Source organism: Amblyraja radiata, chromosome 9 (genome assembly GCF_010909765.2).
Source record: "Amblyraja radiata isolate CabotCenter1 chromosome 9, sAmbRad1.1.pri, whole genome shotgun sequence".
NCBI classification, from domain to species: Eukaryota; Metazoa; Chordata; class Chondrichthyes; order Rajiformes; family Rajidae; genus Amblyraja; species Amblyraja radiata.
In genome coordinates this window covers 67,293,496-67,365,584 of record NC_045964.1, presented here as the reverse complement: position 1 = coordinate 67,365,584, position 72,089 = coordinate 67,293,496, and the positions used below count along the sequence as shown (strand labels likewise).

The 72,089-nt window shown below is 45.6% G+C and overlaps 1 long non-coding RNA gene across 1 annotated transcript; it reads left to right on the top strand.

The window, feature by feature from the left end:
• The first annotated feature begins 30,712 nt into the window (after nucleotides 1–30,712).
• On the top strand, nucleotides 30,713–51,967 carry LOC116976605. Its single transcript, XR_004412995.1, has 3 exons — nucleotides 30,713–30,790; nucleotides 49,385–49,394; nucleotides 51,957–51,967. It is a non-coding gene; the product is annotated as an uncharacterized LOC116976605 (long non-coding RNA).
• Nucleotides 51,968–72,089: the final 20,122 nt, after the last annotated feature.

Here is a 72,089-nt window from a genome sequence, read left to right as displayed (position 1 = left end):
TAAGGCAGCAACTCTACTGCTTGTGCCACCGTGCAGCCCACACTGGCCATATGAAGCAAGCTTTATTGTCTTTAGATATTCAGGAAATCAAATGATTTATGTAAGTGAAGAAAAGTGGTACTGAGGTAAAAGATGGCAGCGTGGATAGGAGGTGTCAAACAAACTATTTCTGTGTCTATTCCTTAAATTTTACGTTGACAAATGTCCCTAGGCTTTAGAGATGCAGCGTGGAAACAGGCCCACTGAGTCCACGCTGAACATCGATCACCTCCGTACACTAACACAATCCTACACTCTAGGGAAATTTTACAAATGTTTTCACGGAAGCCAATTAACCTACAACCTTGTACGTCTTTGGAATGTTGGAGGAAACCGGAGCACCCGGAGAAAACCCACACGGTCAAGGGGAGAACATGCAAACTCCGTACTGACAGCACGCGTTAGTCAGGATCGAATGCAATTCTCTGGCACTGTAATGGGCCTGTCCCACTGTACGAGATAATTCAAGAGCTCTCCCGAGTTTAAAAAAAAATCAAACTCGTGGTAAGAACGTAGAATGTACGTTGCGGGTACGTCGGAGCTCGGGACGTCTCTTTGCGGTTCGTAACGCTAACGGCAGGTACTCGGGAAACGCGGTAAGCTCATGAAGACTCGTGAAGGTTTTTCAACATGTTGAAAAATGTCCACGAGAGCCCCGAGTACCTACGAGTGGCTATTACGGTAATTCTCCGAGTTCGAATCAGGAGAAACTAGGGAGAACTCTTGAATTACCTCATAGAGTGGGACAGCCCCTTAAGGCTGCAATTCTACTGCTGCACCGTTGTCAAAAATAAATTGCAATGCTTTAAGAAGACAGCAAGGGAGAGGGATAGGTAGAGTGCCTAAAACTGTTTAAAGTCATCTTCATGTGTTATAATAATTCTGGGCTTCAAAGAAGGGTGAAACTGAGCATGTGTACCTGGCACTTACTGCAGTCCACTTTAGGCAGGTTCTGTTCTCTGCTGTCAAAGGACAAGCGGCAATCGAAAAAGAAAAAAAATAAGGTGGAAAGGGTAATGTGACATTTGCTTATCTGTAATGGCATGGAATTGGGCTGGCATGGACAGGCAGTTTTAAACCGAAGATAGACACAAAAAGCTGGAGTAACTCAACGGCTCAGGCAGTTTGACTCTGCGATTTACTCTGTTGTGTTTTTCGGAGGTGCATGGTTTATAAATGTTGAAAGACCATTTGGAGGAAGGAAAAGTGCCTGCTACAGTAAACAACACATCCAAGGAAAATTCTGTATATGAATCTTTGATAGTTGAGCAATCTTCTAGAATGCTCCCAGTGGACACTGTATTCGGCACTCTTGATTAAAGTCTTGATTGTCTTGTCCGATCTTTGTGCTGTGTTTTAAAGTTTTCTTTAACACCGTCTGTGATGAAGTGACCAATGAGTGAGATGTTGTGAAGAGCTGGGGTAGCATCAGCTGGGGAAGAGCAGTGGCCATAACCATCCAGTGAGCTCGTGATACGGAACAATCATCTCACTGCTTTGGGGCCTCACAGCGCCAGCGACACATGTACAATCCTACGTTTCACTGCTATTTGTGAAGCTTGCGCATTCTCCCTGTACTGCATGGGGTTTTCACTGGGTGCTCTGATTTCCTGCTACATCCCTAAACCATGCAAGAGAGACACAAAATGCTGGCGTAACTCAGCGGGACAGGCAACATCTCTGGAGAGAAGGAATGGGTGACGATTTGGGTCGAGGCCCTTCTGCAGACTCAAAAACATGCAGGTTGATAGACTACTTTGGGTAGAGTAAACTGCCATTGGAGATGTGAGAATATAGCTTGCAGGAAAAAAATATTTGGGGGAATAGGGAATCTGTGTGTGAGTTAGCATTGACTCAATAAGCCAAAATGGCCTCTTTCTAAGTCATAGGGATCTTGGGATCCAAGTACATAAGTCCCTGAAAGTGGCAACACAAATAGATGGAGTGGTTACAAAAAAGGCATGTGGTATGCTTGCCTTTATTGATGAGGGCATTGAGTATGAGGCTCAAGAAGTCATGATGCAGTCTTATAGGACTTTGGTTAGCACACATTTAGAGCATTGTGGCCAGTTCTGTTTGCCCCATTACAGGTAGGTAGTGGAAGCTTTGGAAAGGGAACAGAGGAGGTCTACCAGAATTATGCCTGGATTAGAAAGTGTTCGTTACAAGGAGAAGTTGGACAGACATGGACTATTTTCTCTGGACATGTAAGGTTTTGCGGAGACTTGATAAAAGTATATAAAATTATGAGGGACATAGATAGGGTAGACAGTCACTACCTTATTTGCAGGATGGAAAAAAAAACAAATACTAGGTGAGTGGGATTCCTTAGAAATCATTGGTTGCCTCGTTCCCCACCACCACATTTCAACTGCACAGCATTCACTGCATTAAAACGTTTTCCCTCAGCCCCCCCCCCCCCCCCCCCCCCCACATTTATTGACAATATTTATGGACCATATAGCACCCCCTGTGGTAGAGCAAAGAATCATTGACAACAAGCAGATTTCCCCATTTAACTGCAGACCTCACACTGCCCAGTCGAGGCCAGCAGCATAATCAAGGACAAGTCGCACCATGGCCAATCCCTCTTCTCCCCCCTGTCTCATCAGGCAAAAGGAGTGTGAAAACGCACACCTCCAGATTCAGGGACAGTTTCTTCCCAGCTGTTATCAGGCAACTGAATCATCCTACCACAACCAGAGAGCAGTGTTGAACTACTATCTACCCCATTGGTGACGCTCGGACTATCCTTGTTCGGACTTTAGCTGGCACTAAACATTATTCCCTCATCCTGTATCTATACACTGTAAATAGCTCGATTGAAAATCACGTATTGTCTTTCCGCCAGCTGTATAGCACACAACAAAACCTTTTCACTGTACCCCAGTGCACGTGACAATAAACACTACTGAACAATTACATACTCGCGACTTTGATTTCCTTCCATTTGTAACCCTGAGCGCTAAAAGGCTCATCATTATTCTCATCGCAGATTCCAAGCTGATATGACTGCCAACTCAAGCCCTGCTTGACTCCCAAAGGAAGGGCAAAGCCCCATAGAGGAAGCAACCTCACAACATTTGTCTTTGACACGGGGTGGATTATGACTTCATTGCAGTGTCAAATCACATTTGAAGTGAGCTCGGCACAGCAGATGTGCTTGGCACTTTTAAAACATTACCCGAGCTTGTTTTGAGAGTGCAGGTGCTCTTTACAGCCATGCACTCAACATGTTTTTCTATCAAAAGGTTGGAAATGGAGCTCTCTCCGAGCTGGGAGAAATCCAATTGTATAAACAAGGTACTGCCTGGCTCCAACCAACAGTGTAGTTATCGGTGTCAGATAAACAAGCCACACATGGATACATTTGCAAACTCAAACCTGCCAGTTGCTGGCTCGAAAGCAAAATGTCCAAAGTGAGCAGTTAACATTTAACACTGGCAGAATCCTGCTTGAAGGCAAAGCACAAACCTAGGCCACGGAGATAAAATGGGAAGATAATGGAATCACAGTTGAAAGAATATTCAAAGATGCCTGTGTGTAAGGAAGGAACTGCGGATGCAGGTTTAAACCGAAGATAGACACAAAAAGCTGGAGTAACTCAGCGGGACAGGCAGCATCTCTGTAGAGAAGGAATGGGTGACGTTTCGGGTCGAGAGGGGTCTACTTCTCGAAACGTCACCCATTCAAAGATGCCTGCTCAGTGCTGAACCCTCTTAAGCCAATTGACTTGAAATGAAAGGCATAGATAGAGTGGATGTGGAAAGGATGTTTCCACTGGTGGGAGAGTCTAGGACCAGAGGTCACAGCCTCAGAATTAAAGGGTGCTCTTTTAGAAAATAGGTGAGGAGGAACTTAGTCAGAGGGTAGTTAATCTGTAGAACTCATTGCCACAGAGGGCTGTGGAGGCCAAGTCAGTGGATATTTTTAAGGCAGAGATGGACAGGTTATTGATTAGAACGGATGCCAAGGGTTATGGGATTAGGAGGCAGAGATCAGCCATGAATGAATGGCAGAGTAGATAGACTTGATGGGTCCAATGGCCTAATTCTGCTTTGATAACTTGTGAATGTGTGAACTTGTGACTTAAAACATTCTTGACTCTCCCGTAATTGATACACTGAGTCGACTAAGTCAGAATCAGGGCAGGAAAGCATCAAGAAAATAACATTTTGAGAGTAGGAATGCACTGCAGATGCTGGTTTGCACTGAGGGTAGACACAAAATACTGGAGTAACTCAGCAGGTCAGGCAGCATCTGTGGATAGAAGGAATGGGTGACGTTTCAGGTCGAGACCCTTCTTCAGACCCAATAACACTCACTGCATTCAAACATTTTCCTCACTCCCACCCACGTTTCTTGACCATCTCCACGACTCCATGATGACATTTTAAAGGAGATTGCGCCAATGAAATCAATCAGTCAGTCAACTTTGCTTTGGTACCTTTGCAGATAGACACAAAATGTTTGAGCAACTCAGCGGGCGGGACAAGGTTCATATCTGTAGGGGAGAAATGGGTGACGCGAGACCCTTCTTCAGACTGAGAGTCATGGGATAGGGAGTCTACAGATATGGAGAGGTAAGGTGTGAAAATGACAGATAAAAGCACTTGATGATAAGGGCTGTAGAATGGTTAATTGGAAGCTAAGGGGATGTTGACAAGAAGGCATACAATCGGGACGACAGATGGCACAATGGGCTAAGTGTTCGGCTGGCAACCGGAAGGTAGCCGGTTCGAATCCCGCTTGGAGTGCATACTGTCGTTGTGTCCTTGGGCAAGACACTTCACCCACCTTTGCCCGTGTGTGAATGTGTGTGAATGTGTGTGAGTGATTGGTGGTGGTCGGAGGGGCCGTAGGCGCAGATTGGCAGCCACGCTTCCGTCAGTCTGCCCCAGGGCAGCTGTGGCTACAGAAGTAGCTTACCACCACCGAGTGTGACTGAGGAGTGAATGAATAATGCGATGTAAAGCGCCTTGAGTATTAGAAAGGCGCTATATAAATCCCATCCATTATTATTATTATTAATCAGTATAATTAATTAATTTGGTGCCTTGGTGTTGGATAGCTGTCCAAACATCTTCTGGAGAACATTTGCTGTGACGTTTTTTTGCTTTGATTACATCGTTCGTCTAGTGACAGCATGAGAAGGGATGAACGGCATGGTGGCACAGCGGTAAAACTACTGCCTCTCAGTGCCAGAGACCCGAATTTGATCCCGACTATGGGTGCTTGTCTGCACGGAGTTTGTACGTTCTCCCTGTGACCTGCTTGGGTGATTTCCGACAACTTCGGTTTCCTCCCACATCCCAAAGACGTACATGTTAATAGGTTATTGTTTAAGAAGGAACTGCAGATGCTGGAAAATCGAAGGTACACAAGAATGCTGGAGAAACTCAGCGGGTGAAGCAGCATCTATGGAGTGAAGGAAATAGGCAACGTTTCGGGCCGAAACCCTTCTTCAGACTAAGTGCTGGAGTAACTCCACGGGTCTGAAGAAGGGTTTCGGCCCGAAACGTTGCCTATTTCCTTCGCTCCATAGATGCTGCTGCACCCGCTGAGTTTCTCCAGCATTTTTGTGTACCTCAGGTTACTAGGTTAATTGGCTTGGTTGAAATGTAAAAAAATGTCCCTAGTGTGTGTAGGATGGTGGTAATGTGCTGGGACCGCAGGTCGGCGTGGACTCAGTGGGACTCAGTATCTCTAAACTAAACTGAACTGAGAGCTTTAATTATCATGTGTGGGAAGGAACTGCAAATGCTGGTTTAAACCAAAGATAGACACAAAAAGCTGGAGTAACTCAGCGGGACAGGCAGCATCTCTGGAGAGAAGGAATGGATGACGTTTCGGGTCGAGACCCTTCTTTGATGATAGGCACTCAGAGCATTGGAGCATATCCGGGAGCAGTGGGCAATCATTCATCAGTGGATCAGCATGAAGAACAATCCTTATCAGGATTCCACCAGGTCAGAAATAATTGATGCTAATAGCTATCAAATGGTTCATGGGTGATGCAGGATGAACAAAGGACTTGGGCTCATGTAGGTAATTGGCTTTAAGTGGTGACCCACGGCTCTCAGAGTGCACAGCGGGACCCCGTTCCACAAATAGATGTTTACCTGGATACTAAATGGCTGCAGGGAGATTATTTTGCATCTGCAAAACAAGAAAGGTCACTTTTGTTTGAGGCTGTCGGTTGAATGATACTTAATCAATTGGGACTTTAAAAAATTGGATTGAATTGAAAATCAGTCTTCAGGAAATGGCAACTAGTGAGCAGAAGGGAAACCGGTTTCCTCCCACATTCAAAAGATGTACAGGTTTGTAGGTTAATTGGCTTGGTGCAAATGTAAAATTGTCCCCAGTGTTCGTAGGGTATTGTTAATGTGCGGGGACCGCTGGTCGGTGCGGACTCGGTGGTCCGAAGGGCCTGTTTCCACACTGTATCTCTAAACTAAACTAAACTAAAATGGAGACACTAAGTGCTGGAGTAACTCCACAGGTCGGGCACCACCTCGGGAGAACATGGATGGGTGACCCTGTTGGTCAGGAGCCTTCTTTAGACGACCTAGCATGTTTAAATATTGGGAGAATTTTTACTTAACTGTGAATTTCCTAATTCTCAACACAACAGGAGTGGGGCAACCCTATTTATACAAGAGATAGACACAAAATGCTGGAGTAACTCAGCAGGTCAGGCAACATCTCTGGAGAAAAGGAATAGGTGACATGCTAGGATGTCTAAAGAAGGGTGCTGACCCAAAATGTCACCTATTCCTACTCTCCAGAGACGCTGCCTGATCCCCTGAGGTACTCCAGCACTTTGTGTCTATCTTCGGTGTAAACCAGCATCTGCAGTTATTTGTGTAGGAAGGAACAGCAGATACTGGTTTGCAAAGATGGCCACAAAATGCCAGACTAAAGCAATGGGGTAGGCAGCATCTCTGGATAGATGCAATGGGTGATGTTTTGGGTTGAGACCCTTCTTCAGACTGAGAGTCAGGGGCGAGGGAGGCACAGAGCTAACATTGTTCTATTCTACATTTTCCTTGATCACCATCCCCTCGTTTTCACACCTTGTCCTTCATTATCTCTGTGTCTCCCTCCCCCCTGGCGCTTAGTCTGAAGAAGGGTCTCGATCTGAAACGTCACCCATTCCTTCTCTCCAGAGATGCTGCCTGACCCGCTGAGTTACTCCAGCATTTTGTGTCTATCTGCAGTTCCTTCCTCCCTGTTTATGTTAGTACCCGTTAAGGTTCCTCATGCTTCTTACCATTTGTAAAAACAAGATGAACAGCCAAATTAGGCTGTTAAAGTTTATCACAGCAGGAACTAGTCATCCTTGACAGTCATAGTCATGGCAAAACGATTTGATTATACGTCAACGACATTTGATTATAGGTCATCGACACTGTTTTATTCTCTGTAGATTCTGCCTTATCTGCTGAGCATTTCTGTCATGTTCTGTCTTCTTTCAGCCATATCCCTCATCCCTCAGCTGTGCACAAGTTCATTCAAATAGAAAGAGTTTGTACCATGCCCAATGTATCCCTAGTTGATCAGCGACCCCTGCATATCAACACGATCCTACACACACTAGAGGCAATTGTTATATTCCGGATGGCAGAATGAATCACAACTTGCACACAGGTTGCCTGGATCACGAGAGAGAGATTTATTACCCGACATTCCCTGCTTATACACAACACCAACTCATTAACATATACATGAATATGTATGAATACATTACACTGCTCTCCTTTTTTTAAGTATTAAATCTAAGTACACGGTTACAATTTTGTTGTTGTGATACTTGATTTAAACCAGTATTTATGAAATCTTAAATGATAAACATAATCTATTTATTTTACATATCAACACATTTTTGTTTTACTTATACAGTGAGTTACTTAACTTACAAACCTAACCTGACTACTAGTTTACGGATCCTGCCTGATCGTCTAGCATTAACAGGGGTAACAGGTTTAGTTGTTGACTCAACACCTTGTTTGGCTCTGTTTTAGTACCCTGACTTTGACCAGAGGAATCAGTTCCTTTGTCTGTACTAACTGATCTTTGTGTTTCAATCACAGTGGTCTCTTCCAACTCGCTTTCAGATAAATACTTAGGGTTTCATGCTCAGATTATGATTTCATGCTCAGATTTTGGTTCATCTTTGGCTGGAATCATTTGATCAACATGGACACTTTTGATCCGATCTCCAACTTCAACTGTATCTTTTTGTTCCACACACTTCCACTATTTTCCCAACATTCCATTTGTCTCGACTGAACTTGTTGGGAGGACTGAGAACATGAACCTACTCATCTGGTTTGAAGTACCTCTCCTTTTTGTGGCAGTCAAAATGACATTTTTGACGGAACTGTTTTTGCTCAACTTTCAAGGCCAAATTGAGTTGAACTAGACTTAGGCGTATTCTTAGCCTTCTCTTCATCAACAGTTCTGCAGGTGAATAACCTGTTGTTGTGTGTTGTGTGGTTCTGTACTACAGCAAGAAACTAGCCAAATGATGTTTCATGCTGAGCTTTGAACTACCCTGCAAAACCTGTTTCTTGAGAGCATCTTTGACAACTCTAACAGACCTTTCCTCCGCCCCGTTTGGAGGCTGGATGATATGGGGGAACAAGTGTGTGTTTCACACCATTCCGCTGCATGAACTCTTTGAACTGTTCTGAACGAAACTGAGGCCCGTTATCAGAAACAAGTTCTTCCAGTAAACTACGGCATGCAAAAATTGCTCAACTTATCTATGGTACACTCAGTAGTAGTGCTTGACCCCATATGCTTAACCTCAATCCATTTGGAATGACTATCTACTAATACCAGAAAGTGATCATTACCCTTTTCACAAAAATCTACATGAACTCTCTGAAAAGGTCTACTTGGCCATGACCAGGGTTGCAGTGGTGTTTTTGGTGGTTTACTCCAGCAATTTTGGCAGACGCTACATTTGCTCACCAGTGACTCGATGTCACTGTCAATACCAGGCCAATACACAAAACTTCTGGCAATTGACTTCATGCTTACTATGCCAGGATGTTCGGCATGAAGTTCATTCATAATTTTGTTTCTCAAAGACTCTGGTACAACCACTCTGTAACCCCACTTAATGCATCCCTGCTCACATGATCATTCATGGCGTCGATTATGGAAAGGCTTCAGCTCTGAGTTCAGAACTGAGTTCAATCCACTATCGATTTCAGTCCAACCATTCAATGTCTGTTCATAGATCCACTTCAGCACAGTGTCTTTCTCTGTTTCTGCTGCAATTTCAGTTGCAGTCACTGGAAAGTCTTCATCTACAACTTGCAGTGTGTAGATTGAGCTCTCACTTCCCATGTCAGAGTTCTCATGGGAGCAACCGGGACAACGCATCTGCAACTGCGTTGCACTTGGAGCTTCTGTACTCAACCTTGTAGTCATACTGGGACAGCAACATTGCCGAGCGCTGCATCCCTGATGACGCCATGGAAGGTATAGCTGACTTGGGACCAAGTATCACTAGTAGTGGTTTGTGATCAGTCACCAGGGTGAATGGTCTGCCGAGAAGAAACTGATGGAATTTCTTGATTCTGAACACGATGCTGAGTGCTTCCTTTTCTATCTGTGCATAATTGCGTTCACTCTGTGATAGGGTGCGGGATGCAAAAGCAATAGGCTTTTCCTGTCCGTCATTCATTACGTGTGAGATCACTGCACCTACACCATAACTTGAAGCATCACATGTAAGTTTCATCTTGCGTGTTGTGTCTTAGTGAACAAGGAGTTGGCCACTTGTCAAGTTTTCCTTGCAGATGTCATATGCACGTTGCTGTTCCTTTCCCCACGTCCATGTCTCATCTTTTTGTAGCAGATGATGTCGTGGATTTAGCACAGTTGCTAAATCAGGAAGGAATCGTGCATAGAACTGCACCATCCCAAGGAATGATCGTAGCTCTGACACATTGTTGGATTTTGCAGCATTCACTATTGCTTCAACTTTCGCCTTCACAGGGCGGTCCGTTGGCGTATACTTTGAGTCCAAGGTAGACCACCACTGACTGCGCAAATGCACATTTACTTTGACGCAGTTTGACATTGTGGCAGTTCAGTCGTATGAGAACTTGCTGAAGGATTTCCAGATATTCTACCATGCCCTCTGTGAATATCAGTAGGTCATCCTGGTTTCACACACAGTGCGGAATGCCTTGTAATATTTGGTCCGTGACAGACGGGAACATTTTCGGGAAGGATTTCACATCATAGGGCAGCTTTGTGTATGAATACAAGCCCTTATGTGCGTTGATAGTCAAGTACTGCTGAATTTCCTTGTCGACATTGAGTTGGGCGTAAGCGTGAGACAAATCCAGTTTAGTGAAGACTCTTGCTCCGCTAAGTTCTGCGTACAGATCTTGCGAGGTTGGTAAACGGTTATTGTTCGTCATCCACAGCTTGGTTGATTGTGACTTTGTATTCACCGCATAGTCGAACAGTTTTGTCAGCCTTGGGTACGGCCACAATTGCCGTTGCCCAGTTACTCTGGTCTGTCTTCACGAGTACTCCATTCGGCTCTAACCTGTCAAGTTCTTCCTCTACTTGTTGCTTTAGTGCATATGGGATGGCAGGACTTTCATATGAAGAAAGACTGGATAGACTCGGCTTGTACTCGCTAGAATTTAGAAGATTGAGGGGGGATCTTATAGAAACGTACAAAATTCTTAAGGGTTTGGACAGGCTAGATGCAGGAAGATTGTTCCCGATGTTGGGGAAGTCCAGAACAAGGGGTCACAGTTTAAGGGGGAAATCTTTTAGGACCGAGATGAGGAAAAGATTTTTCACACAGAGAGTGGTGAATCTCTGGAATTCTCTGCCACAGAAGGTTGCTTCAGGTGGGATAGAATTGGAGGGGCAAGAGGTGGTTGTGTTGCATTGCTAGTCAGGGAAGATATTACAGCAGTGCTTTGGCAGGATAGATTGGAGGGCTCATCTAGGGAGGCTATTTGGGTGGAACTGAGAAATGGGAAAGGTGTAGCAACACTTATAGGGGTGTATTATAGACCGCCAAATGGGGAACGAGAATTGGAAGAGCAAATATGTAAGGAGATAGCAGATATTAGTAGTAAGCACAAGGTAGTGATTGTGGGAGATTTCAACTTTCCACACATAGACTGGGAAACACATTCTGTAAATGGGCTGGATGGTTTGGAGTTTGTAAAATGTGTGCAGGATAGTTTTTTGCAGCAATACATAGAGGTACCTACTAGAGGAGGGGCAGTGCTGGACCTCCTGTTAGGAAATGAGACGGGACAGGTGGCGGAGGTATGCGTTGGGGAGCACTTTGGGTCCAGTGATCACAATACCATTAGTTTCAATATAATTATGGAGAAGGTCAGAACTGGACCTAGGGTTGAGATTTTTGATTGGAGAAAGGCTAACTTTGATGAGATGCGAGATGATTTAAAAGGAGTGGACTGGGACATTTTGTTTTATGGGAAAGATGTAGAAGAGAAATGGTGGACATTTAAAGGGGAAATTTTAAGAGTACAGAATCTTTATGTTCCTGTTTGGTTGAAAGGAAACAGTAAAAATTGGAAAGAGCCCTGGTTTTCAAGGGAAATTGGACATCTTGTTCGGAAAAAGAGGGAGATCTACAATAATTATAGGCAGCATGGAGTAAATGAGGTGCTTGTGGAGTATAAGGAATGTAAAAAGAATCTTAAGAAATAAATTAGAAAAGCTAAAAGAAGATATGAGGTTGCTTTGGCAAGTAAGGTGAAAGTAAATCCAAAGGGTTTCTACAGCTATATTAATAGCAAAAGGATAACGAGGGATAAAATTGGTCCATTGGAGAAACAGAGTGGGCAGCTATCTGTAGAGCCAAAAGAGATGGGGGAGATATTGAACAATTTCTTTTCTTCGGTATTCACCAAGGAGAAGGATATTGAATTATGTGAGGTAAGGGAAACGAGTAGAGTAGTTATGGATACTATGAGTTTCAAAGTAAAAGAAGTACTGACACTTTTGAAAAATATAAAAGTGGATAAGTCTCCAGGTCCTGACAGGATATTCCCTAGGACATTGAGGGAAGTTAGTGTAGAAATAGCCGGGGCTATGACAGAAATATTTCAAATGTCATTAGAAACGGGAATAGTCCCCGAGGATTGGCGTACTGCGCATGTTGTTCCATTGTTTAAAAAGGGTTCTAAGAGTAAACCTAGCAATTATAGACCTGTTAGTTTGACTTCAGTGGTGGGCAAATTAATGGAAAAGATACTTAGAGATAATATATATAAGCATCTGGATAAACAGGGTCTGATTAGGAACAGTCAACATGGATTTGTGCCTGGAAGGTCATGTTTGACTAATCTTCTTGAATTTTTTGAAGAGGTTACTAGGGAAATTGACGAGGGTAAAGCAGTGGATGTTGTCTATATGGACTTTAGTAAGGCCTTTGACAAGGTTCCTCATGGAAGGTTGGTTAAGAAGGTTAAACTGTTGGGTATAAATGCAGGAATAGCAAGATGGATTCAGCAGTGGCTGAATGGGAGAAGCCAGAGGGTAATGGTGGATGGCTGTTTGTCGGGTTGGAGGCAGGTGACTAGTGGGGTGCCTCAAGGATCTGTGTTGGGTCCTTTGTTGTTTGTCATGTACATCAATGATCTGGATGAAGGGGTGGTAAATTGGATTAGTAAGTATGCAGATGATACCAAGATAGGGGGTGTTGTGGATAATGAAGAGGATTTCCAAAGTCTACAGAGTGATTTAGGCCATTTGGAAAAATGGGCTGAAAGATGGCAGATGGAGTTTAATGCTGATAAATGTGAGGTGTTACACCTTGGCAGGACAAATCAAAATAGGACGTACATGATAAATGGTAGGGAATTGAAGAATACAGTTGAACAGAGGGATCTGGGAATAACCGTGCATAGTTCCTTGAAGGTGGAATCTCATATAGATAGGGTGGTAAAGAAAGCTTTTGGTATGCTAGCCTTTATAAATCAGAGCATTGAGTATAGAAGCTGGGATGTAATGTTAAAATTGTACAAGGCATTGGTGAGACCAAATCTGGAGTATGGTGTACAATTTTGGTCGCCCAATTATAGGAAGGATGTCAACAAAATAGAGAGAGTACAGAGGAGATTTACTAGAATGTTGCCTGGGTTTCAACAACTAAGTTACAGAGATAGGTTGAATAAGTTAGGTCTTTATTCTCTGGAGCGCAGAAGGTTAAGGGGGGACTTGATAGAGGTCTTTAAAATGATGAGAGGGATAGACAGAGTTGATATGATCAAGCTTTTCCCTTTGAGAATATGGAAGATTCAAACAAGAGGACATGACTTCAGAATTAAGGGACAGAAGTTTAGGGGTAACATGAGGGGGAACTTCTTTACTCAGAGAGTGGTAGCGGTGTGGAATGAGCTTCCAGTGGAAGTGGTGGCGGCAGGTTCGTTGGTATCATTTAAGAATATATTGGATAGGCATATGGAGGAGAAGGGAATGGAGGGTTATGGTACGAGTGCAGGCAGGTGGGACTAAGGGAAAAAAATTGTTCGGCGCGGACTTGTAGGGCCGAGATGGCCTGTTTCCGTGCTGTAATTGTTATATGGTTATAAGGTAGTTGAGGCCAGTTCATTGGCTATATTTAAGAGGGAGTTAGATGTGGCCCCTGTGGCTAAAGGGATCAGGGGGTATGGAGAGAAGGCCGGTACATGATACTGAGTTGGATGATCAGCCATGATCATATTGAATGGCGGTGCAGGCTCGAAGGGCTGAATGGCCTACTCCTGCACCTATTTTCTATGTTTCTATATGGTTCAGGTCTTGGTCGACAATACACAGCTCTCACATCTTGCTTAAGTCAAATGTGTGCAGAGTACCCAGTTATTCCCGTGTAACTGTCAGCAAAAATTTCTGCATGTTTGCTTATGATGTTTTCAAGACATGATTTGGACCAATCAATGCTGAAAATGTTCTTCCAGTCTATTCTACTCAGCCAATCCTTTCCAAGGAGGGTTGGTTTATTTCTGTAGCTGGCCACTATGATGGGCAGTGTTACATACTGACCATTATGCTGAACTTTACAGTTCATTTGTCCACATTTCTCCAAAATTTCTCCCGAGTAGGTTCTCAGCTTGACCTTACTCTCAAACAATGGTGTCTGTGGGAACTTTGTTTCGTACAGGTCTCTGCTCATGACCGAACAATCTGCTGCCGTGTCAATACACATATCGATTAACTGTTCATTTATCAACAGTTTAGTTCGAAAGTCTTTACCTTGGCTGGTTGTAGGCTTATCGATGTTGGTTGAATAAATGGTGTACAACCCAAGTTCATTTACATCTGGGTTCATCTCCAAGTTGTGAACTCCTCTCTGGTGTTGTCGCTTGATTCCTGCAGATTGTTGGTTTCCTGTCTTATGCTTGGCCCGACATGCTGAGGTGATATGGCCTTTCTTCTGGCTGTTATAGCACTTGGCCATTTGGAACTGACAAAATTGGGATGAGTGATTGCCGTTGCAACGATAACAACTGGCTGAACTCGGCTCCCTGTCACGCTTCGGTTTTGGTTTAGCGCCTCTTGGTTTGGCCATCGGCACTGCCTTGTGACAGTAAATGGCCACTGTGGTCCATGGTGGACGAAACTCGCGAGCATTCTTTGATGCCATCTCCATTGTGGTAGCAATCTTGCATGCTTTCTCGAATGTCAGATCTGGAGTGTTCATCAGTTTGGACTGAATTCGTTCATCCACTAGACCACAAACAAATCTGTTGCGTACTGCGTGTCCGAGAAAGGTTCCAAAGTTACAGTGCAAAGTTAAGTTTTTCAAGGCAACAATGTACTCATTGATTCTGCTTCTGGTTTCTAGTGCCAAATTTATAGCTTTCTGCAATTTCCAGAGGCTTTGGGTTGAAGTGCTCCTACAACTTCTTCATAATGTCAATGAATAGCACGTCTTTTGCCTTTATGAGCGCAAGGAGATTCACGAGTGTGCCGTACACTTCAGGACCGATCTCCGTGAGCAGAACCGCTTTCATGCGTTTGTAAACGGCCTTATTTGTTTCAGTCACTGTCTCTCCTTCACCACACTAATCTCCATTATGTTGTTTGCCGTGAAACACATGTTTGATCTCTCCATATAGGAGCTGAACGGCTCTCTAATCTTGTCGAAAGTGCCAAGGTCCCGATGTAGCCCGTGAATGCTGCCATCGTGTCATTCTCTTTTTTTTAAAGTCCGTTCAAAAACCCCGATTTCCTGACTGTTCAGGTGTTACAATTCACCGAAAACATAGCTGTACAAAGGCTAATCAGTTTGAGGAACTCACCAAAAAAAATCTTATACAATCGCAAGGACGGCATCTTGCCACGTACACGCAACATAGAGATAGCCTGACAAAATCGCGACGATTTGTCCAGCTGCTGTTTTAAACTACATTCCCCTGCATAGAAGGATCCGCGGCCTATCGTGTCCAGCTCGCAAACAACTGTGACACAACTCCGTATTTACTGTTTAAAATGTTAAACAATATTGCGTGTTGCAAAACAGTCCTGCACTGTGTTTAAAGGATGAGTTCACAAACTCTATCCCATCCTCGTCGCCAATTTTGTTATAGTTCGGACGGCAGAATGAACAACAACTTACACGCAGGTTGCCTGGATCATGAGAGAGAGAATTATTACCCAACATTACCTGCTTATCTACAACACCAACTCATTAACATATACATGAATATGTATGAATACATTACAACAATTTTTACAATTTTACCAAGCCAATTAGCCCACAAACCTGCACATCTTTGGAGTGTGGGAGAAGACCGAAGTACCCAGAGAAAGCCCACGCAGGTCACGGGGAGAACGTGCAAACTCCGTACAGACAGCGCCCGTGGTCAGGATCGAACCCGGGTCCCCGGCGCTGTTAGGCAGCAACTCTACCGCTGCGCCACCGTGCCGTCCCTAAATCATCGAGGTTACATTCTTGCAGAAGAAAATGTAGTTCCATATAAAGAAAACAAGCACCGCCCAAACAACGGGAACACTGTTTTACAGTTTGTAAAAGGGTATTATCATAATGGATGTATAATATTTCACATTCAAAAAGATTCAAAGCCCACAAGGCATGCAGCGGACTGTAGGTATGAGAAGAAAAACCTGCTTTGGGAAACATACAGTACTTGCCGTGTCTTGCTGGAGTACAGCTGCAGCTGATGAATGCATATAAAATATTATAATCAATCAAATTCCTCTGCTGCCCCAGGTCTGGGTGTAGGTCTGAAGGAAGGTGACCATGTCTACTGGGCACCCCACAGCTAAACACACTGCCCCTGCATTTCAATAAGGTGTGTCAGTCAGGACCTTTATTTCTTTAATATATCTCCACGTTTAATTGATTCTGTCTTCTTTCCTTGTCCCTACCGCCAACCAAATGATGGATTGTTAGGCTGCGTGCCAAGAGTCAACAGTGTTTCAGATCGGAGAGGTGCTTACGGAAAGATTTCACCTGGAGGTAGTCTTGCTACCTGAGACAATCCTTTTGAAAGCGGCAGGTTTTGAAGACATAGCTGTGTCTACGATACTTTCCAAAAGTCCTTGTGTGCAGTGTCTTTATGCCCCCCCCAGCCCCACCGGCTACCCCCAAAACCCTCCACCCCACCCCTTGTTAGAATCTTGTTGAATAAGAGAGAGAGAGACCGAAATATATAGAGAGAGAAAGAGAGAGAGAGAGACAGAGACAGAGACAGAGACAGAGACGGGGAGAGAGAGAGAGGGGTAGAGAGAGGAGGAGGATGAGCAAGAGAGGCGGAGAAAAGGAGCGAGAGAGAGAGAGAGAGAGAGGGAATAAAAGATTTACAAATTACAATAATCATTAGGTTGGAATGAAATTATGGCAATGGGGTGTGCATTTGCTCGTTTCCTACCAAAGACGATAGTTCATGTTATAAGGTTTTGCCATGTCTGCACTTAGACTCCTTGATATATAGAGTCATCTTTGACGAGAACATTGGTTTCAGAATTGTAGCCACACAGGTAAAGACAACTGTGTCCATAACTGTACCCATACCTTATAGTCAGTGCAGCACAGATTCTCTGGGATGATTCCTAGGATGAGGAAGACTGGCCTAAAACTTGGAATTTAGAAAAATGAGAGATACTGGGGCATACTGAGAGAGATTGATTGAGTTGAGACCATTTATTTCAGCAGAATTCTCTATAGGAGGAACGTCTAAGGAGGAAATTTACCCTGAGAAGTTTTTTTTTTGTTTTTTTTTTTGTTTATTTTATTAGAAGTTAATACAGTACACTACAGTACAGTGGAACCTAATTTTAGGTGCCAACTATGTCATACCGTAATCCATTCTATGTACAACCTCTAGTTTTATGTTTTGAGAAGGAAGTAAGCAAGACAAGAAAAATAGATGGTAGAGAATAGAAAAACGTGAAGTGTGTATATAAACAAAAAAGAAAAAGTGGAAAGTAGAAATAGGAGAGAAGGCCCCTTAAAAGAGAATTTTTCAAATCTTTATTCTGAGATGTAGATCTATCCACGGCATGAACTGAAATCAGCAATCCTTATGGTACCGCTGCATCACATGATTCCAAAAAGTCGATGAAAGGAGACCAACTCCTTAATAATTGGTCATATTTATCGATTAGTCGGAGTCTCATTTCTTCAAGGCGTGCTATGTCCATCATATTCCTAATCCACATTTTAACAGTTGGTATGGTTGTATTTTTCCAAAATTTAAGTATCAATTTCTTTCCAATTATTAACCCATAATTAAAAAAAACGTTTTGGTCTTTATTTAAATAGTTTTCTTTATGTAAAGGATTATAGATCTGTCGACTTTTCTACTTCACTGGGCAGTAGATCCTCCGTCGTTGAGTACATTCACAGCTGATGCCAGATTTATTGCGCACCTGCAACTGAAATTCCCTGGCTGATGTTGTTATAGAGTGTGATACAGTGTGGAAATGGGCCATTCAGCCCAACTTGCCCACACCGAGCAACATGTCCCAGCTACACTAGTCCCACCTGCCTGCGTTTGGTCCATATCCCTCCAAACCTCTCCTATCCATCTACCTGTCTAACCGCATCTTAAATGTTGGGATAGTCCCAGCCTCAACTACCTCCCCTGGCAGCTTGTTCCATACACCCATCACCCTTTGTGTGAAAAAGTTACCCCACAGATTCCTATTAAATCTTTTCCCCATCACCTTAAACCTATGTCTTCTGGTCCTTGATTCACCTACTCTGGGCAAGAGGCTCTGTGCATCAACCTGATCTATTCCTCTCATGATTTTGTACACCTCTATAAGATCACCCCTCATCCTCCTGTGCTCCATGGAATAGAGACCCAGCCGACTCAACCTCTCCCTACAATTCAGGCCCTCTAGTCCTGGCAACATCCTCATAAATCTTTTTCCATTTCCAGCTTGACAACATCTTTCCTATAACATGGTGCTCAGAATTGAACACAATATTCTCAATGTGGTCTCAACAACGTCTTATACAACTGCAACATGACCTCCCAACTTCTATACTCAATACTCTGACTGATGAAGGCCAATGTGCCAAAAGCCTTTTTGACCACCTTATCTACCTGCGACTCGACATTCAAGGAACCATGCACCTGCACTCCTAGATCCCTCTGCTCTACAACACTCCCCAGAGCTCCACCATTCACTGTGTAGGTCCGGCCCTTGTTAGACGTGCCAAAATGCAACACCTCACATTTTTCCGTATTAAAATCCATCAACCATTCTTCAGCCCACCTTGCAAATCGATCAAATGCTGTTGCAATTCTTCACAATCTTCACAGTTTTGTATCATCAGCAAACATATATATATATATATATATGCAACATATATATTGCATATATATATATATATATGCAATATATATATATAATACACACAAACTTACACACACACACACACACACACACGCACACACACACTTACACACTTACACACTTACACACATTCACACATACACACAGACGCGCACACACGCACACACACACACACACACACATTCTGTGATTTGGCTACTATTTCATACATAGTCTCTGTAAAGTCCTAATCAACTGGATTTAATGTGTGATCACATTTTCATTTAGAATATCAAATTCTCACCTGGTAGCCTGGACACAACACCTGTAATGGGATGCCAAAATAAAACCAGGAAGTGCCAGATACATTCAGTGGATCTGGCAGGTTTGCGGAAAGAGAAACCGTATTTTGCAGTTGCTCTCTGACCCGCTGAGTGATTCCAGCATTCTCAGTTTTATTTCAGATTTCTAACATCCGCAGTTTTTTGTTTAAATGTCCATGCAACAGGATTCTGCTTGGAATTGTGTTGGAAGGAACTGCAGATGCTGGTTTAAACCGAAGATAGACACAAAAAGCTGGAGTAACTCAGTGGGACAGGCAGCATCTCTGGAGGGAGGGAATGGGTGATGTTTCGGGTTGAGGCCCTTCTTCAAGATTCAAGATTCAATTTAATTGTCACATGTGGGACAATTGTCACTCAGTGAAATTTGAGTTACTCCAGCTTTTTGTGTTTAGCTTCTGCTTGGAATTCCTGGATATAATTGTACACTTGCACTGTCCTAAAACGATTGTCCACCTTTACCTTCCGGATGCCCCTATAGTAGGTATTGTTGATTTTAGCCCTAATATCCCCAGGAATAGATTACGACCTGTTAGTGGTTTCAAGGATCTGCCATGTAAAAACTGATGGTGTTTCTTGATTTCTTGACTTCTTCCTGCTTCCAATTGATGTCTAATTGTGCTCAGTCTAATTTTGGTTTAGTTTAATTTAGAGATTCAGCACGGAAACAGGCCCTTCGGCCCACCGAGTCTGTGCCAACCAGCGATCAACCTACGCTAACACGATCCTACACACTAGGGACAATTTACAATTTTTACCAAAGCCAAATTAAACTACATAGTTGTACACCTTTGGAGTGTGGGAGGAAATCGGAGCCCCTGGGGAAAACGCACGCAGGTCACGGGGAGAATGTACAAACTCCACAGACAATAGACAACAGGTGCAGGAGTATTCCAGCCAGCACCGCCATTCACTGTGATCATGTCTGATCATCCACAATCAGTATCCCGTTCCTGCCTTCTCCCCATATCCCTTGGCTCCACTATCTTTAAGCGCTCTATCTAACTCTCTCTTGAAAGCATCCAGTGAATTGGCCTCCACTGCCTTCTGAGGCAGAGAATTCCACAGATTCACAACTCTCTGGATGAAAACGTTTTTCCTCATCTCCGTTCTAAATGGCCTACCCTTTATTCTTAAACTGTGACCCCTGGTTCTGGACTCCCCCAACATCGGGGACTTGTTTCCTGCCTCTAGTTCAAGTGAGTTTATTGTCATGTGTCCCTGTATAGGACAATGAAATTCTTGCTTTGCTTAAGCACACAGAAAATAGTAGGCATTTACTACAAAACAGATAAATGTGTTCAAGCGTGTCCAACCCCTTAATAATCTTATATGTTTCAATAAGATCCCCTCTCATCCTAAATTCCAGGGTATACAAGCCCAGCCGCTCCATTCTATCAACATATGACAGTCCCGCCATCCCGGGAATTATAGAGAGCAGGCGTAGTAAGGATCGAACATGGGTCCCTGACGCTGTAAGGCAGCAACTCTACTGTGGTGCCATCGTGTTGCCCAATATTCTCAGTCTTTCTGAGAGTGCAAGAAGCAAAGAGACGAAAAGTGATAATTTCCTCTTGTTGAGCATGATTTGTTACTGCATCAACTCTATAACTGTTGCATCACAAGCCAATTTCAACCCATATTATAACATACAAGGAGAATGCCTCCTGCATTTTTGTTTCTTGCATTCTCTTTGCTCCATATCCATTTAGTAGCTTTTATCAACAACTGGTGAAATGGTATAAGCTCAATTTACAAGGTGTGCATAATACTACATTATCCCTCGATAAAACCTTTACTCTCCTCCATTTTCAAACTTTGACATATTGGTCTCACACTTTTTACTCCACTAGTTGTAGGTCACTGGGAATTACCCTTCAAACCACAGTGCAAAACCCCTTCTTCAAATAACACACTTTTGCTTAAATTTAGCCACGCGATGTCTAAGAAATCTCCTTAAAGTTCTCTCCAAAGTCAGGGGGTCTTCTTTTCTTTTCATATGCCCTTGACAAACAACAGGTCATCTTGCTTATGAAAACAATTATTTACTCATTTTACCCCTGGCAGCATGGAAGATCCTGGCTTATGACTTGTTTCAACAGGGTAGTCTTGATGTGAGTTGGGCACTTTGTATTTGTTAATGAATGGGTCCACTCAATACAACATAAGGTCATAAGTGATAGGAGCAGAATTAGGCCGTGCGGCCCATCAAGTCTGTTCCGCCATTCACTCATGGCTGATCTATCTCTCCCTCCTAACCCTATTCACTTGTCTTCTCCCCATAACCCCCGAACCTGTGCTAATCAAGTATCTATCTATCTCTGCCTTAAAAAAATCTATCTCTGCCTTAAAAAACCCACAAGTAGATGAGGGTGAAATTCAATTTTATAATACCTTTGGTTCTGCTAAATCTGCCCACATGCCTTGTGAAATGGGTATTGAATGCTGTTCATCGACTATTGTTTGGCCCGATGTGACTTCCTGGCCTCTACTCTACTCCTCAGATGCAATTATTATTGGTGTTTCCAGCTCTGTTTCTACAAGCAGACCAATTCATTTGCTTTTACGATCCAGTTTCCTTTCAACTTGAATCTTTGGGGCTGGTCATGTTTGGTCATGACTTAAAACAGACTGGATTTGAATCAGGTATGATGAAACTATGTACATATCATAACCTGTTTTGCCAGTGAGCTGTCAAGAACCATATTTTCATACCTTTCCAACGGTATAGACGTTGGAAGGACATTTTGCAGTTAAATAAGATGTTGGCAAGGTCGCATTTAGAGTACTGCAGATAGACACAAAATGCTGGAGTGACTCAGCGGGACAGGCAGCATCTCTGGAGAGAAGGAATAGATGATGTTTCGGGTCGAGACCCTTCTTCAGTACTGTGTTCAGTTTTGGGCACTATATTATAGGACAGATGCTGTCAAGCTAGAAAGGGTGCAGAGAAGATTTACGAAGATGTAGCCAGGGCTCGAAGGCCTGAGCTACAGGGAGAGGTTGAGCAGGCTGGGAATCTATTCCTTGGAGTACAGGAGGGTGAGGGGTGATCTCAAAGAGGTGCACAAAATCATGAGAGGAATAGATCGGATAGGCGCACAGAGTCTCTTGTCCAGAGTATGGGAATCGAGAACCTGAGGTCATAAGTTGAAGGCGAAAAGATTTAAGAGGAACCTGAAGGGTAACTTTTTCACACAGAGGCTGGTGGGTGTATGGGATGAGCTGCCGGAGGAGGTAGTTGAAGCAGGTAGTAGTGCAATGTTTAAGAAACATCTTGACAGGTACATGTATAGGACAGGTTTAGAGGGATATGGGGCAAACGCAGGCAGGTGGGGCTAGAGTAGATGGAACATCTTGGCCGTTGTGGGCAAGTTGGGCCAAAGGGTCTGTTCCCACACTGTCACTCTATGACTCCCTCCCCCTCCCCTCTCCTCCCTCATTTACTCCCTCAACCCCACATTGCTCCCCATTCATTTACTCCCTCATTCACTCCTTGCCGTCTCTCCTCTTCTCCCCTATCTCTTCCTCTCTCTCCGCCTCTCTCCCTCTTCCCCCCCCTTCTCCCCTTTACCTCCCTCTCTCTCCCCTTCTCGCCCCCCTCTCTCTCTCTCTCCCTCCCTCCCCCCTCCCCCCCCCTCTCCCCCCTCTCCCCCTTCTCCCCCCTCTCCCCCCTCTCCCCCCTCTCCCCCCTCTCCCTCCCTCCCTCCCTCGCCCTCTCTCCCCCTCTCCCTCCTCCCTCACCCTCTCTCCCCCTCTCCCTCCTCCCTCATCCCTTCCCTTATTTATTTACACCCTCCTTCTCCTCTCTCTCCTCCCTCATGGGGTTGGACACGCTAGAGGCAGGAAACATGTTCCCGATGTTGGGGGAGTCCAGAACCAGGGGCCACAGTTTAAGAATAAGGAGTAAGCCATTTAGAACGGAGACGAGGAAACACTTTTTCTCACAGAGAGTGGTGAGTCTGTGGAATTCTCTGCCTCAGAGGGCGGTGGAGGCCGGTTCTCTGGATGCTTTCAAGAGAGAGCTAGATAGGGCTCTTGAAGATAGCGGAGTCAGGGGATATGGGGAGAGGGCAGGAACGGGGTACTGATTGGGGATGATCAGCCATGATCACATTGAATGGTGATGCTGGCTTGAAGGGCCGAATGGCCTACTCCTGCACCTATTGTCTATTGTCTATTGTCTCTCTCTCCAGTTCTCCAGAGAAACTTCCCTCTCCTCCTCTCCCCCCCCCCCCCCCCCACCATTTACTCCACGCGCTTCCCCCTTCCTCCCAGCTCATTCCCTCATCCTTTCACTCACCTCCCTCTCTCCTTCCCTCCTTCCCTCTCCCTCTCCCCTCTGTCTCTCTATTTCTAATTGTAAAGGCATGCCCTTAAACATCGGCAGTGAAATATATGTCCAATTTAGCTTGAACATTCGGGGGTTATATCAATTGACTTGCCCAAGCACAATCAATGGCTTCTTTCAAAAATCTGTCGCATTTACGCTCGTTAATGTTTGTGGATTAGATTATAATTTCTCTTTATCTAAATGAACATCCAAACCGTGGAGTCATCCTTCTGTTACCTTTTCATATAACTTCTGTTGCTTGTCTTAGCCTTAGATCTGATGGCCATCTTCGCATGATCTATATTTATTTTACACAGTTTTTTAAAAAGTTTTGTTTTAAATTTATTTTTTTATCAAAAATATTTATTCAAATAGTAAAATAGTATTTACGATACAATAAAACAAAACACCACCATAATACAAGACGAACAAATATGCTAAGCGACTGCTAAACAACTATATTGCAATCCTTGTCCAGGATACATTCAAACTTATTTTATTTTACACAGTGTATGGGGAACCGAGAACCAAAAGACACAGGGGGTGAGGGGGGGGGGGGGGGGGGGGGAGATGTTATAGGAACCTGAGGGGCAATAAAGGGTGGTAGATATATGGAACAATCTGCTAGAGGAGGTAGTTGAGGTAGGTACTATCGCAAAGTTTAAGAAGCATTGAGACAGGTACATGGATATGATAGATTTAGAGGGACATGGACCATATACGCAGGCAGGTGGGTTGTGTAATTGGGGCATTTTGGTCAGCGTTGACAAGCAGGGCCTGTTTCCATTCTGTATCACTCTATGATTCCATGTTTTGGCATTTGAAGCACTTGCTTGTTGTAAACTGACAAGACCCTGGTGATTGATGGATGTTGAACTGATTGAACTCACCTCAAAAGTATGCTTGGTATTCCATATGTTAGCCTTGGACTTGCTACAACTGCAAGTCTGTGAACTGCACCTCAGTCAATTCTTGCATTCCCATCATTCTTGGATGTAATTTCCATTGACAAATTTTGAATGTCATTTTTTTTCTCGGTGCATAACTTCGGTTCACCATTTTCTTCCCCATTCTATTGTATAAGCTGATAACCAAGATGGGGAGGCTCGGTGGAGCAGCAGGAGATCTTCTGCCTTACAGCACCAGAGACCCGGGTTTGATCCTGACTACAGGTGCTTGTCTGTTCGAACTTTGTACGTTCTCCCCATGATCTGCATGGGGTTTCTCCGAGATCTTCTGTTTCCTCCCAGGATAATTGGGATAAATGTAAAAATGTAAAAAATGTCCCCTGTGTAGGATAGTGTTATTGTGCAGGGACCGCTGGTCGGTGAGGACTTGGTTGGACGAGGGGCCCGTTTCCGCACTATGTCTCTAAAGTAAATTACACCATAAGTTGTTTTATGAAACATTGTCATAAATCTTCTCACCCTGCCTCCACCTTCTTGTTCCTGAGCTTTCAGTTATTTTTCATGGCTTGGCATTTTAGTCATCTTCCACTTTCTGGACAACATCTTTAAATTAGATACAGCTTGCCTTCGAAGATTCAGGTCACTGATCTGTGAATTGTCATATGTTGGGCTGTGTTGGTTTTCACACATTGTCTTGGGCTTTCGTGGGATTGGATTATTTTGGATACTATTGGGGATGAAAGGGGGAGCGGCAACCAAGTGCGTGGCAAAATGACTGGCTCGGATGCACGGAGGCAGAGATTGGAGTCATGCAGTGCTACAGTGGTAGTTAGGGGTGTTGTGTGTAGCTTGATGATAAAAAATGAATTGAATCAATTTAAAAATAAGGCTGTAACGTAACAAAATGTGGAAAAAGTGAGGGAGTCGGAATACTTTCTGAATGCACTGTATACATCTCTTGCAGAAGTAATGGTTTACTTATAAGGCATAACATTTAAGCTCCGACTATAAACTGACGGTTACAAAGCAGACATACAACATGAATCTCCTAGGGACATACGTTTTAAGGTGAGAGGGGAAAGATTGAATGGGAACCTGAGGGGCAACTTTTTCCACACAGAACATGGCAGGTGTATGGAACGAGCTGCCTGAGGTGGTGGTTGAGACAGGTACTATCGAAACTTATAAGAAATATTTAGATAGGTACATGGATAGACCAGGTTTAGAGGGATATAGGCCAAATGCAGAGAGGTGGGACTAGTATAGATGGGACTTGTTGGTTGGTGTGGGCCGATGGGCCTGTTTGCGCGCTATATGACTGCTTGACTCGCTATGGTTCTCTATGACTCTTTAAGACGTCATGAAACATTAAACTGAGGGTTTACACAAATAACAGCATGTCCAAACCCAGTTTCATTTAATTAACTGAACTTAAATTCACTATTTAACATTTTTGAATTTTCTGCTCCTGATTTTTAGTTGATAGATTAGACTACAATTCTCTAATACTACTACCATGATATCATGCCTACAATCAGAGATGACCATACATAGTGATTTGGTCTATTAGTTTATTAGCTATATAGGGAAGCCAGAACCAGGAGTCACAGTTTAAGAATAAGGGGTAAGCTATTTAGGACTGAGATGAGGGAAACCTTTTTCACCCAGAGAGTTATGAATCTGTGGAACTCTCTGCCATAGAAGGCAATGGAGGTCAATTCACTGGATGTATTCAAGAGAGAGTTAGATATAGATCTTAGGGCTAACAAAATCAAGGGATATGGGGAGAAAGCAGGAACAGGGAACTTAGTTTAGTTTAGCTTAGAGATACAGTGCGGAAACGGGTCCTTTGGCCCACCGGGTCCGCGCCGACCAGCGACCCCCACACATTAACACTATCCTACACCCACTTGGGACAATCTTTACATTTACCAAGCCAATTTTACTTAGGAGTCACGTGAGTGACTACGTGAAGACCCCGTCCAGTACGCATGCGTTACATATCGTCTATCGCATGGCGTGACGACTGGCAGGGTGGACGTGATTCTCCTGCCAGCAACAGACCTGAGGTAAGTTTTTTTTTAAACTTTCAGGTTTTAAATCTTCTTGCAGGAACCTCTACTTAGAGGTCCTGCTAAAAGTCCGGGGCTAAGTCTGGACGGAGGGGAAACCCCAGTCTCGAACTTCCAGGGAACCCCGGGCACGGGGAATCCCGCCCACGGACCTAGGCGCTCGGAACCGCGGAATACCCAGATCGGGGGGAGGGGGGGGAGGGGGGGGGGGGGGGGGGGGAAGAAAGCCCCGACTGGAGAACACCGTGGAGAAGCCCTGTTATAAGGGACCGCGGAGGAAAAGCTCGGGGGAGAAATAACCCGCAATGGAAGTGTTTCTACAAGGACCACAGAGGAATCCCAGCTGTAACAAACCACGACCACGAGACCAGGCTTGGGAGGAGCGTTGCCCCGCAGCAGTAGGTTTAAAAAGGACATGCAAGTAAATTCCTTACTCAAAGGTCGTTTTGTGCTATTTTGTGAGAATATGTTACAGGAATGGACGCCGGCGGGAGCAACTGTGATTGCATATCCCGCATGGAGTGGTTGATGGATCAGAAGCTCCAATGTGACATGCTCCGGTATATGGAGTCTAGTCACCAGGGGGTCCTGGGACGCCCATGGCAGCACCTTATTGAGGGCTGCATAATGCATCTCCCTCGACAGAGGGGAGCATTAGGAGTCACTTCTGGGCTGACTCTGAAGACAGGGGTTTGGCTGAAGAAACCACAAGTGTGCAGGGGGTGCAGGAACAACACTACCAGCAGCAGGAGCTCGACGAGTGGCCGTCGGGTTCAGGAAGGCCACATCATCACGCAAGACCTCACATCTTCGACGGCAGCACCCCTACGCACCCACCAGCAAACCACGATGAACTGAAGCTGGTGAAAGCTTGAAGACCGTACAACCAGGACAAAGGTCTTTTTTAGGCCACAGCCCAGAACGGCCTTCCTGGAAGATGCGCCAACCTCATACGCGAGCTCCTCTACCTCCAGCAGCAGATGTAAAACTATGCACACATGTTTGAGGCAGCTCCTGGGTCGGGTTGCATAAGTCATCCCATTCGGATAAAGGTATGGAACCTCATCGATGATGTCTCCTGTCACGGATACAAGTTGGTAATATTAAACTGGTTTGAATATTTACACTGGTTTGCGATAACTCTAGATTAGTTTATACTGCACACAGGTATGGTTGGAGTTGCCTTTCAAGACAAGGCTCACAAGAATGGGATGTGGACTGATCATTGTCAACAGCCTCAACCCGCATGTGCAGTATAGACTTTTCTGAATAACTTCCATGTGATCACTCCGCTCACAGGTTTGAAGATATTTGAAATTTAACTGGATGAGGCAACGATACACTCAGCTGCATTGCAAAATGGCCTAACTCCAGTTTCCAGATTATTTACCAAATCACTACTATCAGTGCTTCGGCTGCACAGAGCTAACAAATAAGTAGCATGGCCAATCTGGATGATATTGAACATACTGTATTTTACTAAATTAGCCTTATCAGCCACATAGCTATATTATAGGAATTGGTTCTCACCCGTCCAGTTAAATTTAAATTAAGTTGATACCAACTGAAACTATTGATTATTGGGATACAATCATCCATTTATTGGTCTGGGATCAGCTCTGAGACAAAAAATTAGACCTCTGCTATTTTTTAGCTGAAACAATCAAAGTCACAATGATGGACAGCTTTGCTCCACTAAAACCTCTTATCCGTAAATCTTCAGTCATTTCCAAACTGGTGCTATTGCCCAAAGATGGGTAATTTACTAATACCATCTCTAGTTACGGAGGCAGATGAGATTAGCATGAGTTATCAAGTGTTCAGTCATGGTATCAACTGCCAATGGACACCAGGTGCATTCTGTGCATTAAAGGGTGTGTGGATATGCATATACGGCATGCACAAGTCCAAGGTGATACACTTTGGTGGTGGTATATGTTAATCACAAAGGTACAATCAAATCAAAGTATCCGGTGATAGTTTTACCAAACCGCATTTAGCACTGGTGTATTATTATGCAAAATCAATGACAACACAGAATGAATGTGTGATCACAAAGTATTTAATGACAATGTGGATTGATAGAACACTAACTATTGAGTTGCTTGCATCCAGTTTCAATCAACAGAGAACGAGGCATACAGTGGCGAAGGGGGCATTCTCGCTACACTAGGAAGGAATGTTCTTTTATGTCTTCCTCCATTTGGCCTCAATAGATGGGTCTTGCAAAATTCAGCAAGATTCCCGCTTCCGGGTTTTCATAGTGCCTGCCTGGGTTATATACCTATGGCTCCTGCTGAGGCGAAGAATGAACATAAAACCTTACATGGTTAATTCCGGATAAAAAGATGCTGGTTCAGTTGTGATGTTGAAACCATCCTCTGCATGACATAATCAATCATAGACTTACAGACTCTGAGAGATCGTTTCTGCGGCTTGGGTTGTCAAACCATAAGCGTTAAGAGTGCTCACTACAGATTGCAGGGATAGCACCAAATAGCAGCAATCTGCATAGGAGATGGGAAGCATTGTTTATGCTTCCTTACGTTAACTCGGCACGGATGACTGACACATTAAAATTCCGTTTTATGGGATTATAACATTAAGTTACTATTCCATTACTGTGCCTTAAGTACCTCCTCATCATTTGGCTGATGAGTACATAAACCACTCTGTCCGGTCTCACCCTCTGACATCCAGAATATGAAGGTATCGTCAGCTTAAAACCTCCCAGGCTTAGGGACGCAGAGATATGGGTTGTTAACATTGTACTACATCACTTCACCGATGGGCACCAACAACATCCCTGTCCATGGTCATACTCACGTACTAGTGATTACGCCATGGCACTGAGTACAGCGCTATGGGTCCAGTCATTGCAACACTGGATAGGATGATCATATCTGCAGGCTATAATAATATGTTTTGTTTATGATTAATCAAGCAGATTAGACAGGGACACAAGACCAATATAGAGTTGCATACCCCATGGACCTTGGGTTGCGTGTGATCATGCATTTATACCAGTATGTCAAGGTTCCTCAGAGCCTTATCGACTGACAGCAATATTATTAGTTACATAAAATCTTGTTAGAAGGAATCACTACGAACCTTCTCCAGATGGTTATATGGGTCTGGCATATACAGGAGTGTACATTGACATTGAGTCTCACTCCACCAGGACCGCTATACCTCAGCAGCAGGGATGGACCACATCCTAGCGGTTGCAGGATGGTCAAACTATTGATCTGTCCAAATATTCAGAATAAACCTATTGCCAGATCAGGGGTATTTGCCAACTCTATGTTAGGTATGGTTCATACTTCCTCCAGGTTGAGGGAGGTTACTATTGCCACTATTATTCATTAATAGCATCAACATGTCTATATCTATGTCATGTCTGAATGCATTCTTAATGTTCACTCATCATTGGCCTACTGATGCAGTGTATGACACCTGGACTCGGTTCCACGGCATGAAATCACAGAGCTTTAAAATCTTCACGTAGTCACTCACGTGACTCCGAAGTAAAATAGTAAGATTAAACGAGAACTTACCAGTTTGAAGTTTGATCTTTATTTTATGAGGAGTAACGTTGAGGGATTACGTGCCCTCCGCTCCCAGCCCTCTATCATAAAGTTCAACAGGTATTATGGTTCTCTTAACTTACTATATAACCATATAATATAACCATATAACAATTACAGCACAGAAACAGGCCATCTCGACCCTTCTAGTCCGTGCCGAACACGTATTCTCCCCTAGTCCCATATACCTGCGCTCAGAGCATAACCCTCCATTCCTTTCCCGTCCATATAACTATCCAATTTATGTTCAGTTCAGTAACTGTTTTCTGTGATTTCACACCGCTGCTTTGAAGATTGACACGCATGCGTACTGGACGGGGTCTTCACGTAATCCCTCAACGTTACTCCTCATAAAATAAAGATCAAACTTCAAACTGGTAAGTTCTCGTTTAATCTTACTATTAACCTACATACCTGTACGACTTGGAGTGTGGGAGGAAACCGAAGATCTCGGAGAAAACCCACGTAGGTCACGGGGAGAACTTACAAACGCCGTACAGACAACACCCATAGTCGGGATCGAACCCGGGTCTCCAGCGCTGCATGCTCTGTAAGGCAGCAACTCTACCGCTGAGCCACCGCGACCGGCCAAATTCTGGATGATTAGCCACGATCAGACTGAATGGTGGTACTGGCTCGAAGGGCTGAATGGCCTACCCCTGCACTTATTTTCTATGTTTTCTTTGTTTCTATGTTAAACAATGGGACCAAGGGCTATATGGGATCATGGGCTACCTGAGGCACACAGAACAAAAACATCAGGAGCAAATTATTCCTGCAATGCCACCATGGCCATTTGCCAAAGTAAGTGTTGCCCTTGCACAGTTCATCCTCACGCACATTGCAGATGTATTTTACGGAAATTCTGGATGATTTATTTTACTCTCACCCACCCCTGCTTCCCTCCCTCCCAAACCCCCTCTTCCTCCCACTCCATTGTCGTAGAACCGTTCAATGCACAAAGTATTATCAGGGCAGCACAGCGGTGGCGCAGGGGTAGAGTTGCTGCCTTCCAGAGCCTTACATCCGGGAAAAAGGATCGGACAGTCTTTCAATGCCACTCATAAATTAAAGGCCATGAGGAAGAGGAATAGAATTAGGCCATTCGGCCCATCAAGGCTACTCCACCATTCAATCATGGCTGATCTATCTCTCCCTCCTGATCCCATTCTCCTGCCTTCTCTCCATATTTTATAAATATTTTTATAAATGAATTTTATAAACATATCTCAGGTCTCCTGTCAGCCTCCAACACAATCCCGGAGAAAACAATCCAAGTCCTCGTGGGCGGCAGGGAGGCGTAGCCTGACCACGATCCTGACTACAGGTGCTGCCTCTATGCGGAATTTGTACGCTCTCCCCGTGACCGCGCGGGTTTCCACCCCCACTCCAAAGACATACAGGTTTGTAGGTTAACTGGCTACGGTAATAATTAGAAATTGTCCCTCGTGTGTGCAGGATGGTGTCAATGTGCGGGGATCGCTGGTCGGCGCGGACTCGGTGAGCCAAAGGGCCTGTTTCCGCCCTTAAAAGTTCAGAGGTACACACAAAAAGCTGGAGCAACTCAGCGGGTCAGGCAGCATCTCTGGAGAACAGGAACAGGCGACGTTTCGGGTCGTGACCCTTCTTCAGACTGAGAGCCAGCGGAGAAAGACACAGTTTGCTTGTGTTGAGCCCAAGTGGAGAAAAAACAGTTGAGCCCTGCGACCTCAATCCAATCTCTCAACTTGGCTCGGACCGAAGATTCATCAGCGATGATTCCTAGCCTGCGAGTCTGGCACTGATTCAGGCAAGGCAACGATCAAGAGGAGCCCGTCCAACTTCATATTAAACCCATAAGTTATTTCGAGTCTATGCAGCCTGGGTGGTATACAGCCGGGAACCAGCTGAGCTGAGCTTTTTCCTGCCTCAACATGAAGAACAAAACAGTAATTTGCTTCTGATGTTTTTGTGCTGTTCGCTTCAACCCATTTTGAGACTTCAGCGCAATAAAATTTGACAGCATTTTTTTGGTCCAATCCTGAAAGAGTTATCAGGTGATGAAATCAGTATAGGTCCATTAATAAGACCTAACCAAGTAAAAAAAATCTCTGGCTGTATTGGAAAATCAAAAGGAAATCCTGTCCTCCTTTGGAAGGCGTTGTATATGAATTATTAAGGGCCCCAAACTTGCATAATATTGCCGTTAAGACCTTCCATTCTATTGAAGTAGCCACCGCCTTTAACACATGTGCAAATTCTGACGCTAAGATGTTTATTGCTACAGAGGAAGGGGAGGGGAAAAGTTAGAAGGGAGGTAGGGGCGGAAGAATTTCCTTTATTGTCGGGAGGCAGAAGTTTAAATTAACTTAAGGTCTTGTCACTGAAGCAAGAAGGCCATTGTCTGTTAATGATGATGTGAGGCATTGCCATTTGACTACTTTATCGTGCAAACCAGCCGTTGTTTGTACGTAAGCAAAGAAACTCCTGTCCTGCTAATGTTACTCCCTCTGTAGCCACCTTCAGTTAGCAGCTGTTTCCATCTCTTTGCCTTTAACTCTTGTCTCAACTTTCATTTAAAAATGGGTGCATCTTTCAGTATCACCCAGGTGAACGATGGCCCTGGTTGACAGAATATTTTTGCATTCACTGTTGATGTCGAGAATGCTCGTTCCTTGCGCATTATCATTGAAGAAGCAGGGAGCTTTTATGTTCAGCCAGTATCACAACGAAAATGAAAAAAAAGATTGACATTGGTATTGGTTTATCATAGAATCATGGAGTGATACAGTGTGAAACAGGCCCCTACGGACCAACTTGCCCACATGTCCGAGCTACACTAGTCCCACCTGCCTGCGTTTGGTCCTTATCCCTCCAAACTTGTCCTATCTATGTACCTGTCTAACTGTTTCTTAAATGTTGGGATAGTCCAAGCCTCAACTGCCTCCTCTGCAAGCTTGTTCCATACACCCACCGCCCTTTGTGTGGAAAAGTTACCCCTAAGATTCCTATTAAATCTTTTCCCCTTCACCTTGAACCTATGTCCTCTGGTCCTCGATTCCCCTACTCTGGGCAAGGGATTCTGTGCATCTACCCGATCTATTCCTCTCATGATTTTATTATTGTCACATACCGAGATACAATGAAAAACGTTGTTTTGCCTGCTATCCAGGCAGATCGCACCACGCTTGAGTCCAATTGTGTCATATGGCTCCTAATTCATATGTCGAGTCTTGAGAGCGCAGAGCTTTAAGGTGAGAAGGAGATGTGGAGGCAAGTGTTTTTTTACACAGTGGCTGGCGAGTACCTGGAATGCGCTGCCGAAGCAGTGGTGGTTGAAGTAGATGCATTGACGTTAGTGGCATTTAAAAGACTTTTGGACAGGTATATTTATGCAGTCATATGGATATGCAGGGAATGGAGGGATATGGGTTCTCACAATCACAATCACAATCACACTTTATTAGCCAAGTATGTTTTGCAACATACGAGGAATTTCATTTGCCAAGTCAGTCATACAAATAAAAAGCAACGGAACATGCAAAACACATTCTAACATAAACATCCACCACAGTCTTCTTCTTCTTATCGAGTCCACACACAAGATTAGAAGTTGTTCAGCCAGAGCTGAACACACGTCTCGGCATCTGCAGACAATGGTGTCTGTCTTACGCTTCTTGTGCTTCTTATGCGTGGTAATGTAAACATTGGTGGAAACAGGGTCGCGACGTGAACGCTCTTTCCTTGACCCCTCCACCATGGTGGCTCCTCCACATTCCTCACTGTGATGGAATGCTAAAAAAGTTCTAATCTCTTCGCCTCGAGCCCCTCCATTGATGGAACGATCTTGACTCACGTAGCCGGTGGCATTTGGGCCCTCCGCATCGAGGCGATCAGCTCCTGCATCGGGGGGATATCAGCTCCTCCGTGCCGGACGATCGGACTCTACGTCGGGGCTGGCCGAGCCTCTGTGTCATTGGAGCTTCCCAATTTGGCCTCTCCCGTGACTGCGAGCTTTTGATGGACCCACTGCCGAGGATCCAGCTTGGGGGGGGTCTATCGTGAGGGGGGGGGGGGGGGTGGAGGGAGAACAAAGGAGATCCCGGCAAGAGGGGACCACCATGTGGGGAAGGGGAAAGGGGGGAGTTAAATGGAGAACCTGGCTCGGGATACTTTGTAACTTTGTTGCCACCCTTTAGGTGGCGAGTCTTTGTATACCTTTGGGTAAGCAATAAAACGAAGAATATCGCTGCGACAAGTGACAATAGAGTATCATGCATCAAGTTATTGTGGGAACATGAGGTGCTTTCCCAGGTCTCCTAGGTTAGGTGCTCAATACAAGGGGTAATGAATAATGGCCTTGCCAGTGATGCCAACATCCTGTTTACTAACCTAAACAAAAGCAAGGATGCTTGATAAAAAATGGTCTTGTCCGTCAAAGCCCAGGTAAAACAAGCATGACAGTTACCAACCTCAGAATGTGAAATTGTTTACTTAGGAAAGGGTGGTGGGTGCACGGAATGAGCTACCAGAGGAGGTAGTTGAGCCAGGAACTATCCCAATGTTTAAGAAATAGTTAGACAATAGACAATAGACAATAGACAATAGGTGCAGGAATAGGCCATTCGGCCCTTCGAGCCAGCACCGCCATTCAATGTGATCATGGCTGATCATCCCCAATCAGTACCCCGTTCCTGCCTTCTCCCCATATCCCGTGACTCCGCTATCTTTAAGAGCCCTATCTAACTCTCTCTTGAAAGCATCCAGAGAACCAGCCTCCTTCACCCACTGAGGCAGACAATTCCACAGACTCACAACTCTCTGTGAGAAAAAGTGTTTCCTCGTCTCCGTTCTAAATGTCTTACCCCTTATTCTTAAACTGTGGCCCCTGGTTCTGGACTCCCCCAACATCGGGAACATGTTTCCTGCCTCTAGCGTGTCCAAACCCTTAACAATCTTATATGTTTCAATAAGATCCCCTCTCATCCATCTAAACTCCAGAGTATACAAGCCCAGCCGCTCCATTCTCTCAGCATATGACGGTCCCACCATACCGGGATCTAACCTTGTAAACCTAAGCTGCACTCCCACAATAGCAAGAATGTCCTTCCTAAAATTAGGGGACCAAAACTGCACACAATACTCCAGGTGTGGTCTCACTAGGGCTCTGTACAACTGAAGAAGGACCTCTTTGCTCCTATACTCGACTCCTCTTGTTATAAACAGGTACATGGATAGAACAGGTTTAGAGGGATATGGGCCAAATGCAGGCAGGTGGGACATGTTGGTCGGTGTGGGGAAGTTGGGCCAAAGGGCCTGTATCACTCGCTGCCTCTGGTAGAATAATAACAGGAGAAGACCATTAAATCCTTCAAGTCTATTTTGTAGACCAGTCACGGGCAACTTAACTTCATAAATCAACTGATTTGCAGCATGAATAATGGTCATGGAACTATAATTTAGGGGCGGCACAGGGGGCTGCGGTAGAGTTGCTGCCTAACAGTACAAGAGACCCTGTTTCGTTCTTGACTGTTTGTACAGAGTTTGTTCGTTCTCCCCGGGACCGCGTATGTTTTCTCCAGACATTCCGGTTTCCTCCCAGATTGCAAAGACATACGGGTTTGTAGTTTAATTGGCATTGGTAAAAAATTGTAAATTGTCCCTAGTGTGCAACTAATAACAGATTGCACAAATAATGTAACCTAATGTGTTTCTAACTGGTGCATTAACCCCTTTGGCCGTGCCCTGTCCGAGATTCCTCTAATTTAGTTTAGTTTAGTTTAGAGATACAGCGCAGAAACAGGCCCTTTGGCCCACCGAGTCCACACATCGATCAGCGACCCCCGCACATTTACACTATCCTACACACACTAGTGACAAATTACTCGTACACCAAGCCAATTAACCTACAAACCTGCACGTCTTTGGAGTGTGGGAGGAAACCGAAGATCTTGGAGAAAACCCACGCAGGGGGGGGGGGGGGGAAGAAGAGGTGGGAGGGGATGGGGAATAAACAGGGGACGAGAAATGGCCACAACAAATCAGTGTCAGCAAATGTTGATGGAAAAGATTCTCTCTTTCCAATGATGTTGCCAGGACTTGGGATTCTGAACTAAAGGGAAAGGTTGAGTGAGATGGGACTCTATTCCTTGGAGAGCACGAGGATGAGCGGTGATCTTATAGAGGTGTATAAAATCATGAGAGGAATTGATCGGGTAGATGCCCAGAGTCACTTGCCCAGAGGAGGTGAATCAAGGACCAGAGGACATAGGTTTAAGGTGAAGGGGAAAAGATTTAATAGGAATCTGAGGGGTAACTTTTTCTCGCAAAGGGTGGTGGGTGAATGGAACAAGCTGCCAGAGGAGGTAGTTGAGGCTGGGACTATCCCAACGTTTAAGAAACAGTTAGACAGGTACATGGATAGGACAGGTTTAGAGGGATATGGGCCAAACCCAGGCAGGAGGGACTAGTGTAGCTGGGGCATGTCAGCTGGTGTGGAGCAAGTTGTGCCGAAGGGCCTACTTCCACGGTGGATCACTCTCTGACTCTAAGACCCTGTTGCGATGAAGAGGACAGATTAAAACTTCTTTCACCCTCTCACATGCTGCATGATCTGATGAGTGTTCATCAAAGTCAATAGCAATCATTTCCATGGCCAATCCATATCCACTACTTTACCCTTTGCATTGGCTACATGTTGCAGGGTGCTTACGGGAGAGAGAGTTAGCAAGTAAAACAAAACAATGTTTGCGTCTACAAAGGTCATGCATGAGGTATCATTTGTGATGTTGCCTCTCTCTAATCATCGAAAGATCCCAAGACCTTCAATCTCTTCATCCTTAATTACAGACTTGACTCATTTGCTGACAACAGATGTTGGAGTAACTTGCCTTTGGGTTTAGTATAGTTTAGTTTGGAGATACAGTGTGGAAACAGGACCTTCGGCTCACCCAGTCCACACCGACCAGCGATCCCCGCACACTAACACTATCCTACACCCACTAGGGACAATTTACATTCATACCAAGCCTGTACGTCATTGGAATGCGGGAGAAAAACGTAGATCTCAGAGAAAACCCACGTTGGTCACAGGTAGACGGTACAAACTCCGTACAGACAAGCACCGATAGTTAGGCTTGAACCCAGGTCTCTGGAGATGCAAGGCAGCAACCCTACCATGGCACCACCATGGCATCTTTAGTTCCTTAGTTTCTGGGGAGAAGGAATGAAAAAGGGGAGGAGGAGGAGCCCGAGGGCGGGGGGATGGGAGGAGACAGCTCGAGGGTTAAGGAAGGGGAGGAGACAGCAAGGGCTAGCAAAATTGGGAGAATTCAATGTTCATGCCCGCCGGCCACAGACTTCCCAGGCAGAATATGAGGTGTTGTTCCTCCAATTTCCGGTGTTGCTCACTCTGGCAATGGAGGAGGCCCAGGACAGAGAGGTCGGATTGGGAATGGGAGGGGGAGTTGAAGTGCTGAGCCACCGGGAGTTCAGGTAGGTTCTTGCGGACTGAGCGGAGGTGTTCGTCGAAACGATCGCCCAACCTCCGCTTAGTCTCACCGATGTAAATCAGCTGGCATCTAGAGCAGCGGATGCAGTAGATGAGGTTGGAGGAGATACAGGTGAACCTTTGTCGCACCTGGAACGACTGCTTGGGTCCTTGAATGGAGTCGAGGGGGGAGGTAAAGGGACAGGTGTTGCATTTCTTGCGGTTGCAACGGAAAGTGCCCGGGGAGGGGGTGGTACGGGAGGGAAGGGAAGAATTGACAAGGGAGTTGCGGAGGGAGCGGTCTTTGCGGAAGGCAGACATGGGGGGAGATGGGAAGATGTGGCGAGTGGTGGGGTCACGTTGGAGGTGGCGGAAATGGCGGAGGATGATTTGTTGTATTTGCCGGCTGGTGGGGTGAAAGGTGAGGACTAGGGGGACTCTGCCCTTGTTGCGAGTGCGGGGATGGGGAGAGAGAGCAGTGTTGCGGGGTATGGAAGAGACCCTGGTGCGAGCCTCATCTATGGTGGAGGAGGGGAATCCCCGTTCCCTGAAGAGCGAGGACATTTCCGATGCCCTGGTGTGGAACGTCTCATCCTGGGAGCAGATGCGGCGTAAGCGGAGGAATTGGGAGTAGGGGATGGAGTCCTTACAGGGGGCAGGGTGGGAAGACGTGTAGTCCAGATAGCCATGTGAGTCAGTGGGTTTGTAGTGTATGTCGGTCAGAAGTCTATCCCCTGCGATGGAGATGGTGAGGTCAAGGAATGGTAGGGAAGTGTCGGAAATGGTCCAGGTGTATTTGAGTGCCGGATGGAAGTTGGTGGTGAAGTGGATGAAGTCGGTCAGTTGTGTGTGGGTGCAGGAGGGTGGCCCCAAAGCAGTCATCAATGTAACGGAGGTAGAGGTCGGAGATGGGGCCCTGGTACGTATTGAACAAGGATACATTGAATTCTCCCAGTTTTGCTAGCCCTTGCTGTCTCCTCCCCTTCCTTAACCCCAGAGCTGTCTCCTCCCATCCCCCCGCCCTCGGGCTCCTCCTCCTCCCCTTTTTCATTCCTTCTCCCCCCCACCCCCTATCAGTCTGAAGAAGGGTTTCGGCCCGAAACATCACCTATTTCCTTCGCTCCATAGATGCTGCTGCACCCGCTGGGTTTCTCCAGCATTTTTGTGTACCTTAGATTTTCCAGCCTCTGCAGTTCCTTCTTGAACACTGGGTGACTATAGTTTGGGATTCTGTATATTCACACCGTGCAATGTATTTGTGGATGAACAGTGAAATAGGGATGGGAGTGCTGGGAAACTCTAAGGATTGTAATATTCTAGAAGACACCCAGAGCTTCAGAGCAGGGGTATATGTGCGGCATGGTGGTGCAGCGGTAGAGTTGCTGCCTTACAGCACCAGAGACCCGGGTTCAATCCTGACTAACAGCACTGACTGTACAGAGTTTTTATGTTCTCCCCCTGACCACGTGGGTTTTCTCCAGAAGTCGTGGTTTCCTCCCATACTCCAAAGATGTACAGGTTTGTAGGTTAATTGGCTTTAGTAAAATTGTAAATAGTCCCTAATGGGTGTAGGATGGCCATAAGGTCAGAAGAAATAGGAGTAAAATTAGGACATTCGGCCCATGAAGTCTACTCCACCATTCAATCATGGCTGATCAATCTCTCCCTCCGAACCTCATCCTCCTGCCTTCTTCCCATAACCCCTGACACCTGTACTAATTAAGAATCTATCTATCTCTGCCTTAAAAATATCCATTGACTTGGCCTCCACAGTCTTCTGTGGCAAATAATTCCACAGATTCACCACCCTCTGACGTTAATGTGCGGGGATCGCTGGTGGGTGCGGACTCAGTGGGCCGAAAGGCCTGTTTCCGAGCTAGACTAGACCTTATTGCAGACTAAGAGCAACAATCGAATATGCAGTGCTTTCTTTGTAGTAGTCTCATGATATTTACATAACTATAGAGTCCTATAGTCATAGAGTGATAGAGTGATACAGTGTGGAAACGGATCCTTTGGCCTAACTTGCCCACACCGGCAACATGTCCCAGCTACATTAGTCCCACCTGCCTGTGCTTGGTCCGTATCCCTCCAAACGTGTCCTATATAACAAAGCACGATTGTAATGCTTGATTGATCGATTGTCTTTCCACTGACGGGTTAGCACGCACCAAAAGCTTTTCACTGTACCTCACTACACGTGACAATAAACTAAACTGAACAGAAAACAAATCTGAACTGAACTGATGCACCTAAATACTCTAAGAAAAGATTGGAAACTGATAGGTCAGTTGGATTTGACATTCTTTGATTGTTTTATTTTCTTTATAACTCTTACTTGTTGACAATAATATTGAAGAGTGAATAATATTCACTATTATTTTCCTCAGAATATCTTACTCTGTTGTAAATACTGGCACAAAATCAATTCTTCAACAGATCTACCATTTATTTATTTTCATTTATATCTATGGAATCACCGTTCAAGCACCCACATTGTTGTAATTGTAACACTTTAATTTTTAGATTAAATATCCCATACAAAGGTAGACAAAAATGTTGGAGAAACTCAGCGGGTGAGGCAGCATCTATGGAGCAAACGAATAGATGACGTTTCGGTCGAGACCCTTCTTCAGACTTTGTTTCTTTGCCAAGTTTCTATTTTATTTTTAATATGTTTTATTATTTATTATTATTTATTTATTTTTATTTTTATGATACTGCCTGTAAGGAAATTCATTTCGTTGTCTCTAACTGAGACAATTACAATAAATTTGAATACAATACAATACAATACAAGTTTACTCAATCTTTTCCATTTGCCAGGATATGAGCTGGGTTTTGCATTGTTCGAAGTCTTCTTAATTTAGTTTAGTTTAGTTTAGTTTAGTTTAGAGATACAGCGTGGAAACAGGCCATTCAGCCCACCGAGTCCACACCGATCAGTGATCCTATCCTACACACACGAACACTATCCTACACACACTTGGCACAATTTTTACTTTTAATTAACCTACAAAACTGTACATCTTTGGAGTGTGGGAGGAAACCGAAGATTTTGGCGAAAACCCACGCAGGTCACGGGGAGAAAGTGCAAACTCCGTGCAGACAAGCATTCATAGTCAGGATCGAATCCGGGTCTCTGGCGCTGTAAGGCAACAACTCTATCGCTGTGCCACCGTGTCAAAGTCTTTTCTTTGAACTCAACTATTATTTCTCATCTCTTTAGCCATCCATAACCCTTTTACTTGACAAGTAGTCATCTTGCATTTAAAGGGCATACCTTGTTTCTGAATTGTATTACTGCACATTCTATTTATGAAGACTTTCCGCTTGTCTTCCGATCCTTCTACAGGTTTTTCTAGCTTCTCAATAACATTCTGGTTCATCCAAATAAAGCCAACCTCCCGTAAATCTGGAATCCTAGCTGTTTGATATTTCAATTTTATTTTAATTGATCTCACTTAACTCCTAAGCTATGCTTGGCCAGGCCGACCCTGCAATGTCGCGAGGACAGCAGACCTTCATGGTCAGATCAAGATCCCTGCTCTTACAACAACTGGGGCTTGAAGATGACGCCAAACTGGCGATTGTATACTGTCTCAGTGTGCTACTGCGATACACTTGTACTGCGGAGCATCTTGGACAACACAGCTCACCTCCTCCATGGGCGGAGCACATGTTGGAGTGGGGTCCTTCTTCAGACTGACAGAGTAGGGGGGAGAGAAATTTGCAAAAGAGAGGTGGGCGCAGTGTTACAAAGATAAGGCCTCTGCTGAAGCCACTTCATTCAGCATTGGAAAGGGAACGATCAGAGAGATTGGTGAGAATACGACAGAGGTTGGGGCTATAGTCAGTCACGGGTTCTAGTTTAGTTTAGTTTAGTTTAGTTTGGAGATACAGCACAGAAACAGGCCCTTCGGCCCATCATGGCCGCACCGACCAGCGATCCCCGCACATTAACACTATCCTGGGGTGGGAGATTGCAACCTTCACGTGGTCCGCCCTGTTTTGACTAATGCAATCAACCCGGCGTGCACAATCAAATAGAACAAGTTGTCCTACAACTTCAGGCTTTGCACGCAATACGCAAGAAGAAGAACACTATCCTACACCCGCTACGGACAATTTTTCCACATTTACATGAAGCCAATTAACCTACAAACGTGTACGCCTTTGGGGTGTGGGAGGAAGCCGTGGATCTCGGAGAAAACACACACAGGTCACGGGGCGAACGTACAAACTCCGTACAGCCAGCACCCGTAGTCAGGATCGAACACGGGTCTCTGGCACTGTAAAGGAGCAGCTCTACCGTGCCACCCTTCTAAGGGGGGGCAGAGGGCAGATGATGGGAGGTTGTCGGTGGAGGAATGGTTGAGGGAGGAGAGATGTTCTGCAGAGGGGGAGGTGTGCAGTGTGGCACAGGAGCAGGGGACCAACGCTAATACATTTGCAGCCCCCGTAACTCCCTGCACTTCATTCATTTGCCACATCCTTGGTTGCCAGTGAGTTAATGAGCATAACTGGCTTAGCCACAATTTTTACATAGGCACACGGATATGCAGAGAGTGGAGGGATATGGATCATTAGCAGGCAGGTGAGATTAGTTCATCTTGGTATCAAGCTCGACACAGACATTGTGGGCAAGAATGACTGCTTCTACTCTGCACTGTTCTAAGTTCTGTATGCTCTGTGAGGCTGGTATTTGTGTGAGACTACATCACATTCCAACCTGCAGGATTTTTTTTAACCCACCCGACAGGTTCACAGTGATCTATAATGAATACGGACGGATTCATTTCAACTGAAATTCAAATAACCTGCAGATGCTGGAAATCTGAGATATAAACAGAGGCTGGATGATCCTGACTACGGGTGCTGTCTGTACGGAGTGTGTAGGTTCTCCCTGTGACCACGTGGGTTTTCTCCGGGTGCTCCAGTTTACTTCCCCACTCTAAAGACGTGCAGGTTTGTAGGATAATTTGTAGGATAATTTGCTTGGTATAAATGTTCAGTTTAAAGATAGCGCAGCAACAGGCCCTTCGGCCCACTGCATCCGCTCTGACCAGCATTCCCCGCATATTAACGCCAACACTCTTTTTACATTTATCAAGCCAATTAACCTACAAACCTGTATGTAAGAAACTGAAGATCTCGGAGAAAACCCACATGGTCACGGGGAGAACGTACAAACTCCGTACAGACAGCACCCGTAGTCGGGATCGAACCCGGGTCTCCGGCACTGCAAGCGCTGTAAGGCAGCAACTCTACCGCTGCCCCACCGTGCCGCCCTTGCGGCCAATGTTAAATTGTCCCTAGTGTGTGTAGGACAGTGACTATGTGCAGGGATCGCTGGCCGGTGTGGTCTCGTTGGGCCGACGGGCCTGTTTCCGTGCTGTATCTCTAAAACTAAAAAGTAAAAAATTACAAACCAGCGGGATGGGACTTTGAACTTATTTTCTAACTGGATTATTGGGAACAGACGATTGGATTAGTCGTTAAGAAACAGAACCGCTAAAGCCACCTCAACCATTCAAAAACATATTGCAGCATAACCTTCTTTTCAAAGTTACTGATGATACTTGCAAATCTCATTTTAAAAACTGGAATAAAAATATTGATTGCAAGGTCATAGAAACCTTTCTAAGGAACAGGTTTATGATTTGACTGCATAGTGTATGGAGCAAATATATTCCCTGTTATTGACTTGTAAGAACAGTCAAATAAAATCTGTAGTTTGTGCACAGCTCAAGGTTAATCAATGAAAGCACCCTTTGTTGCTGCGATGGAATATTCTTCTGCTCCCATTCCTTAAAATCGTTCTATTAGCAATTTAGAAGAAGAGTAATAAGTTGAGCAAAGAAAGCCTAACTCTGCCTCATCTGGAAGATGAAAAGACACAAAAGAAAGGCCATTCCGAGATGCTGAGAGCTAAAAGGACTCCACAATTATCAGGAAAACTGAGGCAGCCCCCCCCCCCCACCCCCCCCCCCCCCCCCCCCCCGACTCTGAAATGCTCCATTGGAAACATGCCGGTCTACTGCAGAAGATGCCAATGTCGGAGAGCTAAAGACACTTTATCTGTCATTTTCCCTGATGCAGCATCCAGCAATGGGCGACAGAATGAACCCACAGGGCGGCATGATGGTAGAGTTGCTGCCTCACAGTGCCAAAGACCAGGTACGAACCAGACTGTCTGTAGGGAGTTTGTACGTTCTCCCTGTGACCGCATGGGTTTTCTCCGGTTGTTCCGTTTTTTCCTCCAACCCTCCAAAGACGTACAGGTTTGTGGGTTAATTTGGCTTCGGTAAAAATTGTAAATTGCCCCTTTGTGTAGGATAGTGCGAGTGTAATGGGACCGCTGGTCGGCGTGGACTCAGTAGGCTGAAGGGCATGTTTCCGCGCTGAATTTCTAAACTAAATTAAATCTACGAACACAGCAAAAGACCATTGATGCATAACATAATGATTTCACCAAAATGTGAGCAATTTAGCATAAGTTCACCAGAAAATCATCAGGGAAAAGTTGGCAGAAGAGATAGTAAGATTAAACGAGAACTTACCAGTTTGAAGTTTGATCGTTATTTTATGAGGAGTAACGTTGAGGGATTACGTGAAGAACCCCGCCAGGACGCATGCGTGTCATTCTTCAAAGCAGCGGTGTGAAATCACAGATAACTGTAATGACTAAACATAGTAAGATTAGAGAAGAGATACCAGTTGAGTATATGATCAAGGGTGGGAGCGGAGGGCACGTAATCCCTCAACGTTACTCCTCATAAAATAACGATCAAACTTCAAACTGGTAAGTTCTCGTTTAATCTTACTATTTTACTTCGGAGTCACGTGAGTGACTACGTGAAGATTTTAAAGCTCTGTGATTTCATGCCGTGGAAACGAGTCCATGCATCACATCTGCCTTGATTATGGGGAGAATAGTGTTAACATCATTAGACATCAATACGATATTGAAAACCCAACGATAAATATATTAACACCAAATTATAGCCCCTATTTATGGGGTAAATTATATTACAGAACTTTAAATTGTTTCTGCAAATGTTCCAGGTTCAATGACTGGTTTGTTATAAAATCGTTGGAAAGTTTTCTCCGTTGACCATCCTGCTGTCTTGAGGATTTGGTCCATAGGAACATCCAACTTCATAGCTGCCGATGTAGCTGCAGCCCTGGTGGAGTGAGATTTTAAAATGCTAGTGTCTACTCCAGCCTTTAGTAGGACCTGTTTTAGCCATCTAGAGATGGTCTAGAGACTGTCACTGTTTTGAGTGGCTGTTTGTAGCTGATTAAAAGTGACAATTCTTTCCCTCTGATGATCTTAGTGTACTCCATATATAATAGTAAGTGTGTTACAATACAGAGACGATCATCTGTCGGGTAGGCCCTGAATTCTGTTTTTAGGCCTGCTGACCCCTGTCTGTTTTGTTTGACTAATTCATTGATGGGAAAAGTTAAATTTCCAGATGAAATAGTCATGTTTTCCAGCCTTAGTTTCTGTAGTGACTGGACCCTATGTGCCGTGACCAAGGCCATCAGCATGACTGTTTTCATAGTCAGTTTCTGTAGGGACAGAGCTGTAGCTGGAGACCAGTTTCTTAACATGGTCAGTACAATGCTCACATCCCATATTTGGGAGTACCTGGTTCTTGGGGGATTAACATTAAAAATGCCCCTCATGAGTTTGGTTACCAGGGTGTGTCCCAACAGAATGCCGCTCTGTTCCTTGCCACAGGTATGTTGACAGAGCACTTCTGGCACAGTTGATGGCACTATGACTGAGCCTCTCATCGTAATGGAGGCTTGCCAGGAATTCCAGAACAGACGGGATGTTCATAGATCTGTGGGTGATGTTTATTGTTGTGACAGCACTTCCCATTTCTTGATGACACCAAGTACTGTTTTTTGGTGGACTGTCTGTGGGCCGCTGAAATAATATCCACTGTTCGGTCCGTCAGTCCCAGGTGTAGTAGAGGTGCTTTCAAACTCTACAAATTAATAGGTTTATATAATTATGACATGGGTAACTTCCCCTTGTTGCGGGATGAACCAGTAAATTAGGTCTATGATGGATGGTGATGCATGGTTCTAATACCATGTCGAGTATCACCGGGACCCATGGTTGAGTAGGCCAATCGGGTACTATCAAAATACCAGACGCGGAGTCTTGCTGTATATTCCTAAATACCCGACTGATGAGGCAGAAAGGAGGGAATGCATAAATAAACAATCCCCCAATGCAGCGAAAATGCATCTGTTGCCACTGCCCCAGGTTCTGGTTCCCATGGACATAATTGGATAGCTGGTGTGAGCCTGGATGCGAATAGGTCGATATCTGGTGTTCCATACCGTGCTGTAATTTCAGCAAATACATTTTTATCCAACATCCATTCAGTGTTTTCATTGAATTTGCGTGACCTGTTGTCTGCCACTAAATTTAGTTTACCTGGTAAGTAGGTAGCTGATATCCAAATATCTCTCTCTGGATACACTATTGCCAAATTGTGTAGGCCAGATTGTCACATAATGTCAATTTGTTTCCACCCATATGGGTGATATATGCTACCACGGTGGTGTTGTCAATTTGTAGTCTAACATGCTGGTGATATAACCCAGAACAATATGAAGGCCATGGAATGCACTTAACATTCCCAGGTAGTTTATGCACAGTGTTTGTAATAATGGTGTCTCCTGTGCATTCCATCTCCTCCACAGCTGGACATGGAATTGGTAGCACCCCAACCAAGTGCACTGGCATCAGTTTGTAGTTCCATAGACGGGTAGCTGATAATGTTTGGATTGGAACAATGCCTAATGTTATCTTTCCACCATTTTAGTTCCATTATGGCCTCTGTTGGTAGCTTCATTGGTCTGTCAAAATGACCACCATAATTTTTGAGAGCTCGTATTTTAGCCCTCTGTAATTTTTGATAATGTAAAGGTCCGATTTGTGTGGCTGGAAACGCAGCCACTATTATGCCAATTATTCTTGCTACCAGTCTGATGGATGGTTTTGTGATGTCAATGATTTTGCTGCAAGCCTCCATGAAGGCTGTAACCTTTTCTTTCGGCAAAGTCACTGACATGTGAACTGAGTTAAGGGTGAACCCCAGATGATCCATTGTGTTAAATAACATCTGTGGTCACCTCTAATGGGTACTGTATAGTAAGCATCATTTAAAACGATGCTTGCCATGTAGTGACCTAGGAAATCAATTGCTTAGCAGTAACAAAGGTTTCCATCTAGTAATGAATATATAGTACGAAAGTATTCAAATTAGTCAAATCTATGATGATGCGGCAACCACCATCTTGTTTATGATAAAGATTTTGGACTCGAATTCCTGTGATTCGTGTTGGGTTTCCTCCATTACTCCTTTTTTATATGGGCACTGTAGTTCAGCATGCGCTTTTGATTTTTCTTTGCCTGTAAGCATGAACATTCGGTTTGGTACATGCTGATCTGGAGGATTATGTTTTTGTATAAATTCTATGGTATAACCCTATACTTCTGAAAATATAAGTGTCGGTAGTTAATTTATTCCATGCATCCAGATAGAATTGTAATCTCCCACCAACCTCGTAAGGAACCAGACCCACCTACCTCCATGGTTACTATTGGTAGGTTTGTTATTTTTTCGGCATCCTCTGTGGCACGTTGAGGCGCCGGTGTCTGGATCTGTAGTTGGGTCGGTGTTGAGGGTTAGCGCATTCCCCAGGAAGGCCGGTCTGGGCCATGGCCTAAAAAGACCGATGTTGAGTGTTCCTGGCCTTTGAGCTTTCACCAGTTTGTCTTGGCCGACTGGGGTGCTTTTTCCTGGCCGAAGTAGTTTTTAGACGTTGCTTTAATGAGCCCCAGGGTTTTACCCTCTTCGTCAAGTTCTTTTACCTGTTTTGATAAGTTGCCTCCAAATAGTAATATTGGTGGTTTGGAGGTTCCAGGTCTGAAAATTAGGGTCTAAAGCCAGTTGGATGGCACTTCTTCCTAATGCTGTTTACTCGTATTGGTAGTTGCAAAATAAAGCCAGTGCATCCTGGTGATCTTGTGTCATGTCTTTTTCGTTTATTTGTGCGGGCGAAAACAGTAATTCCCGCTGTTAGGACTTTCAGAACTTTCTGTAGTTTCAAGTCCCTGGCTCTGATTGAGGCTCTGACATGTTTCCAAATACACTGGTTGACACTGGGAACATTCAGTGTTTTGCAGTTCCCTGGTGGTAAGTGTCTTGCTGTGGTGTCCAATAATGCCTGTCCTTATAGCTGGTTGAATGACAAGTAGTCGATACTTACAGCTATTTTAGGTTCCAGGTTTTGGCCAGTTTGGTCGGGTTGAATAAACTGGGACACCATATCCAATAGGTATTCTTGCACCCCATGCGCACTAGGGGTATGTTCTGCACACCCCTCTTCAGGGTCAGCCCAGAATTGACCCCCTGTACTCCCCTCTGATGAGGGAGAAACACTTTGCAGCCCTACAAGAGGTACTGCTGTAGGACTTACTAGCTGCCCACTGTGACTAGTCTCCATCTCCCGGAGCCTGTCACTTTGGAGTATTTGCTCCAACAGCCGCTCCAACTGGCTCCAATGCTCTCGGGCACTGGCCACTCGCGGCTGCTCCAGTTCCTGCAGCCGCTCCAACCGGCTCCAATGCTCACGGGCACTGGCTGTCGCGGCTGCTCTTGTTCCCCGCTCCCAGCCGCTCCTACTGGCTCCAATGCTCACGGGCACTGGCCGTCGCGGCTGCTCTTGTTGCCCGCTCCCAGCTGCTCCAACCGGCCCCAATGCTCACGGGCACTGGCCGCTCGCGGCTATTCAGAGTCGGACTCACTGGCGTCAACGACTCTGTTAGTTTTTTGCTTTGCTCTACCGCCCGGCCGTGGCCGGTGCGGGAGCGAAGTCGGGCACAGCTGTTCCCATTACGGGAGATTGGCGTGCCGTTGGCTGCTGCTGCTGGCTGCCCGCAACTCCGCGGTTCTCCCCCGCCAGCTTTTTCGCAGCCTTCGTGGATCTGGTCCATGTCTCCACCTGTAAGGTAAGTGGAAGGAACGCAGAGTTCCGCTAAGTTCTGCCGCTAAGGGGAACGTCGTTCCCCCTGCTGTGACTCGTTGCAATGCGTGTAGCGATATGACACACATGCGTCCTGGCGGGGTTCTTCACGTAGGCACTCACGTGACTCCGAAGTAAAATTAGTTATATATTTAACAGGTCCGTGCACTTGTCAGAATTCAGAAACTGTTCTCACATTTCTGGACAAGAATATTTCAGAATTCCCAAAAGCCCTCTGCTTAGGGTTAACCTTAAAAGTAGCTATGCAGCTTTTTCCATCTATCTTCCAAACGGTTGCAATATCCCTTTAGCTTTTGTTTAAGAAAGAACTGCAGATGCTGGAAAAATCGAAGGTACCTCACTACATCAGTGAACTGTCTGCTGCTACTGCTGCTGCTATGGACATTATTATGCTGCTGTCTTTTAACCATGCTGCTTTTTAAAAACTTTTTACTATTTACTCATAAGCTCATTATTATTTAGATTTTATTGTGGAAGGTTTTTATATCTTAGAATTTATTGATGTCTTTACTGCACTTTATTGATGTCTTACTGCACTATTACGCTGCTCGGACCTGAGTACAAATAAATGTGAGGTTATCCATTTTGGTGGCAAAAACAGGAAAGCAGACTATTATCTAAATGGTGGCCGACTAGGAAAAGGGGAGATGCAGCGAGACCTGGGTGTCATTGTACACAAGTCATTGAAAGTAGGCATGCAGGTGCAGCAGGCAGTGAAGAAAGCGAATGGTATGTTAGCTTTCATAGCAAAAGGATTTGAGTATAGGAGCAGGGAGGTTCTACTACAGGATCTTGGTGAGACCACACCTGGAGTATTGCGTACAGTTTTGGTCTCCAAATCTGAGGAAGGACATTATTGCCATAGAGGGAGTGCAGAGAAGGTTCACCAGACTGATTCCTGGGATGTCAGGACTGTCTTATGAAGAAAGACTGGATAGACTTGGTTTATACTCTCTAGAATTTAGGAGATTGAGAGGGGATCTCACAGAAACTTATAAAATTCTTAAGGGGTTGGACAGGCTAGATGCAGGAAGATTGCTCCCGATGTTGGGGAAGTCCAGGACAAGGGGTCACAGCTTAAGGATAAGGGGGAAATCCTTTAAAACCGAGATGAGAAGAACTTTTTTCACACAGAGAGTGGTGAATCTCTGGAACTCTCTGCCACAGAGGGTAGTCGAAGCCAGTTCATTGGCTATATTTAAGAGGGACTTAGATGTGGCCCTTGTGGCTAAGGGGATCAGAGGATATGGAGAGAAGGCAGGTACGGGATACTGAGTTGGATGATCAGCCATGATCATATTGAATGGCGGTGCAGGCTCGAAGGGCCGAATGGCCTACTCCTGCGCCTAATTTCTATGTTTCTATGTTCATGATTCATGTGGAAGCATGTTTTTATTGAATGACAATAAATTAAATAAATTTAAAAAAAATAATTATAAAAAGGTAGACAAAAATGCTGGAGAAACTCAGCGTGTGAGGCAGCATCTATGAAAAGAAGGAAACGTCACCTATTCCTTCTCTCCGTAGATGCTGCCTCACAGGCGAGAGGACCAATCAGCTGATCTCAAGATTTTTTAAACACTCATAACTTTTTTATTTTTCATTGATCGGACAAAATCCTCTGGGCTGCCTCAGCAGAGGAGGACTGTGAGTAAGATGGCCAAAATCATAGCGATATATGGTAGCGTTTGTTCTAAAATCAATATACAGCGCAGACAGGAAGCGGTCAAGATGAGACTTTTAGTTATATAGATGCAAATGTACGGGGTTATTGCTGGTGGGCGCGGAGTCGGTGGGCCGATGGGCCTGTTTCCATGTTGTGCAGATCAGTTCAGTTTAGTTTATTGTCACGTGTACCAAGGTACAGTGAGAAGCTTTTGTTGCGTGCTGTCCAGTCAGCGGAAAGACAATACATGATTACAATCGAGCCATTTAGTGTATAGATACATGATAAGGGAATAACGTTTAGTGCAAGGTAAAGTCAGTAAAGTCAAATCAAGGATAGTCTGAGGGCAACCAATGAGGTAGACAGTAGTTCAGGACTGCTTTCTAGTTGTGGTAGGATGGTTCAGTTGCCTGAAATACAGCTGAGAAGAAACTGTCCCTGAATCTGGATGTGTGCGTTTTCACACTTCTATACCTTTTGCCCGATGGGAGAGGGGAGAAGAGGGAGTGGCCAGGGTGTGACTCATCCTTGATTATGCTGCTGGCCTTGCCGAGGCAGCGTGAGGTGTAAATGGAGTTGGTTTCTGAGATGATTTGGGCTGCATGCATCCACAATTCGCTGTATCCCTGAAGTCTAAAGTCTAAAGGTTTACGGCAGATGAATACAATCAAGTCAAACTCAAGCACAATAGTTAGAGCAAGGACGAAGATACTGCTGGAGCCTGTAGGAAACTGATCGGGAGAATCAAAGTTTAAGACTCACCACCAGGAGGTGTTTCACTAAGTTTTCCAATGAACCTTCCCTGTTGCCTCTGGACCTGCATCCCTGAGACTTGTTTGGGCTCCTGTGGGCCTCTGCACTCACTTGAGCTTTGTTATGCAGCATTCAAAGGAGCAGCAGAAAAGCAGCTGGTTGCCAACTGGATCCTGAGCCCGTCGTGCCCTAATTCCCAGTACAGGTGATTCTATTATGGCTGGGAATTAACCATCTTGCTGCTCTGTGGCTGTGCTCCTTGGAGTGCGAGGGCACTGGAAATCACACTCGTATGTCTCGGGATCAGTTGTCCAGAACTAGGGCGACAAGGTGGCGCAGTGGTAGAGTTGCTGCCTCACAGTGCAAGAGACCCAAGGTTCGATCCCGACGACGGGCGCTGTCTGTGTTGAGTTTGTACATTCTCTCTGTGACCGCGTGGGTTTTCGCCGGGTGCTGTGGTATCCTCTCATATTCCAAAGACCTATGGGGTTTGTAGGTTAATAGGCTTCAGAAAAATTGTCCCTTGTGTGTGTGTGATAGGACTAGTGAACGGGTGATCATTGGTTGCCGCAGACTCAGAGGGATGTAGGGGCCGTATCTGCTCTGCACCTCTAAACTAAACTAAACTAAACTAAACTATGCCTGCAAGTCCACTAACTTAACTACTTCAAAGTTCAAAGTTCAAATTTATTCGTCATATGCACCAACTAAGGTACAGTGATATAAATTTTCCTTGCAGCGATGATATTGAAAGAAAGAAACATAGAAACATAGAAAATAGGTGCAGGAGTAGGCCATTCGGCCCTTCGAGCCTGCACCGCCATTCAATATGATCATGGCTGATCATCCCCAATCAGAACACACAATACACAATAGAATTTAACATAAACATCCACCTCAGCATTCTTCACTGTGGTGGAAGACAATAGACAATAGACAATAGGTGCAGGAGTAGGCCATTTGGCCCTTCGAGCCAGCACCGCCATTCAATGTGATCATGGCTGATCATCCCCAATCAGTACCCCGTTCCTGCCTTCTCCCCATATCCCCTGACTCCGCTATTTTTAAGTGCCCTATCTAGCTCTCTCTTGAAAGCATTCAGAGAACCTGCCTCCACCTGCCCTCTGAGGCCGAGAATTCCACAGACTCACCACTCTCTGTGAGAAAAAGTGTTTCCTCGTCTCCGTTCTAAATGGCTTACTCCTTATTCTTAAACTGCGGCCCCTAGTTCTGGACTCCCCCAACATCGGGAACATGTTTCCTGCCTCTTGCGTGTCCAAGCCCTTAACAATCTTACATGTTTCAATGAGATCCCCTCTCATCCAACAAAGTTGAGTCAGTCCTCCTCCTTTGTTCATCCGTGTACAGGCCCTCTCATTGGGATGATCTAAACTCTTTGGCGTCGGGGCGGTCGAACAATAAATAGTTGAGATCAGTAAATGTGATTGTTAGTTTATCATAAGAATCTAGTTAGTTCAGTAATGTTCTTTAAGACATAGAGTCATAAAGTCATAGAGTGATACAGTGTGGATACAGGCCCTTCGGCCCAACTTTCTCACACCGCCCAACATGTCCCAGTCCCACCTGCCCGCATTTGGTCCATATCCCTCCTCACCTGTCCTATCCATGTACCTGTCCTACTGTTTCTTAAATGTTGGGATAGTCCCAGCCTCAACTACCTCCTCTGGCAGCTTGTTGGATACACCCACCACCCTTTGTGTGAAAAAGTTACTCCTCAGATTCCTATTAAATCTTTTCCCCTTCACCTTAAACCTGCTTCCTCGATTCACCTACTCTGGGCAAGGGACTCTGTGCATCTATTCATCTCATAATTTTATACACAGAGCCTTTAAGCAGAGGAAATCTTCCTTTCTTACCCAGTGTGGAACATATGTGACTACAGATCCAATTGGTCTACCACGTCACTGTTCAAAGAAAGCGCATTAAACACTGATCTGACATGCGATTCTGGGTACAAGGGATAAAAAGTCATTATGAATATTAAAGAATGTATTAAACATGTAAGGACACAAAACGGGTCAGGCAGCATTTCTGGAGAACATGGATAGGTGATGTTTCAGGTTGGGACCCTTCTTCAGACTGAGTCGTGGCCCGAAACGTCACTTATCCATCTGCTCCAGAGATGCTGCCTGACCCGCTGAGTTACTGCAGCACTTTTTTTGTAAACTAGCACCTGCAGTTCCCTGTTTCTGCTTTATCTAACGCGTTGTTTCTTCGAGGCCGGCTGAAGTGAGCTTCCAAGTTGTTTGTTTTCTCTTCATTTCTCTTCCCGTGAAGAAGCTTTTGGAAAAGAAATGTAGGAAAAATGAAAACGGCGGTGGAACCACTAATCAGAGCCAGCCAAGTGATGTGGGGGGTGGGGGGAGGGGGGAGGGAATTTCAACCAAGAATTCATGGAGTCAGGTCTGTCAGCAGTCAGGGGCTCGTAGTTGTGTGAGGTCTGCTGTATCACGCACTGGCACAGTGGAGGCACACAGGCAGAGAGGCGAGGCAGAAGGAAGCAATCTTAAAAGCGACAGATCTGCCTTAGGAATGGCTGCAGTCGTATGGCTGTGTGCCAGCATTGGACCATGGCCAAGAACAACCTTAACAAGTTTGTTCTGAAAGAAGCAGCATTGGCGAGGTGGGGGGTTGTGAGGGCTTGGGGGGTAGCGAGGGTGGGGTGGGGAGGAGGCAATGGGTCTGTGCAAACTGTGGGAGTGAGTGGCGGTGAGGTTGGGGAAGGGGGGGACGGGGACGGGAGGAAAATGCTTTCGAAATTAAGAGTGGAGGGTGTTTTATCTGTGACCAGTGAAATTCCCGGTTGCTGCAGCTTTGCAGGCATGTTCGACGCAACGATAAACAACGACGGCAATATTAATGTGAGGCTTTCCCAGAATGGGCTCCACTGCAGACCCTGGTGTTAGACCCCCGGCCACATTCCTCATCATGGGGGCCAAAGTAACCGAAGCTTTCTTTGCACAATAGCCATATGGAAACGGCTAAGTGAAAACATAGCGGGAATATTCTTCTGAGAGCTTTAATCACTCGGAACGTTCAAGAAAGGAACCCTTCCCCACCACAAATGCCACTGTATCAAGTGGAGCCAGATTGGGTAAAATTTGCCAGTCTTAAAGGATTGGTCTGGAGTCTCCAGGAATTAAGGATTAATCTCCCCGGTCACTGCTTCCAACTGAATGAACAAAAAAACTTAAAATACGTCCCGCCAGTTTGCAGAACCTTGTGAGGTGGAGAGAAGGAAGGAGGAAGGGGGCAGCAGGGATGGGAATGAGGAAGGGGGGAGCAGTGGAGCAGACGGACAAGGGGAATTGGTGCTCATTGCCACTGTTACTGTGGCATTCACCGAGCTTTTACTTTCAACAGCCATCAGGGCGGCACGGTGGCGTAGCGGTAGAGTTGCTGCCTTACAGCGCCAGGGACGCGGGTTCGATCCTGACCACGGTGCTGCCTTTACGGAGTTTGTACGTTCTCACCGCGACCACACAGGTTTTCTCCCGGAGCTCCGGTTTCCTCCCACACTCCAACATCGTACAGTAGGTTAATAGGCTTGTATTCACTGGAGTTTAGAAGGATGAGGGGGATCTTATAAAAACATATAAAATTATAAAAGGACTGGACAAGTTAGATGCAAGAAAAATGTTCCCAATGTGGGGCGAGTCCAGAACAAGGGGCCACAGTCTTAGAATAAAGGGGAGGCCATTTAAGACTGAGGTGAGAAAAAACTTTTTCATCCAGAGAGTTGTGAATTTGTGGAATTCCCTGCCACAGAGGGCAGTGGAGGCCAAATCACTGGATGGATTTAAGAGAGAGTTAGATAGAGCTCTAGGGGCTAGTGGAGTCAAGGGATATGGGGAGAAGGCGGGCACGGGTTATTGATTGGGGACGATCAGCCATGATCACAATGAATGGCTGTGCTGGCTCGAAGGGCCGAATGGCCTCCTCCTGCACCTATATTCTATCTTTCTATCTTTCTATGCTTCGCTAAAATTGTAAATTGTCCCTGGTGTTCCTCCAGCAGTCAGTGACTTGTTTATTGCAGAAGTGCATGCTGCTCTTGCCTTGCAGCTTTGATATTTTTCCATGACTTTTACACAGAGAGGATCGCTGGCAGTGATTACCCATCACTGACCCTTCCAGGGATCCAGATGATGTCACGCAGCACAAGAGGGGTGCCTGAGGAGTTTTAGAACTGTCATTTGGACTCTGAGGTGAAATGATTGCCTGACTATCTCCTCTTATCCGTTATAAAATACAGATGGTGGTGCTAGATTTAATTGTTCACCCAGAGAGATGTGAATCTGTGGGATTCTCTGCCACAGAAGGCAGTGGAGGCCAATTCACTGGACGTTTTCAAGGGAGAGTTAGATTTAGCTCTTACGGGTAACGGAATCAAGGGATATGGGGAGAAAGCTGGAACGGGGAACTGATTTTGGATGATTAGCCATGATCATATTGAATGGCGGTGCTGGCTCGAAGGGCCAAATGGCCTGCTCCCGCCTAAAAAATCTCCTAAGTGGGACAGGCCCTTTACAGTGTGGCCTGTATTACAAACATTAGTGCCACATCAGAGGATTTCATTAATTTAATGATAGGCAGAGATTGTGAATGCAAACATAGATTAAAAACTTCCTCTCAGATACCTCTGGAACTCCAAGTCCCAAAGATCACACAGATAAGGAACAGTAAGGTTCAGGTTAGCTTTCCTTTGCCGCTTAACTTCCAATATTTTTTGGCCAGATTTATTATTGTCATGTGTACCGAGATATCGTGAAAAGTTTTGTTTTTCTATTCAATCAGATCAGATAATACTATACATAAATACAATCAAGCCCAGCCCAAGCACAATAGATAGAGTAAAGGAGAAGATACGGAGTTTTAGTTTAAGAGATGAAGCATAGAAACAGGCCAATTGGCCCATCCAGTCCATGCCAGCCATCGATCACCTGTTCATACTACTTTTGCAGCACTCCCTACACACTAGGGGGAATTTGCAATGGTGAATTAACCTACAAACCCGCGTTTCTTTGTGACGTGGGAGGAAACCGGAGCACCTAGAGAAACCCATGCAGTCACAGGGAGAATGCGCAAACTCTGCACAGACAACACCCTAGGTCAGGATCGAACCTGGGTCTCTGGTGCTGTGACCACCAGCTATGCCACCATGCCACCCAAAGTGCAGAATACAATTCTCAGATCTTCTGACTTGAGCAGGCTTGAATGAGAGTCCTGTCACAAGGGTGCCTGCTACTACATAGGTTGAGCTACTGCTTTACAGCGCCAGAGACCCGGGTTCGATCCTGACTACAGGTTCTGTCTATACGGACTCTGTACATTCTCCTCGTGACCTGCGTGGGTTTTCTCCGAAATCTTCAGTTTCCTCCCACACCCCGAAGACGTACAGGTTTGTAGGTCAATTAGCTTAATATAAATGCAAAATTGTCCCTCGTGCGTGTAGGAAAGTGTTAATGTGCGGGGGATCGCTGGTCAGGGCGGACTCGTTGGGCCGAAGGTCCTGTTTCCGTGCTGTATCTCGAAACTAAACCAAACTAAACAAGGTTCAGGGGAACTCCTGCTTCAAGATAAATCAGGAAGATAGTAATGCCCCTGTCCCACTTAGGAAACCTGAACGGAAACCCCTGGAGACTTTGTGCCCCGCCCACGGTTTCCGTGCGGTTCCCGGAGGTTCCCGGAGGTTTCTGTCAGTCTCCCTACCTGCTTCCACTACCTGCAACCTCTGGCAAACACCTGCAACCTCCGGGAACCGCACGGAAACCTTGGGTGGGGCGCAAAGTCTCCAGAGGTTTCCGTTCAGGTTTCCTAAGTAGGACAAGGGGCATAAAGACGCCTTATCTGCTTAATTTGCCCCCCAAACTCTGTGCTTCTACATTGCAATGGGGAGCTGACTACAACATTGTTAAGTTAGAACTGTTGCAGAATCTCCTTCCCGAGCTGCTGTACCCACAGATCAGACATTCCGTTGACGCTTGGAAAAAATGGCACAAAGGCTTCTTATTCTTATTCCAAACTTTCTTTGTGGCCTAATCCTACTGTAACATTTTTAGGGCTCATGCTAACCCAAACTAAAACCCTCGAATGCCAAAGTTGGAAATATAAAGGGAAAACGATGGAGGTTGACAACACATTCCACGTTCTTGAGTGAATAATGAGAGGGCAATATCTGCTGATCTCTATTGAATTTTTTTATTTTAATTTTTTTTATCGGAGCGTAAACCGGTAATATGGAACAGTCTCAGCAAAAAATAAAACACATTGCTCACAAAATCCTGAAGGATCTCCGGTGGAGTTCATTGTTTTCCATTGGCTCGAGGCTGGTACGTGCTTTGGGATTTATACCTTTCTCGGAGCAGTATGTGAAAAGCCCAATTCTCAAATGTTGACATTACAAAACATGAAAATACCCTATTTCATTATGAGAGTTTCAAACGTGCTGCAAATCTGGAATTGTTTTATCCGGTGATCAGATGTCCCGTTCAATGACGCCCAGTCTTCACTCGGGGCTGATTTAAAAGTGTGTTGTTTGCTGCAGGTACAGGGGGGGGAACCCCTCTTCCTGGACCCCCACTGATGTTCAACTACAATGTCAGTCCCTGTTACCAGTCTTCACCGGCCCGGCGTGAATCTCGGCGGTCGATGGAGGACGCGCCGCCGATAACAAAGGGGGCCGTGGTGGAGGGGGGAGGGGGTGTGGTGAGAACAAAGAAGGGCCTAGTGTGGGGGGGGCGCCGAGACTGGGCAGGCAGAGGCGATTGGGGAGAGACGGAAGAGAGGCTACATCGAATATGGGGATCTCATTGAAACATATAAGATTGTTAAGGGTTTGGACACGCTAGAGGCAGGAAACATGTTCCCGATGTTGGGGGAGTCTAGAACAAGGGGCCACAGTTTAAGAATAAGGGGTAAGCCATTTAGACGAGGAAACACATTTTCTCACAGAGAGTGGTGAGTCTGTGGAATTCTCTGCCTCAGAAGGCAGTGGAGGCAGGTTCTCTGGATGCTTTCAAGAGAGAGCTAAATAGGGCTCTTAAAAATAGCGGAGTCAGGGGATATGGGGAGAAGGCAGGAACGGGGTACTGATGATCAGCCATGATCACAGTGAATGGCGGTGCTGTCGCGAAGGGCCGAATGGCCTACTCCTGCACCTATTGTCTGTTGTCTATTGTCTATTGAATACTTTTGTACCTTTGCCGGCATCCTTTACGTGGCGACTCTTGCACACACGTACTGTATGCAAAACACAGAATGTCACTGCACCAAGTACACGTGACAATAACGTATAGATAAACCAATCAATCAGTCCATCAATCTTCGCTTCTTCTGAAACCTGCAGAAGGAAATTCCAAATGAAACTGAACAGCAAACCTTAATTTTCAAATTGCTGATCATTATTACTGGACGGGTTGCCCAACAAGATCTGTTGGGGAACGTATGAATATAAGAATATGTTTCACCAACGGATGAGAGTTTTGGTGTGTAAAATTACAAGGGGGGGGGGAGGAATCGGATAATTGTCTTTTTCCCAGGGTAGTGGAATCAAGAACTGTCATTTTAGACTCGAGTATAGAAGTTGGGGGTCATGTTGCAATTATTTAAGGCCACATCTAGAGTATTGTTTTCAGTCCTGGGCACCATGTTATAGGAAATATGTTGTCAAGCTGGAAAGGGTGCAGAGAAGATTTACCAGGATGTTGCCAGGACTGGAGGGCCTGAGCTATAGGGAGCGGTTGACCAGGTTAGGACTCTATTCCTTGGAGGGCAGAAGAATGAGGGGTGATCTTATAGAAGTGTACAAATCTGTGAGAAGAATAGATCAGGTAAACACACAGAGTCTCTTGCCCAGAGTAGGGGAATCGAGAACCAGAGGACATAGGTTTAAGGTGAAAGGGGGAAAGATTTGATAGGAACCTGAGGGGTAACTTTTTTACACAAAGGGTGATAAGTAGATGGAATGAGCTGCCGGGGGAAGTAGTTGAGGCAGGTACTATTTCAATGTTTAAGAAGCATTTAGACAGAGTTATGGGCCAAATACAGCCAGGTGATACAAGTGTAGATGGGACATGTTGGTGGGTGTGGACAAGTGTAGCCGATGGGCCTGTTTCCACGCTGCATGACTCTAAAAGTAGCTTTAAGGTGAGAGGGTAAAGATTTGAGAGGAACCCGAGGGACAACTTATCCATACAGGGAGTGGACGGTATCTGGAAAGATTATCCAGAGGTAGTAGCTGAGGCAGATATAGTAACAACATTTCAAAGGTACATAGGATAGGAAAGGTTCAGAAGAACATGGGCCAAGTGAGGGTAGATGGGACTAGCTCAGGTGGAGTATCTTGGTGAACATGAAGTGGATATGAAGGTGCTTTAATATAGAACTAGTATGAATGGGTGATCACACCAATGATGGTCGGGGTGCATTCGATGGGCAGAAGGGCCTCGGTGAGCAGAAGGGAAGAACCAACCTCCCTTCCATTTATATCTCACGCTGCCTCCGGCAAGGCCAGCAGCATAATCAAGGACGAGTCGCACCCTGGCCACTCCCTTTTCTCCCCTCTCCCATCAGGCAAAAGGTATAGAAGTGTGGAAACGCACACATCCAGATTCCGAGACAGTTTCTTCCCAGCTGATATCAGACAACTAAATCATCTTATCACAACCAAAGAGCAGTCCTTCACTCCGTACAGACTACTATATACCTCGTTGGTGACCATTGGACTATCCTTGATCGGACTTTGCTGGCTTTGCCTTGCACTAAACGTTATTCACTTATCCTGTATCTGTACACTGTAAATAGCCCGATTGTAATCATGTATTGTCTTTCTGCCGACTGGATAGCGCGCAACAAAAGCTTTTCACTGTACCTCGGTGGACGGGACAATAAACTAAACTGACTGATGCAGCTGGTAGAGCTGCGGTCACACAGTGCAGGGGACCTGGGTTCAATCTATCGTCGGGTGCTGTCTGTGTGGAGTCTCTGGGTGAATTGCAATGTTATCCTTGGGTTTCCTTCCATGCTCCAAAGTGCCGATTTTCCCGGTCAATTGGCTTCTGTAAATTACCCCTGGTGTATAACGAATGAATGGAAAGTGGGATATCATAGAACAATTACAAGTAGGTGATCGATGGTTGGTGTAAACTCAGTGGGCCAAAGGGCCACTTTCATGCTATATCTCTAAACTAAATAATTCCATGGGATGGCAATGTTATCCTTCCCATTGTGTCCAAAGCCTTAAGTGTAATATGCCTGAATGTGGTTAAGAGAAAACAGGTGGCAGATACAAAAGTTCAACTTTTTACAGGCATTTTTTTTCCGGTTAATTTTAATACATCCTTACAGCTTCTTGGCTTGCACAAGAAGTCGGATGTTTTCAAGGCAAAATAATAGTCTGAGATGGTATGGCATGACGTCAAGGCATCGTCATGGAGGTTAGCCAATTGTGGTCCCTAAGCAGGTTTGGTGAGTTACACAGCTATGACCTCGATCAGCCATTGTTCAGAGATCCAGTCTGCAGTAACGTGACCCCCCCCCCCCTGGAAATCAACCCACTGCGAACAAAGGCTGAGGTGCCAAATTTTACTGTTTGATCTGAACTGCAAGTCCAGCGTGCATCAGAGTTCGAAGCACTTGCATTAATGCAGAGACCTTGTCCTATGTTGACCCCACTTGAAATGCTCCATTAATTATGAATGCATCAGGGCTCCGGAGTGCTGACTTTAAACCTAAGCATGTTTCAGAGGATTGGAGAGAATTTACAGCTTGGTACCAGGCCATTCAACCCAACTGCTCAATGCCACAGTTGATACTCTTTGTGAACCTCCTCCGACCCTGAGTTAGGATTCTTGTTAGGATCTTATTGGGAGTCACTCTTATTAGGATTTTTATTTATTTTTAGTTTTAGAGATACAGCGCAGGAACTGGCCATTCGGGCCCACCAGGTCCATGCTGACCAGCGATCCCTGGATATTAACACCATCCTACACACACTAGGGACAATTTTTACATTTACCAAGCCAATTCACACAGAGAGTTGTGAGTCTGTCTCTGCCTCAGAGGCCGGTTCTCAGAATGGCTTTCAAGAGAGAATTAGATAGAGCTCTTAAAGATAGCAGAGCCAAGGTATATGGCTAGAAGGCAGGATCACCATTGTGGATGATCAGCCATGATCACGTTGAACTCGAAGGGCCGAAGGGCCTCCTCCTACACCTATTGTCTATTGCCTATTAACCTACATACCTGTACGTCTTTGGAGTGTGGGAGGAAACCGAAGATCTCGGCGAAAACCTTCGCAGGTCACGGGGAGAGCGTACAAACTCCGTACAGACAGCACCCGTAGCCGGGATCGAACCCGGGTCTCCGACGCTGCAAGCGCTGTAAGGCAGCAACTCTACCGCTGCGCCACCGAGCCGTCCCCTGTGGAGAAAATGGATGGGTGATGTTTCGGATCGGGACCCTTCATCAGGCACTGTACAGGTACTGGAAAGAGTACTGTTGGGGAAAGAGCGGTGAAATGGGACTCAGTCTGAATCATAAACTCTATAGATTCAATGAACTGCTGTGTCATGAAAATTATATACAACTATTTAGATTCACATTTAAAGGCATGTTTGCCACGCCACTGCTTCTGGTAATAAGTTCAATACACACAGCTCTCCCTGAACTAGAGATTACCTAATATGGCGTGATATTTTTTTAAAAACAGTGCGTCCTTACACTGTTGCCATCAGACAGGCTGAAATGGTTTGGATAATGTCAGGGAGGATGTTATCCCTGCAAGCTACCGTAGATGGTTGGTGTGTAAAAATGAGCTGCAGATGCTGAATTAAACCGATGATAGACATGGTGGAGTAGCTCAACGGGACAGGCAGCATCTCTGGAGAGAAGGAATGGGTGACGTTTTGGGTCGAGTCTTCAGTCTGAAGAAGGGCCTCGACCCGAAACGTCACCCGTTCATTCTCTCCAGAGATGCTGCCTGTCCCGCAGAGTTGCTCAAGCATTTTGTGTTTATCTGTGGATGGTTGGCGCACAGTTTAGTTTAGTTTAGTTTAATAATAATAATAATGGATGGGATTTATATAGCGCCTTTCTAATACTCAAGGCGCTTTACATCGCATTGTTCATTCACTCCTCAGTCACACTCGGTGGTGGTAAGCTACTTCTGTAGCCACAGCTGCCCTGGGGCAGACTGACGGAAGCGTGGCTGCCAATCTGCGCCTACGGCCCCTCCGACCACCACCAATCACTCACACACATTCACACACATTCACACACAGGCAAAGGTGGGTGAAGTGTCTTGCCCAAGGACACAACGACAGTATGCACTCCAAGCGGGATTCGAACCGGCTACCTTCCGGTTGCCAGCCGAACACTTAGCCCATTGTGCCATCTGTCGTCCCGTGTTTAGAGATACAACACGGAAACAGGCCACCAAGTCCACGCCTACACACACAAGGGACAATTTATTTATTTTACCAAGCCAATTAGCCCACAAACCTGTGCGACTTTGGAGTGTGGGAGGAAACCGGAGCATGCGTAGAAAACCCGCGCAGGTCATGGAGAAAACGTACCAACTCCGCACAGATAGCACCCGTAGTCAGGATCGAACCCAGGTCTCTGGCGCTGTGAGGCAGCAACTCTACCACTGCGCCACCATGCCGCCCTAGTTGTCACCACTGTTGGTGGCACCATTTATTCAATGGTGGTTTCAAGTGAATGAAAAGGAAAGCAAAAATTCTACAATGATTTTGCAGGTTTTTCCAGATCTTTGGACCTTGAGCTCCTGCCAAATGAGAACCCTACAGCCACCGTGGCACGGTTCCCTCTTGGAGGATCAAGTTTACCTCCTCTGAGTTCAACGAGGCTTGGGAAGAGGAGGGCTCGCAGAGCAGGTATGCACACCGCATTCTCCCCCTTCACGATGACAGCGCTTACAGGTCAAAGGCTGGTGCTGGCGATACACCTCTCCAGGCAGTTCTTCCACTGCTCCTTGCGAGCTGCCCGGTCTGAAGAAGGGTTTCGGCCCGAAACGTCGCCTATTTCCTTCGCTCCATAGATGCTGCTGCACCCGCTGAGTTCCTCCAGCAATTTTGTGTACCTTCAGTTAGAGTCAATGTGCTGTCGACTCCAATAGATTGTGAGCAAAATTGTTCACAGGGAGGTTGCAACATAGAAAGCGTTTAGTGATACATCACGGAAATCTTCGGCCCAAGCCAACCATCGGCCACCCGTTCACACGAGTTCTATGTTATTCCACTTTTACATCCATTCCCTTCACCATGTATTAGCACGGGTGTCAGGGGTTATGGGATGAAGGCAGGAGAAAAAGGTTGAGAGGGAAAGATAGATCTGCCACGATTGAATGGCGGAGTAGACCTGATGGGCCGAATGGACTAATTCTGCTCCTAATGTATGTAGTCGTGAGTAAGTTGTTTAACTTCATATAAACACAAAACTGCTGGAGTAACTCGGCGGGACAGGTAGCATCTCTGGATAGAAGGAATGGGTGATGTTTTGGGTCGAGACCCTTCTTCAGACTGAGTCTCGACACAAAACGTCTATCCAGAGATGCTGCCTGGCCCGCTGAGTTACTCCAGCATTTTGCGTCTATCTTTGCTGTAAGCCAGCATCTGCGGTTCCCTCCTACACAGTTCTGACTGTCCAACCTATCTGCGCCTATTATGACTTTACACACATCTTATCAAGTCTCCCCTCAGCTTCTGCCGCTCCAGAGAAAACATTCCCAAGTCTGTCCGACCTCTCCTGAGAACTAATACCCTCTAATCCAGGGAACGTTCTGGTAAACCTCTTTGGTCCCCTGTCTAAAGCTTCCACAGCTTTTCTGTAAAGGGTTGATCAGACATGCACACAAAACTCCAAAGGATTTGTACTTAATTCAGGCTTGAGCGGCATTTAACCTCATAAACACTGCAGAAACTCATTTACTTCAAGCCAGATCATGGCGTTGGCACTTTTGGCTGCTGAGAAAACATTGGAGGTTTGCCCCCTGGAAGGTTAGTATTAGCATCTGCTCCGACCGTGATTTGTCCTGTTGAGATACGGCTGTTTGTTGCTCTGTATCTGATGTCTCCCCTAAAAGGAAAATCACAGAGTCACAGAGAGATGCAGCATGAAAAGCCCACCAAGTCCAGAACCAGGGGTCACAGTTTAAGAATAAGTGGTGGGCCATTTAGGACTGAGATGAGGAAACACTTTTTCACCCAGAGAATTGTGAATCTGTGGAATTCTCTGTCACAGAAGGCAGTGGAGGCCAATTCACTGGAGGTTTTCAAGAGAGAGTTAGATTTAGCTCTTAGGGCTAATGGAATCAGGCTATTAACCTGGCTTGGACAAAACTCTGATTATTAATAACCACTTTCTGTTATTTGCACTTTACCAGTTTATTTATTCATGTGTGTATATATTTATATCATGGTATATGGACACATTTATCTGTTTTGTAGTAAATGCCCACTATTTTTTCTGTGTGCTTAAGCAAAGCAAGAATTTCATTGTCCTATACAGGGACACATGACAATAAACTCACTTGAACTTGAACTTGAATCAAGGGATATGAGGAAAAAGCAGGAACGGGGTATTGATTTTGGATGATCAGCCATGATCATATTGAACGGCGGTGCAGAATGGCCTACTCCTGCACCTATTTTTCTATGTTTCTGTGTTTCTATGTTCTGTGTGTCTATCTATGGTGGATTTCAAAATTGGCTCACCTGACACTTGGATTCTGCCTTAATGTTCATAATGCAACTAGAATACACAACATTCCCAGATGCAACAAACCGACGTAGAATAGGACTTTCTCCTGAAGAACATCAGTAGGTTGGCACGGTGGTGCAGCGGTAGAACTGCTGCCTGACAGCACCAGAGAACCGGGTACGATCCTGACCATGGGTGCGGTCTGTACGGAGTTCGTACGTTCTCCCCGTGACCTGCATGGGTTTTCTCCGAGAACTTCGGTTTCCTCTCACACTTCAAAGATGTTCAGGATTGTAGGTTGGTTTGATATTGGCTTGGTATAAGTGTAAATTGTCCCTAGTGTGCGTAGGATAGGGTTCATGTGCAGAGATCACTGATCGGTGTGGACTCGGTGGGCCGAAGAGCCTGCTTCCTTCCGCACTGCATCTCTAAACATGCTGGGAGTCAGCTTTAGAAAAAATGAAACTAAATATTGTTTATGAGTTCTTGGGAGGGGAAAAATCCAGCGGACCACAGAAAGCGTCTTAATTTTCTCTGTGTTTTTGAGACTGAGGGTGGGAACATTACTTGGTAATCCTCAGATCCTAGAAAGTCTCACTAACCACACGGCACGGAGCGACAGAGAGTGGCAGGCCGAGCATCACCCACAGAATGTCGGGTCTCATAAATGTGGAGGGAGAGGCAGCCCCGGTCAATGTTAATTTTAAAATACTCTGTTAATGTAACTGGCGACTCTGTATACTGTCTCAGTGTACTCCTACTGTACACGTGTACTGAATCTGAGATACTTATCTAAGACGTTTCTAAGTGCTTATGTACTGTTTAGTTCAGTTCAGTTTAGTTTAGATTATTGTTTATTGTTATGTGTACTGAGGTACACTGAAAAGCTTTTTGGTGCATGCTTCCCCGGTCAGCAACACAAAGACAATGCACGATTCCAATCAATCCATTTACAGTGTATAGATACATGTTAAGGGAATAACGTTTAGTGCAAGGTGAAGCCAACAAAGTCCGATCAAGGATAGTCCGTGGGACATCAAAGAGGCAGACAGTAGTTCAGCACTGTGTTCAAGAAGGAACTGCAGATGCTGGAAGATCGAAGGTACACAAAATTGCTGGGAAAACTCAGTGGGTGCAGCAGCATCTATGGGGCGAAGGAAATAGGCGACGTTTCGGGCCGAAACCCTTCTTCAGACTGATGGGGGGTGGGGGGGAGAAGGAAGAAAAAGGGGAGGAGGAGGAGGAGCCCGAGGGCGGGCGGATGGGAGGGTGGGAGGAGACAGCTAGAGGGTTAAGGAAGGGGAGGAGACAGCAAGGGCTAGCAAAATTGGGAGAATTCAATGTTAATGCCATCCGGACGCAAGGTCCCCAAACGGAATATGAGGTGCTGTTCCTCCAATTTCCGCTGTTGCTCACTCTGGCAATGGAGGAGACCCAGGACAGAGAGGTCAGATTGGGAATGGGAGGGGGAGTTGAAGTGCTGAGCCACCGGGAGTTCAGGTAGGTTATTGCGGACTGAGCGGAGGTGTTCGGCGAAACGATCGCCCAACCTCCGCTTAGTCTCACCGATGTAAATCAGCTGACATCTAGAGCAGCGGATGCAGTAGATGAGGTTGGAGGAGATACAGGTGAACCTTTGTCGCACCTGGAACGACTGCTTGGGTCCTTGAATGGAGTCGAGGGGGGAGGTGAAGGGGCAGGTGTTGCATTTCTTGCGGTTTACAGCACTGCTCTCTGGTTGTAGTAGGATGATTCAGTTGCCTGATAACAGCTGGGAAGAAACTGGAGGTGAGCTTTTTCACACTTCTATGCCTTTTGCCTGATGACAGAGGGGAGAAGAGAGAGTAGCCGGGGTGCGACATCCTTTGATTATGCTGCTGGCCTTGTTGAGGCAGCGTGAGGTATAAATGGAATCAATAAAATACGTTGGTTTGTTTGATGGTCTGGGATGCGTCCACAATTTGCTGCAATTTCTTACGATCCTGGATGGAGCTGTTCCCAAACCAAGCTGTGATGCATCCTGATAAAACGCTTTCTGTGGTGATACTTGTATTGAACTGCATTCAGAAATTAATTTCACTGTACCTTGGTACATGTCACAAATAAAGTACCATACCATCTCTCTCTAACTGCGTTCTGGCCATCAGAGAGGAGTGAGGATGGGCTTTGATGGAAGCTGAGGCCATAGGTTTTTGATTTGTCTCAAAGCTTCTAGACGTGCATTGCAAGCTGGACATTGGTAGAGTGAGCATTCCCTCCATTCGGATCTTCCAATTTTTGATTCTTGAATAGTACGGGTGTCAAGGGTTATGGGGAGATGGCAGGAGAATGGGGTTGAGAGGGAAAGAAAAATCGGCTATGAATGAATGGCGGAGTAGATTCAATGGGCCAAATGGCCTAATTCTGCTCCCATGACTCAATAGACAATAGACAATCGGAGTAAGCCATTCGGTCCTTCCAGCCAAAACCGCCATTCAATGTGATCATGGCTGATCATGCCTTCTCCCCATATCCCTTGATTCCGCTATCTTTCATGAACTCATGAACTTATCTCTAAAAATTAATCCCCCTTTGATACTATCCCCACTGATACCAACTGACCTATTGAGTACTCCAAGCACTTTGTTTTGTTGTTGTTGTGGGCAATTCTATCAAACAATATATTTTTATCCTATGTCTGTTATCTAAGGCTACTCCCTGAAGGATATGAAATGCTCACTCTTGGTAGCGAGACAACGACTCACTGAGGTGACATCAGCCACAGGGATCACCTTATATTGCATCAATTCTGGAACACTACTCTTGGTGTGCAAAACACTCTCTTCAGAGGATTATTGTGAGCACAGTTTAGTTTAGTTTAGTTTAATTTAGAGATACAGCGCGGAAACAGGCCCTTCGGCCCACCGAGTCTACGCCGGCCCTACATGCACGAGGGACAATTTACATTTTATACCAAGTCAATGAATCTACAAACATGTACATCTTTGGAGTGGGGGTGGGGGGGGGGGGAACCGAAGATCTCGGAGAAAACCCACGCAGGTCACGGGGAGAACGTACAAACTCCATACAGGCAGCACCCGTAGTCAGGATCGAACCCGGGTCTCTGGCACTGCAAGCGCTGTAAAGCCCCCGTCCCACTTAGGAAACCTGAACGGAAACCTCTGGTGACTTTGCCCGTGACCCAAGGTTTCCATGAGGTAGCCGGAGGTTTTGGTCACTCTCCCTAATGGTCGAAAGTGGTTTGAGCGTGGTTGAGGCTTCTTCTAGGTTGCTTCGATTGTTTCAACATGATCAAAGCCGGCCTCGACTAAAAATAGGTTGCCGTTTGGTCGAAGCCAGTGGAGTGGGGTCGCTATTTACTCACAGGCAGTCGAAGGTCATCTCCTTCACTGACCGGCCATTTTGATTGGCTCATTGGAGTTTCATGACCTAGAAGACCCACCGGTAGGTAAAATGCCCACTAAACTTTATTAAACTTCTTAAAACTTTCTCCACTCCTTCTCCCCCCCCCTTCTCTCCCCTTCTCCTCCCATGCTCCTCCCCTTCTCCCTACTTTTCTCCCCCTTCTCTCCCCTTCTCTCTCCCTTCTCTCTCCCCTCTCTCTGCTTCTCTCTCCTTCTGTCCCATCCCCCTCCTGCGCTCTCTAAAGGACTTATTGTGCTCTGTGGCAGCCGTTTACCTTGCTCTTCATCGCGCAGACAGTGCTCCTCCGCTCTCCATGGCCCCCACCTTTGCGATGTGTGTGTGTGTGTGTGTGTGTGTGTGTGTGTGTGTGTGTGTGTGTGTGTGTGTGTGTGTGTGTGTGTGTGTTCGTGCGTGCGCGCGTGTGTGTGTGCGTGCGTGCGTGCGTGCGTGCGTGCGTGCGTGTGTGTGTGTGTGTGTGTGTGTGTGTGTGTGTGTGTGTGTGTGCGCGTGCGTGCGTGTGTGTGTGTGTGTGTGTGTGTGTGTGTGTGTGTGTGTGTGTGCGGTCGGTAGGTGCAGTTCATGCTTTGGTCGAAAAAAAACCCTTTCTCTGCTAAAAGAACTCCGCAACTATGATTGAGCATGCCCAGGAGTGACAGAGGTCACATGCTTATGTTAATATTAACCTATTTTTCACCCAGTTTTATTCCACCAGGGAGGTCTTACCTTCCACTACCTGCAACCTCCAGTAACCACCTTCAACTAGCATCGCAACCGGCTTCGACTAAAAAATCACCGATTTTTAAAACGGCAACCTATTTTTAGTCGAGGCCGGTTTTGAATTTTTTGAAATAATCGACGGAACATAGAAGAAGCTCGACTACGCGGAAACCACTTTCGACCATTAGGGAGAGTGACAAAAACCTCCGGGAACCTCACGGAAACCTTGGGTGGGGCGCAAGGTCTCCAGAGGTTTCCGTTCAGGTTTCATAAGTGGGGAAGGGGCTTAAAAAGCAGCAACTCTACCGCTGCGCCACCGTGCCGCCCTTAGTTTAGTTTAGAGATACAGCATGGAAACAGGCACTGAAACGCAGTGATCGTGAACAGCAATAACAACAACCTGTTCAGAAATAACACAAGATTAATTGATTGAAAGGCACAGCATGGAACCAGACCTTCAGCCCAGCAGGTACACACCGACCATCGATCACAAGTTCGCACTGGTTCAATGTTATCCCACTTTTGCTTCCACTCACTACACAACAGGGTCAATTTAAAGAGGCCAATTAAATTGTAAACCTGCACATATACTGGAATGCGGGAGGAAACTTTTTACGAGGATGTTTCCAGGACTAGAGGACCTGAGCTATAGGGAGAGGTTGAATGGGCTTGGACTCTTTTCCTTGGAGTGCAGGAGGATGAGGGGTGATCTTAGAGAGGTGTGTAAAATCATGATAGGAATAGATCGGGTAGATGCACAGTCTCTTGCCCAGAAAAGGTGAGTCGAGGACCAGAGGACATAGTTTTAAGGTGAAGGGGAAAATATTTAATAGAAATCTGAGGGGTAACTTTTTCACACAAAGCGTGGTCTCCTTCATCTTGCGTATGGTGTGCACAGCCTAAAGTTGAAGGACAACTTGTTCTATTTGATCTTATTTGATTTTGCACGGCGGGTTGATTGCATTCATCGAAACAGGGTGGACCACGTGAAGGTTGCAATCTTGCACCCCAACAAAGGGTGGTGGGTGTATGGAACAAGCTGCCAGAGGAGGTAGTTGAGGCTGGGACTATCTCAACGTTTAAGAAACAGTTAGACAGGTGCCTGGATAGGACCAGTTTAGAGTGGTATGGACCAAACACAGGCAGGTGGGACTAGTGTAGCTGGGATATGTTGACCGGTGTGGGCAAGTTGGACCGAAGGGCCTGTTTCCATGCTGTATCACTCTATGACTAGATGAAACGGAGCACACGGTGGAAGCCCAAGGGAGAACGTGCAAACTCCACACTGACAAGGTCAGAATTGAACCCAAGTCTCTGGCGCTGTGAGGCAGCCACTCTTCCATCTGCGCCTTTGTGACCCCCGTCTTAATTTTTCTTTTCCAAGCCCTGCCTAACATTTTCTTTTGATATCCTTGTTAAACGTAGACTGGGCACCGCAGATTATCTCCATCATACAGACCTGGGCAACTCTGCCAAAGACAAACATGCACACAGTTGACACAAACAATGGAGGACAAGCACAACACCTTCAATATTGGTCTGTGCGTGTAGGAAGGAACTACAGATAATAGTTTACCTTGAAGATAGGCACAAAATGGTGGAGTAACTCAGTGGCACAGGTGCATTGGACAAAGGGGATCCAGCTTTATTCGATTCTAATGAAAAAGAGCAATGAGACAGGGCCCCTGAGCAAAGGCAGAGACAAGATGCCCGTGAATTGGGCGTAAACAAAGGGGAGGGGGGATTTCCTTGGAGGCCTGTGTGCAGGTGTAGACTATCTTCGTCAGGGACGGCTCAGCCTGGGCAGCTGCTAAGCCTGACAGAGGTCCTACAGCTACAAAACACGAACCGGTTGTTTAATTATAGACAGTCTACCAGCCACCAGTGGGATGTTTTTGCAATAAGAGGTCTCAGGTGAAAGAACAGGTTACCACGGCTCAACAGAGATTAAAAAACAGGGACTAAAGAATTGTTTTTGACTTTGCACTGATTTCTTTTGGAATGGGAGCTGAGCGACTTGGCAACTCCATCTAGTTAGACATCGAGTGCTGCTGAAAGGTCATCAACTCGGTGAAGGACGCTCTTTGGTCTGCCCGAGCGTTGTTGACCTCCCAGCGGAGCGAGATGTTAATCGGGGAATGTTGCCGACTGGCCCGCTGCAGACTGCAGGAGTACGTGCTGAGGGACGCACTGAAGCTCGGTGCAGCCAACGGCAAGGCTCGATGGTGGTGGACCACAGTCTAATGTCCTTCCGCTGCTGGACTTGAGGGGCAGGGTGTGGTGGAGATGCCCCTCAAAATAAGGGAAGGGATTCCACGCCAGTTAGCCACATGAGTGGCAAGAGGGTGGGGTAAAATTGTGATTTGGGAAAATTGTATTGAATATTGCCTCCGAGAATGTCGCATGGAGTTTTGTATGGATCATGTATTGTATATATTTATTTCTCGAATAAAGTATATTTTGAAATTTAAAAATAACTGCATCTAGTTAGTTAGCATCGGTCCGTCTGCGAGGCATGATGGTGCGTCTTTGACCCCCTTGAAGAGAGGATTGTTTCACCTGTGACTGCATTACCTCCGTCTATCTCATTAAAACAATGATATTATGATATGTAGGGTGGCACGGTGGCGCAGCGGAAAAGTTGCTGCCTTTACAGCGCCAGAGCCCCGGGTATGGACCTGTCTACGGGTGCTGTCTGTACGGAGTTTGTACATTCTCCCGATGACCGGGAGACTTCAGATCCTGGATAAAATCCATGCCGATCACAGGGAGAACATGCACACTCCGTACAGACAGCACACGTGATCAGGATCGAACCGGGGTCTCCGGTGCTGTAAGGCAGCAACTCTACCGCTGCCGCCCATTTCTTTGTGTGCATCCAAAAGCTTCTTATATGCCACAATTGTAGCCGCCTCCACCACCAATCCTGACAGCACGTTCAAGGCACTGTGTAAAAAAACTTGACCTGCACATCTCTAAGTCCATAAGCTCATAAGTGATAGGGGCATAATTAGGCCATTCAAGTCTACTCTGCCATTCAATCATGACTGATCTAACTCTACTTCCTCAGGCCATTCTCCTGCCTTCTCCCCATAACCCCTGCCACCCCACTCCCTAAAGCACCTCATTCAAACATTGCCTCTC